Here is a 72089-nt window from a genome sequence, read left to right on the forward strand (position 1 = left end):
TAGGATTTGATCCTCATTGTTTGTTGGTGGTCTTGCATCTTCTTGGCTTGGAGTTCATGGTTTACTTTATGTTATTAACATTTCAGTTGTATGTGTGTAGACCTGGATAATCTTCATTTGGGAGATGGATATCATGATGCTATGGAGAGATTGGTATCACGGTTCAGTGGGAGCTTGTAGCAGTGATGTGTATTCACCATTAGATGGTGGATGATCTTCTTAGTGTGCAGATGTTTGGAGGATGCCTTAGATCTTGTTGTTGCAAAAGGGTCTTTCACATATGGGGGTACACTTGTAGGAGATGGTAATCTTCATGATATGTGAGGATGTTTACATCTTGAGGGCTCAAGGAGTCCTTGGTTGAGGTGTGGTTTATGCTTTCATTTGGCATGTTACTTTGATTGATAGGATGGTTGATATTATGCCATGGTACACTCTTGATGGCTAGCTTAGAGTTTTGGCATGATATAGTTATTGGATATGTTCATGTGGAGCATGTCATCTCTTTGAAGGAGATGGTTAAATCATGTTGTCATGTTATGTTCCCGATTTTGCGGTTGGAGCTTTGACATTGATCTTGACAGTTCTCTTTGTATTGGGTACATGATCATTTGCTTGATTACTTCATGGTGGTGCTATGTTGCATTTGGAGTTTGGCATGGATTTATTGGTTACTGGTACTCATGGATACATGGAGACATAGATGATGTTGGTATTCTCTTGTGATTAGAGACATGTGTTGAGATGGTTGATGGTTTCAGTAGGAAGTCCAAGGAGCATTCACCTAGTATGGACTTGAGAGGAGATTGTTCTTAGACGAGTCATGATGACTTGGATGTCTTGGAGAAGCATTCTCATTCCCCACTCTTGGTCTACTCAACGATTTTATTACTTGAGAGGTATTGCCCATTGTTCCTTTCAGGTGCATTACATTTATGCTTATCTTTCATAGATATGGATCTCAAGCTATGGATAGATGGTTAGTTCTGGAGGATTCAATTTGAGAGATGTATGACATTGTTTATCTCCTTGTGCATTTGAGTTATTATTATGATGGTGGCAATCATTGATATTAGTTTGGGAGATGGTTTATTGGGCTTATTCCCTATGCTTGGGAATGGATATTTAGTTTGATCTTCTTGGTTACAAGAGGCTTACATCCATATTGATTACATGTTATATATGTTTATTTGGTCCAAGAGATTGAACAGTGTTTGGGTTTTGTTATTCTTCTCATGTGGGGTTTAATGGAAGAGATCATACTTGACACTGTTAGCATTCAAAGGTGTGTGTAGAAGGACATACTACATGTTTTGATTTGCAGTGTTTCTGTCTTTGTTTCGGTTATCTTCCTGGATGTTCGTATTCACATTACATTGGCTGGAGGTTGTTTGGAGCTATGTGTTCATTGGTTTTGTGTTCATGTGTTGTCACGTGGGAGATGGCATAGAGGCTCATTTATCTCTTTCTTTTGTTGGTGTGGAGAACATGGGAGAATGTTGGAGACATGGTGTGAGAGTGGTACTTGCAGGTTATCGGTTTACATGATGTTCATATTGATGTGAATGTTCTTGATACTAAATGGTTACACTTCTATGATATGTTGTTAGTGGATTCATTTATGATATTGACATTACCTATGCAGTGGGAGTTCCTTAGTGTACATACATGGTAGGTATTGCACTTGGGGCTTATGGTTGCATGTTACAGGTTGCATATGTTGATGAGATGTTATTCACTTGGTTTGTATGCCTTGGAGGCATGCATAGTTGATGTGTTAGCACTTGTTGTGGGTGTTATTTCAACTATGTAAACAACTACCTTTGGATTAGTGTTTGTGTTCGGATATTAGTTGGTGCATGAATTATCTTTTGTTGCGACATATTGTGTGGCTTTCTCTTTGGATGGCCTTTTCATATCCAGTGGCAATGGCATGATGGAGGGTGGGAGAATTCATGTATGGGATGGTGGTCACTTTGTTTCTTGTTGCAGGTATCTTGATGGAGCACTTGGATTCCATGATGGTATATGTGCATGGAGAGATCAGTCTCTTGTTCGTGTGACATATTACTTCTTGGCCCTTATGCAATGTATATAGCAAAGATAATTTTGGGAAAATGGTGTTGTACACCTTGCATAATAATGTTTAATTATTGTATTATTTTATTATTTTGTGAGGTGGACATGGAATTATATTGTAATATCATATTGTATTGTTGCACCTAGGAACACCTAGATGGACATGCAACATCTAAAGATTCCCTTGGAATATTCTTGTAACCACTTGATGAGTTGTATTGACACATTGGTATTATTATATTGTATTTATTTAATATTGGGGAATGCAATTGTGATGAAGTACCCAATATTAAATGTGGGTCTTGGGGTAGGTAGGAAAAATGTTATATTTTATTGTCACATGGTTTTGGGCACATGGTATTGATATAATACCACTTGGTGGTGTTATGGGAGCTTGTGTTTATAAAAGCAACCACAAGGGTAGTTGTTTGGGATGGTTAGTTAGCTAGGTTAGCATTTGTGAAGTAGGAAGCATGGCATGAGATGCGTGGATTCATGCTTGGTCACATGGAGTACTTGGTTATGGCTGGGTTTTCAAAGGCTTTCTATAGTTGTATTGTAATGGACGCATTACTAATAATACATGGTGGATGATGCTTTTGGAGGCTGGGTTTTTTCCTCATGAGGGTTTTCCCAGCATATATCTTGTGTCACATTTTCATGGGTATGTTGTATATTCTTTGCATGTGGATTCTAGGTGTTGATTTGATTAAAATCTAAATTGGGTTATGTGGAAACTGTCATAAAGATGGCTGCAAGTTTCCTTACAGTTTTCATTACTATTTTTTTCCCACTTCTCCATTATTATTTTATTGGAGGAAGGTATAATTATGCATGACTTTTATTAAATTTAACACTTAATCAATTAAATTTAAAAATTAGTATATTTGGTTTTATTTTTAAAATTAAACATGTGAATTTTTTTCCTTCATTTTTAGATAATTTTTTTCATACAAAAGTGCTCTTTTTAGTAAGATGGTCATTGTTTGATTTTATAAAAGGAAAAAAAGTTAAAATAATTATATCTATTGAAAGTTTGATTTTATATTCAATTATTCATGAAATTTCTTGAGTCTTATTTTTATAATAGTTGTTGAAAAAAAAAGATTATATATTTCTTAATATTATATTTAATAAATAGTTAGTTGAGAGTTAGTTTTTTGAAAAGTTGAACTAATGGAATGTTTTATAATCATTTAAGTACTATTATAAAACATTGTATTGACATATTTTGGTGCTACTTATGATTTAGTTTCTACAATATTTATGCTTTCAATTTTTCAATACGCTATTACAACTTATATTTGCCCTCACTTAAAATTTTAATATAGTTTCTTTCTATTTTTAAAATTTTATTAGAAGTGTGATTTTAATTTCTAAAATTTAGTTTATTTAAGAATTTAACTATATTTACATTCAATTTATAATATTTGTATTTTGGTAATAATAATCTTATCTATAATATATTAATTATATTTTTTAGCTACATATTTTAGTAATATTTCAATTAATTGATAATAAGTTTGCCATTTATCATCATTCTTTATTTTTTTATTCAATTAATTATTAATTTAATAATTTAATTACATATTAATTTTTTAAATTATTATTTTTATAAATATTTAAACTTTGATATATTTTGACTTTACATTTAGGTTTTTCTATATATCACTTCTTATATATTTATCTTTATATCTTTGCATCTCCCTCTCTCATTGTCTATATTTCTATTTCTCCTTTCTCTCTCCCTCCATCTCTCTCTGACCCTTTATCTTCCCAAGTTATATATATATATCCTTTCTATCCTTATTTTCTCTCTTTCCATTTCCATCTCCCCCTTTCTATCACTATCTCCCTATCACTCTCTTTCTATATCTCTCTATTTCTCTATCTCCCTCCCTATCTATTTACATATATCTATCTCCCTCTTTATCTCACTTTTACTTATATACACAATATTTGTTTATCCCTCTCTATCTATGTTTCTCTATCTTTCTCCTATCCATCTCTCTCTCCCTCTTCCCCCCTCTATCCCTTATCTCTTTTCTATTCTCCCCCCTACTCTCTCTCCCCCCCTCTCTCCCTCTCTCTCTCCCTCCCTCCCTATTCCCATATCTCTCTATCTCTACCTCTCTATCTATTTGTCTTCTTCTTCCTCTCTCATGCTATCTTCATGTCTACCTCTATATTTCCCTCTCTTCCCCTCTATATCTAGGCATGCTTCTGTCTCTATTCATCCATCTCTCTTTTCCCCTCTCCATATTCCTATACTTCTATACCTTTATCTCTTTGCATCTCTATCTCTTTGCATCTCTATCTCTATATCTTCATATTCTAACTTACATAGATTTTTGTCTCTATATCCCTTTCTATCTTTCACTATATATCACTTCTTCTAACTTCCTATCTTTCCCTCTCTATATATTTATTTTCCATCCCTATCTATCCTTCTCCCCCCTGTCTCTTTATTCCTCCATCTCCATCTCCATCTCAATTTCAATATCCACCTCTATCTCCTTATGCCTCTCTCTTTCTCTTCCCTCATCCATCTCTCCTTCTTTCTATCTCTATCTCTTTCTCCCCCCCTCTCTCTATTATAAACATAAAATGAACTTATTGTTAATGGAGACTCATTGTTTATTTGATTCAAAGGATCTATTTAATTCATGTTTGGATCCATGCAAATGGATATATAGTTTATTTAAAGCTAGCATTTCTCCATTGAGACATTTGGTGTACAAACATCATTTGCTAAATGAGCTACTAATTGATATCATGTACTACATCAATATATAAAAGATAGACCAATTTTTTTTCTAATTGAACTTCCTTTGGACGTACCCATTGCACACCAAGGTACAATTGCTAGTGATAGTCTATGTAAATAAACAATATAAATATATAATGCTTGGCTAACATAATTATAAATATTTCATATGATTTTTTTTTTAAAATTAAAAAACAAATAAATATGAAAAACAAACTTGTCCCTAAAAAAAGCGGCATAATTTCAATCCCTTTATCTACAGTCTCACCCGTTTAAAAAATTGCAGAATAAGAACGTATACAATAATTGTAGTGTACAGAAACAACAACAATTAAAATCCTATTCTCTGCAGTTGGCCGCCTTACATTTTGACATTTGATCTCTGTTAGGTTGTAAAATCGATTTCCAATGGCTGGAATCTGCTTCTCGACCTCTTTCTCTCATTGCAAGTCCCAAATTTCGCACTTACTTTCAGCTCGATCTCCCATCAGTGGCCAAACTCGGAACTCGTGTTCACAGTATTTCGGAACTCTCAGAAACCCCCAAATCTCCTCTGGATTTAGCAATTCTGAGGATTCATTAAAACTGATAAATGCAAACCCATGTAAAAGACCATGGAGTTTGCATGAGTTTCGATCCGGGAAAGTGACCCAGGTTGACTGCTCAAGGCAGCGGATTGAGGGATTGAATGAGGAGGGATGGAGTGGTAGGATTTTACAGATAGGAGACATTCTTTCGGCTGGATTTCCATTGTGGATTGCACTGGCTTGCTTTGCCGGATTAACTCGCCCCCAAGCTTTTCTCTGGATCAGAGGGAAGTGGCAGATTGCTGGCCTTACCCTAACCATGTTAGGTAAGTTTATATTTTTAACTAATATTTATTGTTAGAATGGAATCTCCGGTCAGATTTAAGTATGTGCATTTAGTTAGTTATAGTTTGTTGAAGAATAATTACTGAACTTTTTTATTGATATGAATTTCAACTTGCATCAGCTGGCTAAGTAGGACATAGCATCATAAATTTGAGACCCATTAGGCAGATCCATTTCTGGCTTCGACTCCGAGGCTATAAAAAAATTCTGTCAAAGCCTCGGGAAGACTAGGTAAACAAGAAATTGTGAATTACAGCATATTTTGTAAACATGAATGTTGAAAGACAAAAATAACGTCAATGACATCTCAAAGGGATGGAACAAACTTTTCTTTTAGAGTGGATCTGGCGCAGTAGCTGGAGTGGGCCAATTTAAAAAACCCAACGAAGTCCGAGTAACGCAGATCAAAGATACCCAACAGAAACCTTTGGAAAAAATAATTTTATGAGAAATGAACACAACGTTTATTAGAACTTCAGATTTCAAATACAAAACCAATGAAATTCAGCCTCAACACAAGGCGCTTTCAATCCTAATACACTCACACAGGCAGTGGCAGACAGTCGTATGAACTTCATATAATGAAACTGCAAAAAGCAGATCCCAGCAACTTGGGTTCACAACAATACTCAAACACTTCTGCTGATCAATTTGCAGCCAATTTTGAATGATCCTTGTTGAAGACACAGGAAGCCAGCCCTTTGATTGTGGACAGAAGAAGCTGTTAAAATGGTGTACCTGGTAATCTTTATTTAGGCTCTGTTTTTACAACTCTCCGCTTCTTGGAAACTTCTTGAACTTAGGTAAGCTAAGATCTGATATACTTCTAGAACTTGTAAGGATAAGATAAGATCAGGCTTTAGCTATGCTTCTAGAAGTGAGGATAAGATAAGATCAGCTATGCTTCTAGAACTTGTGAGGATAAAATAGAACAAATAAGATCAAACAGAAAAAATGACCTTTTTTTTCGGTTTGTGCTCCTGCATCAGGATCCTTGTTGCCATAGCATGGTTGGTATGATGAATTAACTGGAGCACTTTTTTAGGTTTCTTTTCAATGTATTTTGAAATATGTTTAAGATTATTTTTTGATTGGCACATCGTGGATTTTCTTGTCTTTGCAAAATCCATCAAACTAGGGGACTCTGCAAGTTTATGTAAGACTTGGTAAATCAGCTTAATTGAGGTAGAAAACTCAGTCTGATGGAAACTTGAAGAGTCGAGGTAGAGTGTTCCATCCTTGCTAGCTACATAGATAGTGAAGATGAGCTGATTGTTCAGGGGCTTGTGATGCTGTAAACATGGTTACTTTTGAATGTATGCTCTGTGGTACTTGATAGTTATACCCTTGTACTTGCTTTTTTGATTTCTAAAAAATAGATATAACCTTAACAGTGGTTTTATGTAAGGGTATTGCCATTTTTTCTTGGTGGATTCTGCAGCAAGAAGTCACTTTTATTTTGTGTTAGTATTGGTCCCATGCACTTCGTCGATTTTCTCTATATTTTGTGGCTGGGAAATGAAATGCTTTTACAGAGAAGTATGCTGAAAAGAAATTGTAAAAAATACAAATAACCGGACATACGTTAGCATTTGGCCACAAATATCTTAATCAAGCGAAGGAAACTTTCAGTTTTCCATGTTTTGTATCTGCTAAAATTTTGTAGGCGGGGCAAACTAAAGAATTTGAAGTCCAATATTTAATCCAGAATCTAGTGAATACAAATAGATTTAAATCAGTTTAATGAAAATTAAACTAGGTAAGTCTTTAAAATTATATTGCTCACAAAATGCTTTCTTCTTATTCTGATTATTATTTATGACAAAAGGGTGGAAACTGTTACAAATATATAGTCTTATAGTTTCCAAATTCAATGAGGATAAGGATAGAGCAAAAATACAAAAAACAAAGACTTGCTTATCAAATTTTTAAATCTAAATAAATAAGAAAAAAATAGAACCTAAGGAATTGTGCAACTCATTATCCTAACCTATCTCAAACAATAAAAAATAATTATCTGAACAAAATTAAATAGTATATGCATTATTATACTATATCATAAAATAATAATATTACGCTAACAACGTGAATTTCAAAGACAAGAAGGTGGCTCAAATAACTTTTTTGTGGGACAAATGGTTTACATGAACTCTAAGCTTTTAAGAAAACACACCAAGCCCATCGGGGAATGAATCTACAGCTTACATTGTTTGGTTATTTGAGCTCCTTTATTGAATGCCTTTCAGTAAGAGAAAATATGAAAGCTGGTGCTGTGTAAATCAAAACAACCTGGCATTTTCATCGCTGTCCAGCGGCACACACTTAATGTGCATTATGGGAGTTTCTGTTAGCCAGCAGAAGCCTTTGCCACTGTATACACAGACGCCAATAAACACCATCAAACGGGAATGACAGTATATTTGCAGCAAATATCAATGTTTTTTATGGGAAAAATTAAGTGTTTTTACAGCAATTGCCCTAGAGTTATTTTGGAATCACCTTGATGTAGCTGGGATTGCTTGAGTGCGTGCAGACATGATTCCAAACAAATCTGGGTGAAAAAATATTTGCCCTGGCCAAATCCATATGCCAATTGAACCTGTTTTTGATTCCAAAATAAATCATTATCAGAAATGTCTAGGTTTTTGCTGATTTGGTAAATTACGGAAACACTTTAAAGGTAAATGTAACTTTTAGGTTTCAGCCTTTGCAGCATGTTTATTTGATAAGAAATAGTCACATGTTGTATTTCTATTTTTAGAAAGTTACCAATTTTTCCATCTTAAAAATGTTTTTTGTATTATGGTTACAATTATATTCCTTAGCACCTGTCATTTCTTGGCATCAAACCTGCAAGGACACTTTATGCTTTACCTTCACTGAAACACTTGCAACATGTTTGATTCAACTTTTGTATCTATCAAGCTGAGTATCATACAATGTCTTGCAAACCTACATACAACCCTGTTACAACGAGAGGTGTTATGGTGGAATAAAGTGCCTTATGCGTCGAGTGTTTCAATCTATTTTTTTAATATATAGTCAACATTTCATTAAAAAAATTAATACAATTAAAAATATATAATCTTATATATTAAATTTTAAGTGCAATAACTCTTAATTAAACAAAATAACTGAAATCACTCTGTATATATTCCTTTATAAATATAATAACCTCTTAAAAATAATTTCTTTAAGAAAATAATATCTATTTATACATGTTTATATAAATCTTTAAATAATATTTAACTTAATTAATGAGAGTAATATACATTCTTATAATAATTTGATCAAACCAACAAATCTGTCAAAATATCCTGGAGGTTTAGAGAGAATTCCAAGGATTCAAGATTTTTTTATTATTATACTGTGATTTATATTTTCACATGAAGGAGACGGCGAGCAGGGGCACGAGCAGAGGCAGAAGTGGGTGTGGGAGTGGGAGTGCTTGCACAGGCAGTAAAGGAGTTTTTGTGAAGGGTGGGAGTGACAATGGAATGGATGAAGGGGATGGTGAAGGTGAGAAAGGGGAGCTGGTTGACGAATGGTGGAGGTGCAGCTCGTATGTGGATGATGAGGATGATTCCCTTTTGGCGTCATGGTTGGAAGCTCAGAGGAATGTGTCTGGGTTTGATAAGTAACATGTTTCCCTCTTGGATCTGTGGATGGAGGCTAAGAGGAACCGTTTCTCTAGTACCTACTACTACCCTATTTTTTGTTGGCATTGGCAGGGCAGGGTTGGTTCTACTAACCCATCGGTTGTCGATATTTACAAGGAAAGCAGGTCACTCTATGTTCAGCTGGCATCTCCATGTGTTAGTGCAGCTTAATCTTCACGTCCTTGATTCCATTGAGTTCCTGACCATCTTCAAGCTTTGCTTGCCTTGCAACCCGAGGAATTGAGAGATTGCAACTCTATCAGAATCTCACATCATTTCAGTATATTCTTATCCTGCATAGCGTTGAGCTTCTCTCTTATCTCAGTTAACTGGTTAAGACATACAGTATCCTTCTATCCTTGGCAGTGTTGCGTTAACCCATTGTATTATAGTTCTTCCTCCCTGTAGGATATGGAGGATGCAGCCTCTGTTTTGCTAGTCCTTCGGAAGCTTCTTCCCATCAAATTTTAATTCCTCACCTTCATAAGATCATTTAGATCGATCCTGGAATTGGTGTTGTTACCAAAGTTTATCCATTTAAACAACAACATGCAATGGAAAATGTTTCTGCTGTGTGTTGATTTTAGAGATGTAGATGTACTTCACTTTATTTGTATATCATCTTATTACTGCCAAATAGTGTGGAATTTGAATTTCAACTTGTTATTGCTAAGAATTAGATTGTGTTATGTGAGTATATGCTTTCGTAGTAATTTGACAATCAAAGCAATAATATAAAATTCTATGACGAATTTTTCTGAGGTATCGGTTGCACAGTTGTGGATGATCATGGTCTTGTCCATGATTTAGTGGAATCGGTACGCATCTCTGTAAGTTTTGTGCCTGTGAAGTTTGAGTTGCTGTCAATGCAGCAATTGCATTACATTAAACTTTTTTGTTGTATGACATCCATGGATGACCTTATTTATGAATTTATTAAATCATATTGTGTCTTTTCATTGCCATTTCCTAGAATATACATATCGATTATATCTTTCATAGGCTTGGCAACTATTATGGTTTGTCAAAATGACAATAAAAATGTGGCAAGGCTTTTTCTCTGCATGCAGGAATGGGCATGACACTTTCCTTGAAAGATATACAAGGTGCATTGGCGATGCCCAAGGAGTTATTGGCAGGAGTTGTGCTGCAGTATACAGTTGAGTATTTTATCATCAGTGACAATGTCATGATTATAAAATATTCCATAGATTTAATGAAAATCAGATTGCTCTTTGAATCTATCTGTTAAAAAAAATGGGCAACATAATCTGATAGATAGATTTGAACATCAATTTTTTTTTGTTATAATTTAGATGCTTGAATTTAAAGTCTGTTTCACATATATAAGTGGATGCAAATATTAATGTTTGTATATATCCAAATGTAATATATGTATTCAGTACCCAAATATTAATCACATCTATGTGCATGGTGCTTTATCAAGATGGCTAAGTAAGGAGCACGCCTCAAATTAAATGTGGTTTGCAGGTCAGTTAAACAGCTCCAAAACAGTGTCGTTTCTTTTAGTTTTAAAAATTGTGAGTAAATGGAGCTGCTCTCTGGTTTTACATGATGTTTCTGAATTACATGCCATGTGGTATGATATGGAGTATTCTAACAATATTCTGCTAAATGGAGCTATTTTGAGTATTTGCTTTGCAATGCCTGAACTTTTTTAGGATTTTGGCGATCCTTTGTGTATTCCTGAAACTCATTCCCTCGTGCACCTTTCCTTCCACATCTAAAACTTGGAGTGACATTCATGGATGCATGGTGCCTTTCTATATTTCTTGAACTCTGAAAGTTGGCATTTCCAAATATTTGCTGCTGCTGGAAACATTTTTGTGTTTTGGGCAATTTAGGAACTGTGTAAAGTAGTCTATAAGTTAGAAAACTTTGATTGTTGATTCATGAGTGTTTTCTGGCTGTTAAAGTTTCCATCTAATACATTTTGCCATTTGATTTTTCATTTCTTCTCTATGGGAATAACTCTTAAAGAAGAACCATCTTGGCATCATTCTAGGCTAATTCTACCATTTTCCTTAAAACCAAAATTTCTTTCCAGATGCATGTACTCTGACATGAAATTTACTCCCCATTATGGCACACATTGAGATTAGATCATATATAGTTCTCTGTTTAGTGGAATTAACAATTTTCAACCATATTATTGCAAGCATCTACCGGATATCTTAAATATTTGTTGTTTGATTATTGTATAGGTTTTCTGTTGTGTGGGTGTGGCATATCCCTTTTCCACATTATACTTTAGCGATACTGAGGAAAGCCATTGTCCTTGGATGTTAATGGAATAATCACAGATAGTCGGTACAAGTACTAAACAAAGCAGTTTCTTAGCAACTTCTATGGAGCAGTCATTTTTCTCACTGTTATTTTGACAAGTCGTGTTGTAAGAGAGTTGTTACTGTGAACGTATCCTATTGAAGCATCCTATAATAGAATTGTCCTTTACAACATAGGTCCAAGGCTCGCTGCTTGGTGTTACAGCCATTGGGGTGGTCTTTATTGATCTTCTCACTTGTTCTTACCATACCTTAAATAAGATGTAGAATTAGTTTCTTTTATGTTATTATATGGCTATGGAGAGGGTGGGATTTTCTAATATGCATGCTCCTGCTTGTAGGTCATGCCAATTTCAGGAGCTCTTGTAAGCAAATTATTAGGCTTACCTTCCCATTATGCAGCAGGATTAGTATTGGTTGCTTGCTGTCCTGGAGGTAGTTTATTGTTCTGACATTGGGCCTGAAACAAATTGTATTATCAATTCCCGCCGATTATAATTTCCTTTAATTCTATCTAAAATCTCAAGTAATATTGGGTCAAAACTCGTTTCATGTTCTGGTTTGTTTCTATAACATTGACAGCTTAATCTGTGTTAGTAGTCTTCCATGGGAAAAACAAACTGAAGAGTAATTTTTTGCAGGGACTGCAAGTAATGTGGTCACTTATTTAGCACGGTGTGTATTTCTGTTGATTACTTTTCTTATTTCCATTTAATGCATGCCATTGCAGATGCAGACTCTTGCGAGTTAAAATAAGAACATCTAGCATTCAGCTCTTGGACTGCTGTGCAGGGGAAATGTGGCGCTTTCTGTTCTTATGACGGCTGCTAGCACCTTCTTAGCTGTGGTATCCACTTTACATTTTTTGGATCTTTGTAATGCACACTTTTTCTTTTGAATCATATAAAATAGGTTTTGAATTGAATTGGGTTTTGGGTTTTCTATTAAAGGCAATATCTTACTTTTCTGGCTGCAGATAATGACACCCCTGCTAACGGCAAAACTTGCAGGACAGTATGTTGCAGTTGATGCAGGTGGTCTGCTTGCCTCAACGCTGCAGGTGATTTACATATCTGGTGCTTTGTTTTAAACTTTTTTTTTGAATCAGTAGATTATAATGACTAAGCAGTTTTATGTTATTCACCTCTAATTGAATAGGTGGTTCTTCTACCAGTCGTAACTGGAGCCATTATGAATCAATATATTCCAACAATAGTGAGCAAACTTTCTCCATTTACACCTCTTGTAGCAATTGTTGCTGTCTCAGCACTCTGTGCTAGTGCAATAGCACAAAATTCTTCTGCTATTCTGTCTTCTGGTGGACAAGTTGTTGTAGCAGTAGGTGCTCTTCATTTGGCTGGATTCTTCTTTGGTTTTATACTTTCTAAGCTTCTTGGCTTCAATAACTCGACTTCGAGGACCATCTCTATAGAAGTTGGCATGCAGGCATGTTTCTAGCAGGTTTTTTGATACTTAGTCATGTTTTCACGAGTTTTTAAAGTGTCATCTTATAAGTATGTGTTCAATAATATGTTGCTGTCCAATTCATCCATTTTTCAACTTCAATAGTAACATTCCCTATGTTTGATACTACAGAATTCTGTTCTAGGAGTGGTCCTTGCAGGCCAGCATTTTAGCAATCCTTTGACGGCAGTGCCATGTGCTGTCTCCAGTGTCTGCCACTCAATTTTTGGCAGTGCTTTGGCTGGGTATTGGCGCCTGTCCTCTGACAATGGAGTTAAGGTCAAGTACTCATAGCTGTCACACAGATATTTTGATGCCCAATTCTGACATTGTTTAGCAGGTTGCATAAATTTCCAGAGACTCAGAATACAGATAATCTGTTCATGCCATAAAATATGAGATCTTGACGGGAATCTTTACATCAAACTTTTTTTCTGTTCAATCTGCTTGCTCTTCAGTTTTTCTTGTGTGCCTTGCATGAACATCTCTTGAACACCATTAAAATGTGTAATTGACTTCTTGGCTTCAAAGAATACAAAAATAACTGCCCCTTTCCAGGGCTCTTATCTTTATTTCCGTGTTATGTTTCAAAGGTTAGCTAGTAACTAACTTCAAAGGAGATCAGAGCTTTTTCTTAATAACCTCAACCATGTTTTCTCTAAACTGATGGTACATAAATGCTTGTAAGACCTTGATATGAAGTCCGTCAAGCTTCAAGAATATAAATGATTGATTTAATGTATGCTTCCTGTTTTAGAAGGCTGTGGAAGGAGTGATCTAGATCTCCTTTCGTTAATTTGTTCTAAAGCCATGGAATTCGTGCTTCAAGCTTCATATATAAACAAAATTGTTTTTGTATAATCCTGTAAGTTCGCAGTTTAAAAAAATTATTTATACACTAATTTTTCAATGATCACGGAAGAGGAGAACTCTTTAGAAACCCAGAAAGCACAAAGATAAAGAAGCTGAAGCAACACATCAGATTTCACTGGTTCACATTTTCCTAGGAGCTTACAGTTTATGTCATGATTACCATGGGGAGATCTCCCTGATCAATTTTGCCGTCCTGCATTGAAGAAGCATCACAATCAAGAGGAATTGAATTTAATTTGAATGAATGTCTCACACTTAAAAGTCTGCCCAGTTCTATTGGAAAAATAATTTGTAGAACAATTTGCAATCTTGCAAGAGGTGATGAAGACTAAGAGGATTAAAGAAAAGCAACTAACATTTTCGCAGCTTTCAATACAGCTACAATCAAATCATTTCGAGATGTTTTTGCTTTGAATTTTAGCTAATTCTAGTTACCTGGAGCTGAGCAAGAATACCGAACACCATCACTTCTAACATCATAAAACTTTTAAGTTTAACAAGTCAATTATTAGTTTGATCAGTTTAGAAATGGATTCTTTTAGGATGACAGAAAGTGAGTATTGGCTATGCTAGGGCTTTATGTCATAGTTGCTTGCCTTTGCACTTGTCACAGTACAAATTCTCAATCAATGCATGATTGTTTTCATCCCTTGCAATTACTAGAGTTAAGTGTTAAACTGGCCTTTCTGTCCGCCCTTTGGGTGCTACATCATTCCTATTACACAAACATCTAGTGATGTCCTGTTGTGAATGTCAGGAGCTTTTGTCTATGGCCTTAAAAAGGGCACGCAAATTTGCCACCAAGTTCTTTCATGAGGTAATGATCTTCAACTTGAAGAGTCTGTTTTACAATGTATTAAAAATTAATAAACCTGATAATATTTGTTATTGGTTTAAAAATTACACTTCAGTAAGACCCCTCGTCGGTCATGTTTGGCCATGTTAAAAGAGTTGGGCCTAATTAACATATTCATCATCCTAAGGCAACATTGAAGGATAAAAAGTAAATATTAAATTAATTAAAATCTATTTTCTTAGGATGGTGGAAAGTAAATGTTGTCGTTGGTACTTTTCCTCGTATGAGAAATTCTTGTAATTGGTTTGATTGCTACACTTTAATAAAATATTTTGTTGCCCATCTGAAAGAATTGGTCCTGTTGGTGATTTGAGTTGTAAACTTCCAAATCCCTAAGGTTGGATATTTTCCTAATTGTCATAGGTGTCAAGTTTAGGAAGAATATTATAAAACTTAGATTTAGGTTGGGCAATTGAAGACCAATTGTTGAGGTGGGTAAGATCTGATTTACTTTTGTTTCGACGATACCAAGGGGGTTTCCTTAAGGTGTTGAGTTATATAATATTAAAGAGCTGAATGCGGGGGTTTCCTTAAGGTGTTGAGTTATATAATATTAAAGAGCTGAGGTGTTGAGTTATATAATATTAAAGAGCTGAATGCGGGGGTTTCCTTAAGGTGTTGAGTTATATAATAGAAAAGCCTTATCATGTGAAGTGTAAGATGTAGATAAATGACCACTATTGTTATGCGCTCATACATGGAAGCATGTACAAACCAATACAATACAATTGAAAAATGATTATGATTGACTTGTTTTAATGTGTTGAGAGTAATGATTGGGATCTTAGTGTGACACCTTCATTGAAGACTACACCTCATAAGAATATATAAGCAAAATAGGTTCCACATGTCTATTCAAATAAACAAATGAGTAAAATAGGTTCCGCATGTCTATTCAAATAAATAATAGAATTTACATAATATTAAATGAGTCTATTTAGAAATTCACAAATAGATTGTGTACAAGTTTTGTAGGGTTTTTACAATCATTTGATTGGTCAACTTAGAAATTCACAAATAGATTGAGATATTTAATTAAAGATCAATTCCATACTTAAAAAACTGTTCTTTAGAGATAATGAGTTCATTACAAATTTGGGACGAACCTAGATTATCAAAATACAAAAAATGTTTTTCCCTTTTGATTGAGTTGAAACCCTAATTGTCTAGAAGTGTATTCTTCTGTGTTCTTCTCCAAATTGCTTTTTTTCATTTGTAAAATTAAACTAATTACTCATTTGATATAGTTCCAGGCAAAGAAGATATACATATACATGTAGTGCTTGTTCCAGGCAAAGCACATATACATATTAGCTTATATACATTTAATAATATATATAAAATAAGCCAAAAGATATCCATCTATTTTTTAATTAGTTTCAATATAAATAGAAGTCACCTTTTCTATTTTGAAAATAATCACGCAAACAAGGAATGAATAAAATGGACACTTTTAAGGCCATTGTTCGTCTGAATCACCTTCATTCTTCTCATCCAAGCGATTGCCCTATTGTTCTTTAAAGGAAGAAAAAACAATGTTTTAGCCTGCACCAGTGGGTATACTTGCATTAGAAAATGCCAAATGGAAACACTATTTAATAGAGAACAAATTAAGACGAAGGAAAGACTATAACTGCATGATATGCATCAAATGGGTTTTGTTGACAAGGCTTTAGAAACTATTGAGAAAATGGAATTGGTAGATGTAATCACAGACTCCTAATTTTTTATTTTTTTTCATAACGGATACCCACATGTAAAAGTGAAAAACAATGAAAGAAAAATTAAAAGAAAGTCCGTGCTGTAGTGCAACTGCAGGTAGAACAACATCAGGAAGCACCTTGCACTGAGGTGGCTCAACCCTCACAAGCGCCATGGCCAGATTGATCAAAATATATTTAAAAGTTTCTCCATTTTCTTCCATGGCGGATATCAGGAACACATAGATTGAAGAAAGAGAAGCGTCAGAAAAAAAGCATGGACAATACTCTTCTTTGAATTCGCAGCCTCCTAATTACAGAAAGAAATTCTTATATAGTTGAAAGAATCTTAGCATAGAATTTTGATTCTTATATCTTAATACATTACAACCATGAATCAATGGCTACGGTGCCAGTCCGCCAAATGAAAACAATCTATTTAAACAAATTGTGTTACAAATCTTCAAAACACCAGTGACCCTAACTTATCTCCTTTCACACAAATATTCAACTCATTCAAGAAGAAAAAAAACAAATTTGCAGCGCAGGTGGAGAAACAAAACTTATGTAAATATCTCTATCATTGAAGTCACACGATGCATCCATCTCCTACTAATCCTTCCAATTTCCTGCATAAATCTCCTCGCTTTCTTTCCAGACCAGAGCAAAAATTGGAATAGGAAGCAGATGCGATAGAAAGAGGTCCTTCGTCTTCTCAAACCCTAAGATCAACTGATCAAATGATAATAATAACGATTCTCCTCCTTCCCCTTCATCGGGTGAATCCAAGATTTATTATGCCCGTGTCCCAAAAACCTTTACAAGTGCAATGTTAGAACATTCAAACATAAAACCATTACAAGCGTACTAGTAGGCGTGCATGCAAAATGCCATGGTTGCAAAATATGAATAGAATAGATTGTTTCTTGAAAAAATATTTCAAAACACACTATCTTTAATCTAAAGAAATGGAGAGTTTGCTCGTAGAGAATACCAAACTGTCACTACTGGAATTAAAATGCCACGCGCTTGTTATTAGAGACATATAGTGTGATTCTTTCCTTTTAAAGACCTCATGCCGTATTCTCCGTTACATGCCCCACTTTATTTATTGCTGACAGGGTGCCACTCCTCCACTTTATCGCATGATGTTACATTGTAAAGTCTTTAATTTTAATATTAGCAAATGGCATTTAAATTTCAAACAACTACCCTATGATCTAACCGCTTAAACCACACACTTTAAGCTTATATTTCTATGTTTAAAAGTGTTAAACACTCAAAGTTTCCTTATTCTTCGTTACATGTCCAATTTCATTTATTGTTGATAGGGTGCCACTCCTCCACTACATCGCATGAGTTACATTGTAATGTCTTTAATTTTATTATTAGCAAATGCCATTTCAATTTCAAATGTCTTAAACCACACACACTAAGCTTACATTTCTAAGCTTAAAAGTGTTAAATACTCAAAGTTGACTAACATTTTCTAGGCCTAATATGTTGCTTAATGTGTGTAGTCACACTAAGGATACACTTGTAGGCTTAAAAGTGTTAAATACTTAGAGTTGACTAACATTCTCTAGGCTTAATATATTGCTTAATGTGTGTGGTTTAAGGCTGGCCCCTGTGACTATCCTCGCAACTACTTTGCCAACTCAATTGTTGACAAACGTCAAATTTACTCAAAAGTAAAAAAGTTTACCAATACTTTTGTTGCCACTACTGTATTTGGCACCAATTTCCGACGCATGTTTGTTGAAATTTCGACGAACTATTGTTAGATTACCAACGAAATACCCAACAAAATTTCGTCGCTAAAATTTTGTCGCTTGTTCGACATTCCTATTTTCGTCGAACTCTCAATGAAGTGTCGTCGGACGATGTCACGAAAAAATGTGAGCGGTTTTCGTTGGAATATCGACAAAACTGTCATTAGTCTTGCGACGAACAATCAACACAAAACTTTGGTGATTACGACGAAAAAATCGTCGCACATACAACAACTTCATTGGATATTTAAGTGTGGTTAGTTGCAATTGCGACGATGTAGAGCATGCCAGTTCGACAAAAATATTGTCGCACATACAACATCGTCGGATGTCGATTTCACAAGAGTAAAAAAACAAAGGATAGTCTAAATATGAAGGATGTGAAATAATGAACATGTCGCTGTTTCGCATAGCTAAAATAATGATTTGCGAAATGGTGAATACATCTCCATTTCGCGAAAGACAAAAAGTGAGGATTGCAAAATAGCGAACTTGACACTATATCGCGAAGGGCATCAACTACCACTTCGGAATTGGCGAAAAGGTTGCCATTTTGGAAGGAGGAATAAAGTGGGTTTGCGAAATGGCGTCAAAACCTTTAATGGGACAGTGCACACATGTGAATCAACCCGAAAAGAATTAAATGCTGCGAACTGTCTTGAATACATTTGAATGAATTGTCTTGCGTTATTGCCTTGTGGTGATTGAGAATGGCGATAAGAAGAGATATTGCCTTGTCGTACACACTGAATGGCTAATATTTAGATGGCTTTAATGTCGGCTTGTGCAGACGAATTGTGCGGATGAACTAAAACATTCAGAGGAATGATGGCAAAGATTGTGATAAATATCGATGGCGGATGGCTGTCATAATTGAGTGTGAGGTGTTTAGAGCTCGAGTGGACTGGGCAAAGTGTTGTTGGAGTGCCATTTTCTTGGTATCATACTGTATGCATAATTGTCTTGGGTGCCTTACGCAACATGGAAGCCAATTTCTCCTTCCATACTGACAAGAAATTAGTCCCATTTCTTGGACGATTCACGAACATGAGGCTGAAAGGTTTGTTTTTGTTTAAGGATGAGCACCTGCACGAGGTTGTGAAGATGCTGCTGGGAGAGGAAATTGTCCATGTAAGTCATCGCTATAGGATGAACATGGAGGCATATTCGTTGATTGCGGCTTGGGGTTTCCAGTTTGAGGCTGAGGTGGACAAGGTGAAAAATGCCTTGAGAGTTGTAATTGACTCAAGGTATATGTTAAATATGGATAGTGTGTGTGCTCGTGTGGTCCCAATGTTGGGCATTGTTCCTGAGGCAGGGGTGGTTGGTCCGGTGGCGCCGCTACCACTCATTTGATGGGTTGATGATGATTTGAAGGCAAGATGCAAAGCTCTTGCTTTTCACGGGTGGCAGGCATTCAAAACTTTCAAAAGGTTGAAGCAATGTGATGAGGTTTTAGGGGTTCTTCATGAAGTGGCACGAGAAGAGGTGGGTCGAGAGTTGTGGTTGAGACCCCATACTTCCCAAGCAATGAAGCGGCTCTCAAAATTCTATGAGGACCCGGAGTATAGGTCGCTTCTAGGTTAATCCTACCATGGCCGGTGGAGTTTGTGTTGTCTGTTTGTATCTTTTTGTTCTATGTTTGTTTTCTCCCTACTTTTGTATGTACGTGGGGATTTCTACTAGTAGTTTTGGTAGGCCGATTCTGCATGTAGTAGGGTTTGGTTTTTGTTGGGATGGTGGTTTTGAGGGGACAAAACTTTGGTGGTTTTTCAATACCACCTATACTTGCATATTTGCAATATTTTATTTCCAAGCAATAGAATACATAAATTATCGATCAATATTTTTATTCCAAACAATACTATACATAAATTATCGATCAATTATGGATCAATATTTTATTTCCAAGCAATACAATAATGGATGCATTTTAACCAATAAGAAGGGTCTAACAATGCGTATATTCATGTGTATCATATATCCATGTGTATGCTTTGTATTTTCAAGTGCATGCTCTATGTTTGGCTCTATATTTTTAGTTAATCTAGAATATGAGAATAACAAGAGTCAACCAAAGGGGATATGAAGGTCATAGATGTGTCATGCTTCTCACCTTTGAGAAAATTAAAATCAACATTGCTTGAGGACAAGCAAATTTGGGAAGGGCAGACTATAATGTCCCTACTTTGAAATATAATTTAATAATTTAATAATAAATAATAATAACAACATTAAGGATTAGAAACTGCAAACTTATTTCTTGGATTAGAAGAATAAAGGTATTTCCTTTGCATAAATTTACACAATTTGGCATGAGGCTTATTGTACATGTGCTAAACCAATTTTGTACCTAGAGCTAAATTTATCACTGAGATGTTGTGAATACCCAATCCACCTTTAGACTTATCTAAACTCATGTTTGCTAATGAGATTAGACAGATCTTTTTTTTTTTTTTTTTTAATCTAGATTTACTTTCCAAATGAAATTTCTAATAACTCTCTAATTTTGAGGCTACTGATTTAGGAGCTTTCAAAACAACCATGCAATAATTGGGAATGGTGTCAAGAGCTGATTTTATCATTTGTATTCTAGATGCCATTGATAACCATTTGCCTTTCCAATTAGAGATCCTACTTTGTAAGCTTTCAATGACGTTCTAATAGTTTGAAGGTTTATTTTGAACCATGAAGAAAGGAATGCCAAAGTGCTTTCAAGGTAATTCTATCATTGGAAGCGTAGGACCCTAGTAATATTAGCTTTTACAAGACAATTAGAGTTAAGGATGTATACCTTTGATTTGGATGAATTTATCTTTTGACCAAAATCTAATGAGTATCTTGCCAGCAAAGATTTAAGAGTTGAATAGGGAGAATTGCTATAAGGCACCCTACATAAACATATTTTCACCACTATCTCATTGTATGAATCTTTCTTTAATAACTAATTTGACTATACTTGTTTATATGAGCAACCCTTAATATAATAATTATTATCTTCTAACTATGTTTTGCAGTTGCAGATCAATAGAGGTTAAAGGTCTTTGCTTCCAAAATCTGATCAACATCTAAAATCATAACCTTATTTCGTCATTTACCCTAGGGGACATTACAAATTTGTAAAATCATAACCTTATTTAGTCAGAACCTTAAGGCACCCTACAAGATAGCGTTGAATAAGGAGAACTGCTATAAGACACCCTACATAAATATATTTTCAACACTATCTCATTGTATGAATCTTTCTTTAATAACTAATTTGACTATACTTGTTTATGCTCTGTAGTACATCGCTGGGTACTTTCTCTTGTAATAAAATGCTGAAGTTGGAAGGAATGCAAAGCATGGTTGTACAATTTGATGACAAAAATTGACATTAAAAAAAATAAAAAAATGTAAGAACCATAATTGTTTTGGGCAAACTCTATGAAAGAGAGAGTTGTATGCCCAAGCCCATACAAGTTAGGCAATCTCGTGAAGGAGATGTATGCTTGTGGACTCCATGAGAGCTCATACAAATTTTTTGCCCCAAAAAGCCTTACCCACTTAATGTAAAAAAACATAGTACTTCAATATGTGCATAAGTTGGCTCCTTGAGGCATTTATACAATGGTCGTTGAAGTTCTACAGTTGGTTTGACTGCTTATGTATCAAAGGACCCTGAAACTAGTGAAACAATTCTAGAAAGTGGAGCATTGGTATTGAGTGATAGGGGTATTTGTTGCATAGACAAGTTTGACAAGATGTTAGATAATTCTCGTAGCATGTTACACGAGGTTATGGAACAAAAAACAGTGTCAATTGCAAAGGTTGAGATCATAGCATCTCTTAATGCAAGGACATTGGTTTTAGCCTGTGCCAATACTAGCGGTTCACTCTACAACCCTAGACTTTCAATTATTGATAATATCCAACTTCCTCCAACATTGCTTTCTAGGTTTGATCTGATCTACCTAGTGCTTGATAAAGCTAATGAATAAATAGATCGATGCCTTGCAAGTCATCTTGTTGCATTGCATTATGATGAGCTTGGGGACCAAACACTAGATGAATTGGACCTCCCAACCCTCACTTCATATATCACTTATGCAAGACAACATATACATCCTAAAATATTTGATGAGGCTGCAGAGGAATTTTAAAGATGGTACAACACCCATATGATAATTAGTAACGGTGTATTTCATAAGACTGATGTCTTAGTGTTGTGACAAACTATTTTAATATGCTCTGTAGTACATCGTTGGGTACTTTCTCTTGTAACAAAATGCTGAAGTTGGAAGGAATGCAAAGCGTGGTTGTACAATCTAATGACAAAAATTGACATAAAAAATAAAAATGTAAGAACCATAAAATTTTTGGGCAAACTCTGTGAAAGAGAGAGTTGTATGCCCAAGCCCACATAAGTTAGGCAATCTCATGAAGGAGATGTATGCTTGTGGACTCCATGAGAGCTGATACAAATTTTCTGCCCCAAAAAGCCTTACCCACTCAATGTAAAAAAACATAGTACTTCAGTATGTGCTTAATTTGGCTCCTCAAGGCATTTATACAAGTGGTTGTGGAAGTTCTGCAGTTGGTTTGACTACTTATGTATCAAAGGACCCTGAAACTGGTGAAATAATTCTAGAAAGTGGAGCACTGGTATTGAGTGATAGGGGTATTTGTTGCATAGACGAGTTTGACAAGATGCCAGATACTGCTAGTAGCATGTTACACGAGGTTATGGAACAACAAATAGTGTCAATTGCAAAGGCTGGGATCATAGCATCTCTTAATGCAAGGACATCGGTTTTAGCTTGTGCCAATCCTAGCGGTTCACACTACAATCCTAGACTTTCATTTATTGATAATATCCAACTTCCTCCAACATTGTTTTCCAGGTTTGATATGATCTACCTAGTGCTTGATAAAGCTGATGATCAAACAAATCGACGCATTGCATTATGATGAGATTGAGGACCAAACACTGGATGCATTAGACCTCCCAACCCTCACTTCATATATCACTTATGCAAGACAACATATAAATCCTAAAATATTTGATGAGGCTGCCGAGGAATTTTAAGGATGGTACAACACCCATATGATAATTAGTAACGGTGCATTTCATAATACTGATGTCTTAGTGCTGTGACAATCTGTTTTAATATGCTCTGAGCATTATGCTCTGTAGTACATCACTGGGTACTTTCTCTAGTAACAAAATGCTGAAGTTGGAAGGAATGCATTTAGCGTGATTGTACAATCTAATGACAAAATTGACATCAAAAAATAAAAATGTAAGAACCATAAAATTTTTGGGCAAACTCTGTGAAAGAGAGAGTTGTATGCCCGAGCCCATACAACTTAGGCAATCTCGTGGAGGAGATGTATGCCTATGGACTCCATGAGAGCTGATACAATTTTTCTGCCCCAAAAAGCCTTACCCACTCAATGTAAAAAAACCCAATACCATTTCAACCCTGTTTAGTAAATTGGAAGGATTTTATAGTAGATTTGACGATTAATGGGAGTTGACCAAAATACAGAATGCGACACTTACAATGGATTTGCTAGCACTTGCACTTGTTCGTCCTCTCTCTCCCCCATTTTTCAATTTCCGGCTGGTTGGATGCTTTGTGGGCAGCTTGGTATTTCAATCGATCCTTGCAGTCATTATGCCAATGGGGGTTATGCTGGGATTGCCATCTGTATCATAGCCCCAACTCTCCGCTCCTGCACACACGAGATTCAAATAAAAACGAGCCAAATAGACAAAAATATTTTTATACTTTCAAAATAAAATTTTACATTTGAAATTTAAAATACAATTTGGAACCAATTATTTTCCTTCGTTTTAATTATTATGTAAACTTGAAGCACAAAATGTCTACAAAACACTTTATTTGAACACCTCCTAGAAGATATGAAGGCTTAAAAATAATAATCTAATAATAATGCAAGTTTGGGTGCATTTGTTAGGATTCCCATAGATACTGAGAGGGGGGGTGAATCAGTATCTAACCGGTTGTACGATTTTTTAACGTAAAACATGTAGAGCATATAAATATTGTGTACCAGTAAACATAAAGTAATGCAATAAACAGAGACAAAAGCAACCACATGAAAAACACACCATAACACAATATTTTAACGAGGAATCCCGGTGTGGGAAAAACCTCGGTGGGATTTGTGACCCACAATATTCACTTACTGGCCAATAAGAGAATATTACTGCTACAAGAGGGGCCTGCACATGTAGGAAGGCCAAGTGCCTAGAGCTCACTGCTCAATTACAAAATGAGAAGTCTCATAGACTTACAAAGTGGATTATATAAATCTAATGTCTTGTACTGCTTCAAAATAGCATCTACTATGCCAGATCCAGTACCGGTTTCTGCTCTGCTTCTTACATAAACCCTTAACCTATAATTCGCATAATAGGTCTGCCTTATTTCACCTAATTACATTCCACTATATCTTACAAAATGTTCTACAATGATCTCTGTTAAATAAGAGTCATTTTACAACTTGCCAAGTCGGCTTACAATGATTTTACAATAATAAACAAAATATATTAACAACAAAATTCCTGTCGGCTTATGTGCCGGTATGCTTCCTTTCACTGTCGGTGCCGGTGGTCTGTGTGCCGGTGTAGAATCTAACTTTGTTGGTGTCGGTGGGTTGCCTTGCCAGTGTCATAGGATTGTAAGGTTGCCATCAATGACAAAACCTTCAATCACCTACAATGTCTCATTGGAGTGTGCATTTGCCAACAATCTCCCCCTTTGGCATTGATGGCAACACTCATGAGAAAATTCAAAAAGTGTAGTCCAAAAATATGTTACCAAAAATGTGTGAACTCCCCCTGAGTAGATGAGTATTTAGCTGATTATTTTCTCATACCAATACTCCCCCTTTGGCATCAATGACAAAGGTTGTCAAAGTGTCAATAGAGTATGGTTTCCTGTCTTAACCTTGTAACTGGTTGGTTACAATCTAAAAAAGTTCTACCAAAACCAAATTCAAGTTCTCAATGAACTTTTTACTGTCTTTTATTGCTGCCTCTGTTCTTTGAACTGTACCGGTGATATGTTGCATTTGCTCTGCCAGTGTTTTCTGTCCTTGTACCAGTGCATCAGATATTTCTTTCCTTAACGATGCGAGGTAGTCCAGTTGTGGACTTAGTCTTAATTTCAAATCTTTAGCCTTACTTTTTATTCTCTCCTTTTCTCTTTCTAGCTTTAGTAACTCTTCCTCAAATCCCGTTATCTTTTGCTCAAAAATTGATAATGAATCAGATGAATTAATAAAATTGTCAGCTAGCTTATTAATTTCCTCCTGTATCTTGCTCATTTTCTTGTCTATGTCAACTGTCAAAAAGTTTGTCTTACAAGTGTCTCTGTACAAAGTTTTGAACTCCTTAAGTGTGCTGCACAGTTTCGGTAGAAGTGTGTCAAACTGCCTTGTACACTTCTTTATTTGTTCCTCAAAGAATTTTTCTTTTTCTTTTTCTAACCTCTCTTTGAATGCTTCTTCCTTTATTTGCTCAACTGTCACTATATTGTCAGTAATATACTTAGACAAAGTGTCAAGTTGACTCAAAGAATCCTTATTATCTACATTGCATTTTGGAGCTATCATCTTCAAAATTGGAATTGTGTCATCTATAACTTTATATGCCTGTGAACTACAATCTATAATTTTCTTTATAGAATCTAAAAGAACTTCAGTTACATTTGTTCATTTAAATCCTATAGTTGAAGAGTCAACACTCTGAATTCTGCTAGTGGGAGCAATATACTTGCTTGCAGTGACCTCTGGTAGGTCAGTCTGTGTTTCCATTTCTTTAAACAAGGGTTTGTCTTGCTCAGTAGTTGCCAGTGGCACTGATTCTATATTAACCTGTTCCTGTTCTGGAGCCTGTTGCTCTGTTTGATGTTCTGCTTTCCCATCTGCTAGTTTACCTTCAGTGTTATTTGTGTTATCAGTTACCGGTGGCTCACTAGCCTTATCCGTCTTACCGGTTGTGTCCTTATCTACTACAATGTTGACCTTCTAAGTATCAACATCTATTGTATATAGTACCTCAGAATTTGGATTTGTATCCTCCTATGATATATCCATACTCTCATCAGCCGGTTGATCTTCAGTTGTTGTTACCGGTGGAGTATTTAGAGGCGGTGGGGATAAGTTATCTCTTATTTTGATGCTTGGAGGTCCACCAATTTTTCCTTTTCCCTTATCCTTGTTTTTCTAATATACCTTGATTGGTTTAGGGTTTCTATACTCTTCCTGTTTTTCCTTTTCAACAAGGAATATATCCCATGCATTTTCAGTTTCTTCTGCAACCTCATTTACTCTTCCAACCATTAGTGCTACATGTCGGTGTGCAGTTGAGAATACTGTCTGGTTAGCTTCTGAAATCATATCATCTATCTCCTTTGCTGAGTTAACAGGATAAACAACAATTAGTTTTTCAATCTTTATTTTCTTGTCAAGCTCTATAACAGCTTGCCTTCTAGCTTCAAGTCTCTTAAATAGTTCTACCGATACTTCATCTACAGTTTGCATCAAAAATTTCTTGTAGATATCCAAGTGTAGAATTACACTATTTTCAACCTTTTCCTTGTCATCAACTGATAGTGAATCATATAATTTGTTGATGTTTTCCAGCTGTCCTTCCTCTGTTATTTCATCTAGTAGTTTGTCAATTGAAGCAATATTTTGTTGAGTCATTTTCTTTGGTGTTATCTTTTTCTTCTTTGGAGTTATCTTCTTGACCGGGTGCCTTACTGCCTATTGTTTTTGTCTGGTTCTTCTAGGTGAAGGTGTGGATACCGGTGAAGGTTGTCTTTTCCTTACAACTCTTTTGAATTCAACTTGCATGTCACTCTCTGAAGAAGTTGCTACTGATGAAAGGTGAGTTTCAGGTGGTTGTGCTTGTAACTCATCTTTAGTGATACCAGTTTGTTTCCGTACATCTTCTTTGATAGCCTTAGCCTACCTTGAACCTCTCCTTATTGTTGCTTCTACTTTCTTCACTCTCTTCTTGGATTGAATTTGATTTTCAATGGTTTTAGCACTACCAAATACCTCTTCCTTAGGTTCATTGGGTGCTTCCAGAAGGGCTTTTTCATATGTTTCAATGATGTGATCATATGTCTCATAACCCATTTCAGTAACCCAAATTGTTCTTGGGATAACTGCTTCCATCCAGTTCTCATCCTTCTTAATCACAAAGCATATGTCATCTTTATATTTATCTACAATTTTTTGTGATAATCTTATTCTAGTGTTCATTCTGGCCTTTAATGCTTGAAAGCATTCATTAATGTTCTTTTCTCTATTTTCACCCATGTTGTTCAATAAGTCAGATAACTATTTGCCTACCGGTATGTCAAATCCAAGGTTCTTATTACCTATACCGGGCACCTATTTGGTTATATGTAGCATTAAGCATACAAGTAAGTTACCAAATCTGAAAGTCCCTTTCTTATCCTTCTTGATCTTTCCCAGATTGTCTTTAAGTTCATCCTTTAACCATTCACATACATCAATTTTCACATTATCTTTAACCATATCATGAGCACTTTTTATGCATAAGCTGGAAACTGAGTTAAGTCTGTTTGCATGAGTTATTTTGTAACCTAGAATCATGCTAATGAATCTCACATTTATGTCAGTTACATCATTCACCCTTAAGGACCTTTTGTCGGATGTTGCACCTGTTAGGTTCGTTACTAGGTCATTTAAGACCTTCTTTATCTTGTCTGGTCTATTACCGGTGGAAGGTAACCCTGTTACAGCTTTCACAACTTCCTTGGTAATTTTATGAACCGAATCTAGCCAAAAGAATGCACCATGTACCCTGCTCAATACTATCCTAATAACTTCCTTAGGGAAATCTAGAATGCTGAGGATTTTAGTGAATCCTAGGGTTTTAATAATTTTGTGTTCAGGTTTTACATTACCAGAATCATCACATATGACAGTCTTGTACATGTTTTTAATTTCTTCATCTCCTAATTCTTCTATGTGGCAATGAATATACATCCTAGGGTCTTCTGCAAAAATAACTCCTTTGGGAATTTTGGAAAATGCACCAATATTATCATCCTTTTTAGATATCTCGGGAACTAGCTGAAATATGGGCCTAGGGCGTTTGATTACCTCGACTACAGTAGGGTTTGCTATGAATTTAGGTACAGAAGATGATGCCATGATTATAAATACCTTTTTCTGCCTTTGGAAAGATTGATTTCTGAAATGCTTTGCCTCTTTGCTCGAAATGCCTTAGCTCTGGAAATTTCACGCTCTTTGAATGTTTGAATGCTCGGTGAAGTAAAATGGAGCCAAAAACATTAATTTATAATGTCAATTTTTCCAACTGCCACATTTAATGCTTGCCGATTAAGTACTTACTTAACTTTATCTGCCGGTATAGAAGTAATTTCAACTTCTTACCATGAACTGAGGGAATAATAACATATTTTTTATTTGATTGCCAAACCCTCAAAGAAATTTTCTTCAGTTGGATGAAGAGTCTCTTGCCGGTGGAGTGTTACTTCCTTCTGTAGGTAGAGTGTTGCTTGGTTCTACCAGTGGAGGAGTATTTCTATCAACATTCAATTTAGATTTCCTAATCCATTGTTTTGAAAATTCCTTCTTTACTTCTTCAACCTTTTCTTTACCTTTCAAACTAGGACCTTTGTTGTCTACCGGTGAGGACTTGCTTCTACAAAATTTAGCAATATGCCCAATTTTGTTACATGCATAACAAGTCACATTATTTCTCTGAATAGCCTTTCCATAACCTATGTCGGTTTGTGTTCTGCATTGATTAGATAGGTGTCCAAATCTCCCACAAATATAACATCTCACATTCACTCTGCAATTCTCATAATTATGACCAACTTTGTTGCATTTTGAACATTGACCGGTGGGTGCATTGGTATTCTGATTTGCTCTAGATCTACATTGATTTGCTCTATGACCATACTTGTTACAGTTAAAGCATTTGCCATTAAATTTATAAGTAGTAGATTGTCTTACCGGTTTGCTATGATCTTGAGTGTTTGCAGTACCGGAGCTTTCACCAGTTTCAAAGCCAATTCCACAAGTGTCACCTTTAGGTTTTTGATTCTTCAACAAGTCACCAAATTCTTCTGAGCTTTTCTTGAATTTTTCTTTATGGTGATTTGCAGCAGCCAGTTCTCCTTCCAAGATACCTTTTTGTCTCATGAGTTCATTTGAGTCATTTTGTGCATGCATTAGATCTATCTTTAACATATCATTTTCATAACTAAGTCTTGTGTTTTCATTTGCAGCATCATTCAGTCTTCTAGTCAAGTCTTCTTCATTCTTCTTTCTATCTTCAATTTCTTTACAAAATCTCATAGTCATATCTTGCATCTCATTCTTTGTTGTCATGTTTTCTTGTTTCAGCTTATTCATCAGATCACTAAGAGTTTCTTTTTCATCATTCTCATTTTGCATCTTTTCACAAAGTTCTCTTCTCTTGTTTCTTGAAATAGTAAGGTTTTCTTGAAGTGCTTGAATAATATCTCGAGCTTCTTTTAGGTCATCTTCAAGTTTGATATTTTTCAATTTTTCTCCATCATAGTCTGAAAGAGCTGCTTCAAGTTGCTTCATCAAGTTTTCCATCTCTACCGGTGTCAAGATCTTCCTCAAGCTGTTAGGCTTCTAAAAATAGAGGACCAGGCTCTGATACCAATTGTTAGGATTCCCATAGATACTGAGAGGGGGGGTGAATCAGTATCTAACCGGTTGTAAGATTTTCTTAACTTAAAACATGTAGAGCATATTAATACTGTGTACCGGTAAACAAAAAGTAATGCAATAAACAAAGGCAAAAGAAACCACATGAAAAACACACCATAACACAATATTTTAACAAGGAAACCTAGTGTGGGAAAAACCTCGGTGGAATTTGTGACCCACAATATTCACTTACTGGCCAATAAGAGAATATTACTGCTACAAGAGGGGCTTGCACATGCAGGAAGGCCAAGTGCCTAGAGCTCACTGCTCAATTACAAAATGGGAAGTCTCACTGACTTTCAAAGTGGATTATATAAATCCAATGTCTTGTACTACTTCAAAATAGCATCTACTATGCCAGATCCAGTACCGGTTTCTGCTCTGCTTCTTACATAAACCCTTAACCTATAATTCGCATAATAGGTCTGCCTTATTTTGCCTAATTACATTCCACTATATCTTACAAAATGTTTTACAATGATCTCTCTTATATAAGAGTCATTTTACAACTTGCCAAGTCGGCTTACAATGATTTTACAATAATAAACAAAATATATTAACAACAAAATTCCTATCGGCTTCTATGCCGGTATGCTTCCTTTCACTGCTAGTGCCGGTGGTCTGTGTGCTGGTGTAGAATCTAACTTTGCTGGTGCTGGTGGGTTGCCTTGTCGGTGTCATAGGATTGTAAGGTTGCCATCAATGACAAAACCTTCAATCACCTACAATGTCTCATTGGAGTGTGCATTTGCCAACAACATTGTCATTGAAAACTATGGCATGTGGGAATTTAATAAGGTTAGCTTCAACTGATTTTTGAAATACTACTTTGATAAGCTCCCCCAAGGAAGTGTACATATGTTTTGGATGATTTTGGATTATTGAATATCCTTGTGGTATAACAACATGTGTTAGTTGTTGGACATTTTGAAACATTAGGATATTTTTATTTAGGTACATGTTCGAGCTCTAAATGAATTTGGAGTTAGTTACCCCATCATTTGATATTTTGTTTTAGCCCAAGTGTATTTTTTCATTGGTTTAGTTTTGATTAAGTAAAAGCAGGTATTTGAAAGGTACCCGAACATTGTACAAGCCAAGAGAACAGAACTGCAAGATAAAGTGCCTGATCACTTCAAAAAGACAAAATGATCCTACCGAGAGGAATCAGCTAACATAACATAACATAAAAACCCAGAGCAGACAACAAAAGGAAAGCATAGAGATAGCAAAAAGACAGAAACTAGGACACCAACAAAGACCTAAATACTATTCATAATTTCTTCAGCGTGAACAACCATTTGTTTCATGTTGCTTGCTGAAGTCTTCAGTTCCTCCAGCTCACGACCTTTGATGTCGCCCTTGATCTTTGTGTTAGCTCTGGTCCTCCTTTCGTGACCCTTCTTGTCCGGTTTCTTTTTATCACCATCCTTCTTAGCATTATTTTCAAACCTGTTTATGAGGATGTTCATGTTGTCCCCAGACGATTTGAGGATTTGGAAATTTTGGTCTGCGATCTTCTTAACGTTGAGTTCCAACCTGTCAATTCTGCTGCCAAAGTCATTCATTTTATTTTCCATTTCCTTTCTATCTCCCATCTCATTGACCTTTTTTTCCGTTGCTATGATTTTTCCAACCATACATTCAATAGCTTCCGCATTATGTAGAGCGACAACCAATTCTTTAACATGTTCAGCCAGAGGCTTGTCACCAACTGTAACTCTTGCAATAGCCTACATATTAGTTTTCAAACTGTTGATATCCTTCACCATGGTAGCAATGGTCTCACAGAAGGCTTTAACAGTATCATTGTCATCTCTGCCACTTTTATCCCCTTTATCCTCCTTTTGTAGACCTGTGGTATTCACAACCTTGATATTGCCCATCACCGAGTTACCCTCCCCTTCTTTATCTTGACCCTCAACCTTCTTGTTTTCCTCAGCCTCCTCCTCAGAGTCAACCAGAATGTGGTTGATATCTGGGTTGTTACCCTTTTTACTGATCTTCCTCTGAATTTGCTTTCCAGCAGGTTTCCCTTTCTTTTTTTTAACAAATTTTTTCTCAAAAGATTCAGTTTCAGATTCCGACATTTCTGAATCCACAATAATCCTTCTCTTCTTGGCCCTATTCCTCCCTTTTTTGCTAGTATCTTCCAATTCTCCCTCAGTCTCCAATTCGAAGTTAAATCCACTAGCTTCACTCTTCGTTGTCTCATTGGTTTAGTTATTATGTTATCTTTGTCTTTATTATAGTTCTCAACCAAAATGTTGGCAACAAGGGTTTTCTAGATGGTGACCCCCTTATCTATAATATCATCAAAAGTGGGAACACAATGGAATTGTAGATGAAAATCCATTCTAGAATTAATATTTATGGTGAAAATATAGAGAATTTGTTTTTTGGCTAGGCCAATGAAACTACCTAGAAAGGCAACTCCATAATTTAAGGAAGGAAGAAAAAAATCCCCATTTTGTTGTTTTGCATTTGTATGCCCTTCCCATTTGTGGCTTGGAGATGTGTTGATCTCATTAATACATTATTCTAAGGTACTAAATATATCATTGATCTTCTTCTTCATCCAACTCATTGTTGATATCATCCGATCCAGATTCGACATTGTAAGGATTGGTCATATCATCATCATCATCATCATCATTGATATCAGTTGCAATATCGTCGGAATAATGACGATAATTATTGTTCGTCGAAATTTCAATGAACGTCGGGGACCAGTTAAAAAAAAAGAGTGAAAATTTCACATTAAATTGAAGGTGCCCAACGAAACAATAAGTTAATTCACTTTTGTCGGATTTTGACCTCAAATGAGTTAGTGTCCCACTATAGGAAGCCTCTTGGCTTAATAATATAAAAAAATAGATTTGCATGACTACAATGATGGCTTTCATGCCATGATGATATCAATACAACAAGAATTACAATTTACAATAATTACAATGTAAACAATCGTCTGTGCTCGCTACCAACCACAAGGTCATCTGCAAGTCGAGGATGGGAACATAGCTTAGGTGCTTTTTCACCCAACCACGAAGCAATTATGCTTTTACGGATTTCTTCATGACACGAAAAACCACCAACTTTGCATGAAGAGCTTAGCTACCTGAAAATAAAGGAAGGATGGAAACCATGGTGCAACTTTATACATCTACATACACATCTAATATATGTTAATGCATTGTCCTATTATCAGGATATGGCAAAGAAACATATGAAGAAATTTGCTAGGCAATTCATCTATTTCAATGAACAAGGCTTTGGCCAAAACACTTTTAAAACATGTAGTTTCCTGAAAAGAGGAGCATACTTATTTGTTTACCCATATTTGGTACCCCTTTCTGGAAATATAGCTTAACATACACATAATGCAATCATTCATATACATGAACCTATTTAATCCATTCTTTCATCTTGTGAATGCATCTTTCCTAAGATGAGTTTATATCAACACATTCACTATATGATTCTTTTGGTTAAATGCAAAATGATATAATTCTCTCCATGGTTGTTATTATGCCAAATAATGGTATAACTATCTATATGGTTGTTTAAATTCACTTACTCATACATTTATCTATTTGATTGTTTATATAATATTTCTAATACATTTATCTGTATGGTTGTTTATATGCAATTTCTGATACATTTTTTTATGATTGTTCATATGCAATTTCTGATACATTTATCTATATGGTTGTTCATATGTAATTTATGATTCATTTGTATGCATGATAAGACATATTGTGGATATACATATATATGTATGTGTGTGTGCATACTTCCTTAAATAAAACAAGTAATTCAAATAATAATAAAACAGGGCAATCAAATTTAAAATACAGTCAAAATTCATATAATGAAGTTGCCTATTATTGTGTGTGTGTGAAAAGTGGATAAAGTCTGTAAGATATGAGACACGACACTTCAATTAAGTCATTGCATGCATGGTTAGACAACTCTAATCATGAATATAAAAACCATAACAAATCGACCTATTGTCTTCTAAAAGATGCGAGTATAGACTTGCTCTCAGATTTTGTCTAAGCAATACCAGTGACTAGACTACACCAAGACGAAGGATTTAATCTATATGAGCACAAGAATAAGCTAAATGTATGCAAGATTAAGCTAGATATGCAAGATTAAGCTAGATGAATTCAAGCAATCATGATTAAACTAATTATGCAAAAAGCTAAACTAAGATGCGATAATCTCAAAGCACAATATCTTCAACGACTCTAGAGCAAAAACTGTACAATAACAATAAATCTCCAAGGTGTTTTGAATGAGAGATGAAGGTTGAATTTATAGAGACTCAAAAGAGAGACCAATGATCAAGATTGATTAACAATGAGCGGCTGAGATTCCTCAAGAAAAAGCACAATTCAGGATAAATGAAATAATTGAGAGATCAGATTAAGTTAATCTTGAGATAGATTCCAATTATAGCCTGATTGAATGCGTTTATGTTATAAGTTTGAGTTTGTATAGGAGATAAATTTAGTTGATTCCATGCACTTGAGATAAAATTTAGGTGATTCCATGCACTTTTCTTTAATTTGCTCAATATTTTTATTTAGAAAAAGCCCTTTTCAATGCAACTGAACCTATTTCCTTAAGAAAAGCTTTGAGTTTTAATTTTAGAGGAAATGATTAATTCAATTTAATCGCTTTCTGAAATTTAACATGTTATCTCAATTTTAGAAAAAGAAACATCTTAAGTTTGATTTCTTCTCTCAATTTAATTCTTTTCTTTTGTTTTTAATTTAACTCTTTCTTTTACAGATTAATTCCTCTTTTTGCGATTAATCTCTTTTTGTAAATTAATTCCTGTTTTTGTGATTAATCTCTTTTTGTAAATTAATTCCTTTTTTTATGATTAAATGGCAAATTTATTTATTAATTAAATATGCTAGGATATTTAATTAAATAAATAGAATAATTGATCAAAATGATTTACTTGGAATGATTAATTAATTAAATAAATATTTAATTAATATAGAGTGATTTATTTGCCATTTAACATTAATGATTGAAGAATTAATTAATTGGGTGCTCAAGGTTGATTTAATTGCCTTTGGTTAGGACCTCGGTGATGTTGTCGAGATTAGGGGCCTATGGTTTAGGTGACCATTTTTAGGGTATTACAATTATGTTTTGTCTTTCTAGATTTTTGTTTGTGCATAAGTGTATTAACGACTTCCCATCCTTCAAGTTATTGTGAAGCTGACAACATAATTTAGTAGAAAATTAACCAACTAATGTGCATAAATTTCAGTTTTAGAGAAGATAAAGTTGGTTTCTATTTATTTTGATTGTTCTATCTATTTCACTTGTTTATGTTTTCTATAACGAAGAAAGAATTTCATTTCAAATTTATGAATATATTTCTATATAAAAATTATTCCTATAATGGATTTGCAAACATGAGTAACATTCAAATTATAATTTCAAATTTCAATGAAACTTTCATAAGCCTTTTGAATGAATACACAGACAAATAATCAGAGAAAATAAACCGTACTTGGTCAATATAACAACTTGGTGAGATCTTTGTAACATATCGATCCAATATTAATGAAAAACTACAACCTAGCCAACACGTTGGACTAGTTCTTTATTCCTATCACTCATCTTCTTATCTTTGTGTTGCAAAACCCCTCTAGATTCTAGAATTCCCATCAAATTAGTCTCTACAAAAACCAATTTACTATCCTGTCATGGAAAAATTCATGCATCAATAGTAAGTTGTTTTGTGCATCTCAAAAAATCATAACCAGTTTGAATGTGCTTAGCTATGTTGTTGTTATATTGAAAATGAATCTCTATCTTCTATAAGGTATGCTACAGTGACCACATTAAGTTGCCAACAATAATCCCCAGTTGGTCGATGCTCAATATGGTGCGCATATGCAAAGAATAATATGTTTTTGGAGTTATGTTAATAGAGAAAAAAATGTTTGTAACAAGGTGTTACCCTCTAGCCAGTAATATAATGCTTTTCAAAATATCTTGCATTTTATTGATTGAGTTTTTGGTATAAGGTGGCTGCATTATGCTTCAAAATTGGTTATTTTGGGAGTGATAATGGTCAAGATAGCAACAACAAAAATTAGTAATTATATGCCATGGTGGGTTGTTGTATCGCCTACATAATAGTTGCAACTAACATGCCAAGGTCATTGTTGTTAATCTTGGTTTGATAGTGTTAGACACAATGTACCACTGAGAGGGGGGTGAATTAGTGGTTCTCAAACTTTTTCCCTTTAGCTATCCTAGGTGTGTATACCGGTTATGAGATCTAACACAATGCAGACTTACCGGTTAGTGGGGAGACCAACACAAATGCAAACAGACACAAAGGGCATCACATAACACTAGCATGTACGAGGAAAACCCAAGATGGGAAAAACCTTGGTGAGCAATGTTGTTGGAGTCTACTGCTCTAATCCAGCCTCACAATGAAACTCTGTTACAATGTTTAGGGCACCAACCCAAGGAGCACCAACCCTTGATTTAGGGCACCAACCCCTAACTTGTTTATGGGCTACAACCCAAAGAAGCTACAACCCTTCCATCAAGCTACAACTCAGTGATCACTATGAAAACATCAATTGTCAATAAAGTTATGAGATCATTGTTACTAGTCTATGCAATCAGGGTTGCCACTATTCAAGAGTTAAGGTCTATTGACAAGACAAAGGTATCTCTAGACTCTATCATTACAAAATTGACTGCATATGAATTGAATAGCTATGATGGTAGTGTTCAGAAGACAGAGTCAACCTTTAGAGCATCTATTTCCTCCGCACCAACCAGAAAAGGAAAAGAGGTCAGCACTAGTTATGAATTCAAGCCAAGCAAAGATATGGATGATGAGGAGATTCTGATGGAGTTTGAATCTCTTCTTGCCAAGAGACTTCCAAAAGGCACTGGAAAATATAGAGGTGAGCTTCCTCTAAAATATTTTTCCTGTAATAACATAGGACATATAGTTGTTAACTATCCTAACAATGACAATAAGGATAAACAGGAAATGTTTAGAAAGTATAAAGGAGGAGGTAGGAGAAATTGTCTTGTTGCACTGGATGAAGGTGTTACCGATGAAGAATCTAAGGATGAAGAGAAGGAGGACATAGTGTTTGTAGCTGTAAAGGAAGAGGTGTCTGATCAGAAAGCCCTTGTCTCTCGCATTGACAACTCTAATGAGTGGATCTTTGATAGCGGGTGTTCTCACCACATGACCAATGACTGGAGAATTATTCTATCTCTGGAAGAATATGATGGAGGTGTTGTCCAGTTTGGCAACGATGCACCTTGCATGGTGAAAGGAAAAGGATCCATCTCATTGAATGGAAAGAGCAGTGTGGATGATGTCTACTGGGTGGAAGGCCTTAAGCACAACCTTTTGAGTGTTGCTCAGCTGAATGACAAAGGACTCATTCTGGAGTTCAAAGGTGGAGTTTGTAGAATAATTGGAAAGAGTGGTGAACTTATTGCCACCGGTAAGCAGACTAGAGGAAACCTGTTTCAGCTGAATGCCAAGATTAGTCAGTGCCTGATGGTGAAGTTTGATGATAGTTGGATATGGCATTGGAGACTTTGTCATATGAATTTTGATAATATTGTAAAGGCTAGTAAGATCAAGGCAGTAAGAGGATTGCCTTTGCTGAACAAACCGGAGAATGCTTTATGTAGAGAATGTCAACTTGGGAAGATGTCTTCCTCAACATTCAAATGTAAGTCTTTGTCAGTAGAGAACTTACTTGATCTAGTGCACATTCTTGAAAGACAAGTCTGAGGTGTTTGGAAAGTTCAAATCCTTCAGAGAATTGGTGGAGAAGGAGAGTGGCAGAAGAATAAAATGAAAAACCGATCAGGGAGGTGAATTCACTTCTTATGAATTCAACAAATACTGTGAAGAGAATGAAAGACTAAATGAATTCAACCACAAAACCCTAGCCTAACAACAACAAAGATCCACCTCCCTGATCGGTTCTTCATTTTATTCTTCTGCCACTCTCCTTCTCCACCAATTCTCTGAAGGATTTGAACTTTCCAAACACCTCAGACTTGTCTTTCAAGAATGTGCACTAGATCAAGTAAGTTCTCTACTGACAAAGACTTACATTTGAATGTTGAGGAAGAACAGATATTGAAAGACTAAATGAATTCAACCACAAAACCCTAGCCTAACAACAACAAAGATCCACCATAACATATGAAGATTACCTAAGACAATGCAAATCAAATGAAATCACAAAGATTATACCATCACATGTCCAATAGGGTTTGGATCTCCATTCTTCCTATCTCCATTGATCTTGCTTGATATATTTTCTCTCAGATTTTATATGCACAAGAGCTCAACAAAGAACGAAATGTGGTTGCAAGTAGGATTGCATATGTTAAAAGCGTAGTGTAGTTAAGTGCATAAATTGATTAGAATGATTGATTAGGGTTTGATAATGAAGGAGGCATCTCCTTATATAGAAGACACAATATGAAATGGAGGGATAAGATTGAGAGGTGTAAAAGGAGGTCGGCTATGATTAGAGGGTAGGTAAAAGAAATAATAAAATAATGAAAGGGGTAGGTAGTGTATGAATTAAGAGATGAATGACATGTGTCATGGGTAGAAAAGGTTAATGAATTAATTAAATAAATAAAGATTTATTTAATTAATAGAAAGAGAGAGATAATTAAATAAATAAGATATTTATTTAATTTAGGAAAATGATAATTTAAATAAATAAATGTATTTATTTAAATGAGAAATAAGGCTAGAAGAGGATAAATGAATTAATTAAATAAATAAAGATTTATTTAATTAATAGAAGAATTAAGCTTAGATAATTAAATAAATAAAATATTTATTTAATTAGACATGACAATTTTGGGTGTCTACATTTTGCCCCTCTTTGAGACAATGCAGCTTGTCGCGTTGTTTCAAAGAAGATAAGATGAACTGATACAGAGTTGCCCCAAGATGGGAATGATATGCCCCCTCGAGAGATTGGATGAAAATGTCTGGATAGATTGCAGACAATCTCTTGATAAGAAAGACAGGATAGAATGAACTGACCGGATAAAGTGACAGAGTCACGAGATAATGAAGACTGACTCGGGAGACGAGGGCTAGGGCTAGTTTAGTCTATAAGATAGACCACGGGGGAAAAATACATCCTCATTGTCATCTACACATCCACGAGAGTAGAGTGCAGAGCCAAAATAGAGCAGCAGTAGTCAGCAGTGATTGCCTTCATTCACAGATTCGATCGCGTTCATCGATTTCAGAGGCCAGCAGAGGCAGGAGAGCCGGTAAGTACCACCAAACCTCCTCATACTTCGACGCATTTATTATTGTCATTAATGCATGGTAGATAGGGAAATAAATGCGCTTAGAATAGGGTCCAAAAAATGTCCAAAAACGTCCAGGCACGTCTGCGTTGGTGCCAGGCGCGTCTGTGTTTGTGCCAGGTGCGTCTGTGATGGAAACTGCGTCTATGCCAAATGTGGCCGCATTTGTGATGTGTAGGCGCATCTGTGCCAAGAAGGCACGTCTATGTTTTTTAGGCGCGTCTGTGCAGAGCATAGGCACGTCTATGTTTTTCAGGCGCGTCTGCATTTTTCAGGCGCGTCTGTGCAGTTTTTAAGTGCATTTATGTCAGGTAAGCACGTTTGTGTCCAAAAAAAATGTGAATTTGTGTCTTCTAGGTCAAATCGACAGTTTTGTGATGAACATACACTGTCGATTGGATAAGCTGTTGAGAGGATACACTCAAGCAGGTCCTCTAGGGAAGACTAGGATAAATCAAGGCACTTTGTGATGAACAATGAGTACCAAGATAGAGTACTTTGTGATGAACAGGGATTACTAAAATAGAGTAGTACTAAAATATGAGCAGCACTTTGTGATGAATAGGGAGTACAAATGTGAGTAACACTTTGTGACGAATAGGGAGTGCCACATACGTAGTACTTTGTGATGAACAGGGAGTACCACTAGGATAGAAGCAACACTTTGTGATGAACAGTGAGTGTCACTAGAATAGAATGCCATATGCATTTAGATAAAAAGTAGCATTTTGTTATGAACAATGAATGCCATGATGACTGACATGATTGATTTGCTTGACTACAGGAGTATTCGCCTATGTTGGAGTCACGGGAGAGATTCCCATCGACTCAAAGATTGCGACCTGAGCTGACAGCCGAGGAGCGAGCTGCTATCGAGGCTATGGGATTGAGACATGTTCTGTATGTGCTTGAGTTTCAGGCAAACATGGGACTGTTGACTACACTGGCGGAGAGATGGCACTCCGAGACATGTACTTTTCAATTGTCAATGGGGGAGATGGCAGTCACCCTCGAGGATGTATATAGGATCTTGAGGATACCGATCGACAGGGAGCTGATCCTGTACAATCGAGATGGAGACAGGGAGGCCCTGAGACGAGTGTTCCAGGACCTAGGACTGGAGATGAGGGCTGGACATGTGGCGTGGGACACTATGACAGCTACAGGGTTAGCGCTGCCAACAGTTAGAGGAGGAGCGATTAGTGGGTTCCTGTGTCCTAATAGAGCGACACAAGGGTTGGCTGTGGGTTGGGGAGGTGCATTGGAGACACTGGTGACACAACACACCAGATATGCCTAGGGACCGTGTGTGTTGGCACACCTGTACTATGAGCTGCGTCAGTTTGTATACCACGGATTAGTGGGATTGGGCTGCGGGGTGACATTGTTATAGGTGTGGGCTTATGAGCATCTGCCAGTGACGAGGCCAATACACTTCAGGGGCAGAGGTCATGGATGCAGTTTTGTTCACCTATACGACATGATCACATCACAGCCACAGATTGGCAGGTTGGAGCATTGGCGGCAGGTGATAGATGACATCGACATGGTCATATGGAGGCCATACCTGGGGTGCGAGCAGTGGGAGGATGATGCGATTGAGTTTCCCTACACCTTCCAGAGTAGGTACCTGATTGGGCGGATGCCCTATGTGCTGGAGAGGCAGCTAGTGGACAGGGTTGGTAAGCAGTTCGATAGGATTCAGCGAATGCCACGGGGCTCAGACATGTATGCACAGACTATGAGAGATCAGGCGCAGTTTGGGCCCCTGTTATCATATGATTAGGCTGTTACGTAGCTGGTAGAGATGATGCCCCTACCCCGGGACATGTGGCCAGAGATTGAGGATGCCGACATGGATGTCGAGTACACAACATACTGGGCCGAGCATCCATTCCCATGCCTGACGGATCCAGGAGAGCCATTAGATGGAGATGGTGGTGGGGATGATGATGAGGGTAGAGGTGATGGGGGCAGAGGCCGATGGAGGAGGAGGGGAGCAGTTGGGGAGAGGAGGGTCACACCGTGGAGGGAGGGTGGAGAGGAGAGGCAGGCTCAGGTGGTGAGGGGTCATGGTGGATTGCCGCTACAGGTGCCAGCAGCACAGGGTCCCAGACAGGTGCAGGTACATGGACAAGGATAGGGATAGATACAGGGACAGGTACCAGTATAGGTACAAGTATAGGTACAGGCACAGGGGCATGCACCCGTACAGGGGGAGCCATAGGGGGCTGATGCAGAGGAGGATGAGCTGATGGAGCTGAGGGAGATTTGCCAGGGACAGGCAGATGAGATCCAGGAGTTGGAGAGGGAGAGGGATAGGCTTAGGAGGTTTCTCTGAGATACTGAGCGGGAGCGAGACCAGGCCATTCAGTGCTACACAGAGGTTGAGACAGCACTGAGGGCTGGGAGACAGGCAGCAGAGGACACAAGAGCCGGATATGCCTACGTCCTGCGAGCAGGGGAGGAGATTGCCTACTGGCGAGATCTCTATTATGGTGCAGTGCTAGCAGATCAGTGGGCGAGGAGCTTCCATAGACCATCGCAGACAGTGACAGCTACAGGAGGGAGTCGGAGGAGATAGACATCTAGTGGTGGGGTTATGGGTCCTCCACCACCACCAGACAGGAGGGATGATCCTGGGGTGGATCCTTCAGGGGCTCAGATTCCATCGAGGCCAGGCGGCTCCAAGGGAGGGAGTTCATCATAGCCATAGAGGGCTCCCTATGTAGCATTATTGTACCATTTTTGTATGATGATGTAGACACCTGCGGGTGCTTTGTAGCCATATGATTTTTTTGACATCATTGTATTATGACACTTATGATATATATATGAGATTATTCATCTTTGCGGTAGCTATATGCATGTGTACCTATGTGATGAGATGTTTCATGATGTATGTTTCTATGTGATGCAAATATGTATATGATGCAATGCAATATTTTTTTTTTTTGGTTCTTTTATGTTTTACTATGTTATGCCAATGCAAATGTGAATGTATGTAATGCAGATGAATATGATAATGCAAATGTAAATTGTGCTAACGGGTGTTGTGTGCAGGATGTGAGGCAGTTGTGATATCTATATGTATGTATGAAATGCAAATATTTTTTTAGGTGTGTCATTATACTCAGTCATGTGATAGCAGGCTACACAGACTCGAGAAGGACGATGGAAGTCAATCAAGAAAGGGGGATGAAAGAAAAAAGATATGAAAGTGAAAGAGCTTCTTATGCGTTATCATCATTGAGATTTATTATGGCAAGTAGGTTATGACAATCGAGGCATATGTTTGACCCAGAAAGTCATTGTACCTGTTTGCATAGAGATAAGACAGTCACAAACAAGGAATGCCCCAACTCATACTAGACTCACAGTGTCCTCATATCCTTGGACAAGTCATAGCATTACTAAGAGACAATCCACAGACAGCAAATACAAATAGGTGACGATACCCCATCCTCGCCTTTCTAGTCAAAGACATCCTGGAGATAGAATCTCTAGTCAGAGACATCCCGGAAAAGCTAAAAGACATGTCACCAAAAAAAAGATGAAATCAAAAGAAAACCAAGACTTGACACCAACATCCATTGTAGTCCTCAAGTTTAGTGTCTCTTGTCACTTGTATAAGTCTTATTTGATTGTGGTCACAATGTTTACTTTCACAAAATGGATAGATAGCACTGAACCATATGTTGTCTGAGTCTGTTGAAAGATTTGATTTTGTTGAAGCCCATTGTTGCTACTGTCTCGTTTGAAACTGACTGAATCCATGAAACTGATACTTTATTGTGGAGAAGATGAAACTTTATTGCGGATTTGTGATGTAGATGTTGCTTTATTGCGGATTGTGCGCGAATAGACTGAAGGAAGCTGGAAGAAACTGTACTCCTCGAAACATGTGATGTTCTCAGTTCCACACCCATCACTAGATGTAGGATTTGCCTTAGCCATAGATAGGAGCTAATTTATTATGGATGGAAAGGGAAATGAAAAGGGAGGTTTATTATGAATGGCTAACCAATCTTGGGTAGATCAATAACAAGCCATGATGGGAATGGGTAAGTTTATTATGAACGAATAGATTGTGAGTGTGTGCAAAGTGAAAGGATGAAAGTGAATCCTGAAGGAGGGAGGAGCGATGTCTCTACACATGGCGCTGGTGACCCAGTTTTCACCATGGTACTTGCCCAGGGCGCCACCGAAGTGGTTTTCGCCATTGGACGAAATTATTTCTCTTTACTTTTTTTGATTTTTCAATGTTTTTTGTGTCACAAGGCGCTTGTTTGCCAGGTTTTCACCAAGTAACGATTTTTATGTTTTATAATTTTTTTTGTATTTTTGAATTTTTTGATTTTTTTTGTATTTTTGAAATTTTTGATTTTTTTTTGTATTTTTGAATTAGGATATTCCAAAGAGCTATGTGTAGAACCTACGAAGGTGCATGCTATTGATAGCATCCTCCAAAGGTTCACCTTCTGTAGTTGAGAGCTGATATACCCCAGATCCATATGCTACTGTAATGATGTAAGGACCAAGCCAATTTGGTTCGAACTTGCCCTTCTTCTCTCTGTCTTGCTGATTTTTGGGATTTTCTCTGAGAACTAAGTCCCCTACCTCAAATGTGTGAGGCTTGACTTTATGATTGTAACTGTGATGTTCCTTGACTGAATGATGTGTAGCTTGAGTGACTGTCTTCCTTGATGAAGGAACTCAGATAGAATTACTAGTGTGTGGACTACGTTTGCCCATATGCGTGTCACCTGAAGAAGTTTGGGCATCCCTGATAACATAGTCCTTCGAGGAAGCTCCATTAAAGGTCCATGATGTATCGCCAAAAGGGAAAGGATTTGTGGAACAATTAGATGAGTGATGAAGGCTTATGATTGCGAAAAGAAGTGAAAGTAGGATAGCATGGTGGAGACTTAGGATCAACAAGTGTTCTTTTTTACTTGAAATTTTAGAACTTTTGCCCCCAGTTATTTTGATATTAGGGGAGATCAACTCTTGCTCTTTTTGCTTCATAGGATTTTTATCCTTGACTTTGATTTTTGCAGAGTCCAATAGCTTTTGATTTTGATCTGGACTAAAGGACTTTTCTTTATTTTTGACTTTTAGATTTTTCTTTTCAAATCTTGATATATGATCCCCAATTAGTAAGGGCTTTTGTAATTCTTGTTGATCCAAGTCTAGGAGTGGAGTAGAAATGGAATGAGCGGATGAAATGGTAAAGCTATGTGATTTCTCAAGAGGGTTGGCGATATGCTTAATAGATTCTTCGTTGGAACCACTCTTAGGAGTATTGATATCAAAAGTTGCTTGCACCACTAGAGGAGATTTGCATTCAGACCTAGTAGCCACAACACTAGGTGCTTCATACCCAATTCCTTGCAAATTATTTATAGATTGTTCTTGTTGACTGAATACCTTAGGAGATAGTGGTAGTTGATCAACATGAAAAATATACTCACCACATCCCATGTCTTTAAACTTGAACTTTTCTTTGATCTCTGTTTGTTTGGATGTAATAGCTTTTAAGGATTCAGGATCCACATATGCTGATGAAGGAACAGCTTCGCGATTGACTGGGATTGTTATTTCTGATCGAGGTTGCAGATTGTTGCAATATATGAATGGATTTGGATCCGCTTTGATGGTCACTTCAACTCCATTGTGTGGAAACTTGAGACATCGATGATATGTGGATGGGACTGCCCTCATTTCATGAATCCAAGGACGTCCTAGTAATATGTTATAAGTGAGATCTAGATCCAAGACTTGACAAACCACATCCTTTGTAACTGGCCCAACTTTGAGAGGTAAGGTGATTGTGCCCTTGGATGAACATTCTTCATCATCATATGCCTTGATGGTGATTTGATTTGCAGAATTCACAGCTTTATCAGAATATCCCAATTGTTTAATAGTGCTCAATGTACAAATGTTTAGACCTGCTCCTCCATCTATCAAGACTCGTTTTATTCGATGTTTGTGTATGAAGGCTTCAATGTGTAGCGGTGCATTATGTGGCTGACTTACGGAGGTGTCATCAGCTTCTGTGAAAGTAAGGGAATGTGGAATGGAAAGGTATCCCACCATGGCTTGAAACTGGTCCACGTTCAGATCAGTAGGAACGACAGTATCTCTCAAGATTTTGTCAAGAATGGCTTTATGTGCGGGGGATATGCGTAATAGCTCAAGGATGGAGATTAGTGTTGGTGTCTTCCCTAACTGTTCTACAAGGTCATACTCAGGTTTAGTTGATGAGGAAGCGGTGTTCTTGGCTAGAGCACCTTGCAAAGTGATTTTGCCTCGGCGGATTGTGACATTACATTCAGAGGCAGGTTCAGAAGAAGATCCAACACCTTTTAGGACAATCCTGGGTCTCTGGGTAGAACTCTCAGATGTTTTGTCCTTGATGATAATGGTAGAGACATAGTTGTCCATCGAGATGTGATTGATAGTTGAATCATAGTTATAGGTTGCTCTGGTATAGTTGGTTTGGTCATCTGTGGCTTTAGCTTTTCCCTTGTCATGTTTTGGGAATGGTTCCTTAAACATCTCATGTTCTTGATTAGACCAATGTCCCTCAATCTCAATATCACCTCTATCAATGAGATCTTGTATGATGTTCTTCAGTCGATGACAATTTCCTATCTTATGACCTTTGCTCTTATGAAATTCACAATACTTATCATCATTCCACCAATTTGGTTTAACCTTTGGTTCATATGGAGGAAAATCTGGAACTGTGATTACCTTGTTTGCCACTAGCTTTTTGAAAACTGATTCAAGTGGTTCTCCCAATGGGGTGTACTTCCTTCGTGACCTAGAAGTTGTTTGAGTATTCACTTGATTGTTTGTAGAACTTGATCCTGAAAAAATGAATTTGGGTCGCACTGGGTTGGCGTCAACAACACCATCATTGACTGTGTTCTTGTTTTTATTCCAAAATCTTGGCTTGTCTTTTCCTTTAAAGTCCTCTTTGTTTTCCTTGAATATCTTAATGACTCCTTGTTCAATTAGGACCTTTTTTGTCACTAAGCCTTTTTCAATGACATCCTTGAAGGTGGAAAAACAAGCTTTCCTTAGATCATAGCCAATGTCTTTGTTAACATTCTAGGTGAACATTTCTACCATTTGTTTTTGTGGAATTTCACAAGAGCATCTGCTGGCTAGATTCCTCCATCTTTGTAAAAATGATGAAAAAGATTCTCCATCCTTTTGTGTGGTATTGCACAAAGTAGTGACTGATATGTCTATCTCTATGTTGTAGGAGAAATGTTGAATAAATGCCTCTACTAGATCACCCCATGACTTAATACCAGGTGGGAGTTGGGAGAACCATTCCATAGCTTGATCACCTAGGCTTTGTGGGAATAATCTCATCAAATATGTCTCTTCTGCTGCTACCTCAATGCAAGCTGTGAAAAACTATCTTATGTGTGCCTTAGGATCCCCTTTTCCTCTATACTTATCAAATTTAGGTGTCACAAAGTGTGTAGGAAATGGAGGCATTGGAATGCTTTTGTCAAATGGATAAGGACATATGTCTCTCATTGTGTATGTTGGCCTTGGTGTATTTATGTCCTCCATTTTCTTTTGTAAGTCCCTGATTTGTTGCTCCAAATTGCTCTTAGGTGGAGATCAACCTCTTGGGCCATACCCTATGCTTGAGGCGCCAATTGTAGGAGGAGCATGTTGCATATATGGATGATATTGATCATACACATGTTCGTATGGATGAGGTCTATAGTGATGCTGCATATATGGACCACTTGGTATAGATTCATGTTGAGGAACACCATATCTATTTTGTCCATGTATACCATACTCTATAGGCATGTCATGTTCTAATGTGTTGCCCCCAAATTTGACATGGGGTTTCCTTGTGTCCAAATTTTGAGCATGCCTTTGAATATCCAATTGCTTTGGTGGTTGATCCTTAGCATTGGTATGTGATTGAGCATATCTGTCTGCATAAGACTTCCATAATGGTCTACGAAGGTGAGTATCATATGCTTGACCATGTGTGTGTGGGACCTCTGGTTTTTGAAACAAAGATGATGGTGATTTAGGTACCATATGTGGTCCTCTATTGCCTCCATTATTAGGCCTTCTTTGATCCATGTTGGAGTGAGTTTGTTGCAAAGGTCGATTTTCCATTATTTGAGACATGTCAAAATCATGAGGTATTTTGGCTCCACTTTGTGCCATCATTTGTAAGAAGTATTGTCTATCCCTCCTCATTATTTCCTCAACCAATCGATTGAAACGGGGATTCATAATGGATTCTTCCACATCTGTTGAATGTACAGAAATGTTGTCCATATTGTCATTATGTGTATCATTGTTGTTTGTAGTGTCCATGTTCTCAACATTTGAAATGTTTCTATAGGCATCCATGTCAAGTAATGTAGTATGATCAGAATTGAAAAAGATATCATTGTCATACTCATAAGAACTCATGTTTGCGGACTCTTGAGCCTCTTTAGTTTCTCTCCTAGATTTTTGAAGACGGGTTTCAACCATGAACTAGGTATTGACCGAGATGTGTGAGACCAGATGAAAATGGAAAAAGTATGGAAGACCAAGAGTTGGATGAAATGTAAATGAATCTGAGGTGTACTTGCAATGTCCAAAGTGTAAGACCAAGTATGTATGTAGTAGAGTAGGTGTGGCTTCCAAAGAGAGGATAGTTTCTCTTGATGAGGTAAGTTGACCTTGACTCTAAGTAAGACCAAATGAAACCCAAAGGTAAGAAACCTTGATGAGGGACCACTTAGCAAAGTGTTGTTGTATGTAGTGTGTTGACAAAGTATGGTGAGGACAAGCAAGTGACCTTTTGATTCAAGTTTAGACAATTTTGAATGTAAAGTGAGATGTGAAGCAATGATGGACTTTGTGAGACCCAAAGACAGGTTGAATGCTAAATGAAACCTTGGAGAAATGACTTAGGAAGCTCAAGAATTCCGAAACTGACTATGTTTGTTTGCTGGACTGTAAAAGTTTTTTTTTTTTTTTTTCAATTCTGAACACAGACGTGCTTGTATACTTCATAGACGCGGTTTTCTGACACAGACGTGGCTCTGTTCAACATAGACGCGCCTCTGAGATTTTGTGCAAATCACAATGTTGATTTCGGGAACTTAGATGCATTTCTGTCCTTCACAGACGCGGTTATACAACACAGACGCTATTATGTCAGACACAGACGCGTTTCTACAAAATTTGTGCAATTTTTTCCAATTTGTGAAGTCGTTTTGTTGTGACCAAATCTGACTGTTTGACTATTTTTCGTGACAAGAAGACACAGTGTTGATGAAGACCCAATGTTTGCAAGTGTCTATACTCAAAACCGACTGCAATAAAAGTGTGTTGTTTGATGTAAAAATATTTTGCATACACTTGAAGACACAAAAGACACAATGTTTTGTTGTTTGGTCTTGAATGTTTTGAATGTTTAAAATAAGTCAAGCACAATTCTTATGGCTGGCCAAGACAATAGTTGTTGATCCCACATGGGGTTTTACCCCCAAGGCTACGCTATTCAGAGTGGATACTTAGATGCTTGACCTCACTGGCTCCACCCTCGGCACTCACTTCTCAAGTCAGCCAAGTATCAGTCCCCACGAAAACTCCCTGTGGCAAACTTTGTATCTCTACTAAGAACCGTATGTGTGTGGGCCGCTACCAGAGGTCCGACCTCCTGCCCCAACAACTAGAAGGATTTGGGCTTCTAAAACAAAAAGGTGCTAGTAAGGGCATCCGCTCGTGTGGCCATACATGTGACACTTTCAGCTCTATAAATACAGAAGGCTTCCAGCCAGTAGGGGTTACGCCCTACAACTGATCAAATAAATTTGATCAAACGGGTTTATGGGGAGACATAGTGTCGGTATGAACTAATCAGCACACGTTATCCATAGTTTTCACCATGAATACAGTTGTTTATAGTGGTTCGGAAGAGGTGGGTTTTCCTCGCTACCACTTGGGTCGTTCTCTTCTCACTAGTAGTCCTAATGACCACACGGGAAGACAGGCCCTCTAAAGATTAAACAAAAAGAGCCTATTGCTCAAGACACAAAAAACAATGATTCAATTTTAGTGCACTAATTGAAGTGTTTGCTAGTCTATGAAAACAAGGCACACAATAAAAATCCAAAAACCCTTGCCAAGGACCTGCAACAAAGAGTTGTTAGTAGTTTGGATTGTTTCAAATAATCACCCCTTCCTGCAAGCACACAAGTTAGGTAAATTTTAAATCCAAAAGACTGTGAAAATAGGGGCCTTCAACCAAACAATTTTGCTTTCAAGACAAGCTGCACCAATTTCATTAGCTAGATCTGAAAATGTTAGCTCCAAATAAACCAGATCTGAAACCCTAAATGCAAAATCCAAAACTGAATCAATAAACCCAAAATTTGAAATCAGTGAACATAGACGCGGTTACCCTCGACACAGACGCGACTTCATGATGCAGACGCGGTTCTGTGAGACACAGACGCAGTTACAGAATGCAAACGCGGCTAAAAATAAAATATTGCCGATAACACAGAAGCGATTCCAGGTGTCGCAGATGCGCCAGAAAATCAAAAATGCGATCTGAAAGTGCGCAGACGCGAGAATATCAAAATGCTGTCAAAAACGTCAGATCTGCAACTTCAAAACACAAAATCTGCAACAAGGATGTTAAATGCAAAAGGGACAAGAGTCCCACCGGGCGTGCCAAAATTTATATGGTGAAAATGGATAACAATAATAACGATATTGAAAGGCTAAATGAATTCAACCACAAAACCCTAGCCTAACAACAACAAAGATCCACCATAACATATGACGATTACCTAAGACAATGCAAATCAAATGAAATCACAAAGATTATACCATCACATGTCCAATAGGGTTTGGATCTCCATTCTTCCTATCTCCATTGATCTTGCTTGATATATTTGCTCTCAAATTTTATATGCACAAGAGCTCAACAAAGAACGGAATGTGGTTGCAAGTAGGATCGCATATGTTAAAATCATAGTGTAGTCAAGTGCATAAATTGATTAGAATGATTGATTAGGGTTTGATAATGAAGGAGGCATCTCCTTATATAGAAGACACAATATGAAATGGAGGGATAAGATTGAGAGGTGTAAAAGGAGGTCGGCTATGATTAGAGGGTAGGTAAAAGAAATAATAAAATAATGAAAGGAGTAGGTACTGTATGAATTAAGAGATGAATGACATGTGTCATGGGTAGAAAAGGTTAATGAATTAATTAAATAAATAAAGATTTATTTAATTAATAGGAGTGAGATAATTAAATAAATAAGATATTTATTTAATTTAGGAAAATGATAATTTAAATAAATAAATGTATTTATTTAAATGAGAAATAAGGCTAGAAGAGGATAAATGAATTAATTAAATAAATAAAGATTTATTTAATTAATAGAAGAATTAAGCTTAGATAATTAAATAAATAAAATATTTATTTAATTAGACATGACAATTTTGGGTGTCTACACAGAGCAATGGATGTGAAAGATGGAATGGATAAGCTAAAATATATGGAAGTGATAGATGCAATAGGATGAAGTGGATAGGTGCGCAAGGGAATCTCATAGATGGAGGAACCTACTTCTTCGATAACGTCTGCTTACCAGATTTTTGCCACTTGTTTTTATTGCACATTTTGATTTGTTTCTAATTTATTTATTTTTTTGTCTTTCCTGATTCTTGAGAGATTAAACATGTCGTGCCATCAATTGATAAAGTTAAGACTACCCAGAACAAAATCCAACAGTCATACTGATCTATGTCATTATTTTGATTTGTTCGATGATTGATAAGAATGTCTGGTTTCAAAGAGTGAGCACCCCGTATAAGACTGATCTATCTGGTTTCGAGTGTACCTATCCTTGTATAAGACATGTTGATGTTGATAGATGGATTGATTAACAAGACATGTGATCAATTTGATTTGTAGACTTCGAGAGTTTTCCTGTTGTTGATTTGATGGATGGGCCATGTGCTCATGCTTTGATTTCAATTTTGTTCTTTTGATTTTTTTGATTTTTAGTTTTTGAGACATTTTTTTTTATTTTTTGGAGTTTTTTTTGGATTAGACGAAAGATGTATTCGGTTTCCCCAATGTATATAAAGACAAGGAATGGATGAATAGATGAGCTGAAGATGAATGGGTGAAATATGGATGTATCTTATTATGGAACATGAAGAGACATGTCAAGGGCTTCTTAAAATCATATTTTTGTCCTTAGTTTTGATCAAGATTAAGGATGGAAAAGGGGATATGGATAGGAGAAACAAGATCATAGATAGTGATAGATGATGGAAGAAATGAATAGTTAGGATAGATGGTATAGATTAGCATGAAGCAAGATCATAGATGGAAATGGATGAATTTAAATAGGGTAATGGATACTGGAGGAAGGATAATGGGAGATGTGGTATGAAGAATAGAGTGGTTTAAACTTTGACCCCAAGTATAGAAGTCTCCATTTGTAAAGAGGTGATATGTAAGATTTTCACAATATTTAGCACCACCTGAATAAGTGTTCCTGAACTTTTCAAAGATAGAGACCCAACCCACACTTATAACCTCTGATAAATTCAACCAAACATATCTAGAAACTAGGAAGTACACTCAAACGGGAAGAAGAATCCCAAATTGGAACGAGCTACTTAGTCTTTGACTACCCATGTATGTGTAATTGGGTTCATTCTGGCTCATATGATCATTGTAATCTTTAGAATCCAACGTGGCTAGCTACATGAGTTATCCTAACTTCAAAAGCATCATTGATAGAGCCTCGTTGCTAGAAAGAATCCATAGCTCCAATGAGGTTATCATTCTAATATCACAAATATTGCTCCATTGCCAGCCATGCATCCATAGCCCCGATGGAGTTACTCACATCTTCCCATAGCCAAGCTTTTGATATTTGATTTTTTTTCTTTTAGATATTTATTTTCTTGACCATGCTTTAGATCTTTTGATATTGTCTTTTTCTTTTCTCATTTTGATTGCATTGGCTTGTAAGTAATGAAACTTACATGGTTCTGATAATTACAATGGCGCTGAAGCAAGATTTTAGATTTTTCACTAGCCATGTCTTCAACTAAGAGATCACAATGATTTAGAGCAATTGATTAAGTGTATGAGATATAGTAATCAAAAGATGTCGGTACCAAGATACAATAAGTGATTCTTTTCTGGATTGAGTGTGTATCCCAACCAAAAGATATTGTTAAAGAGGAATAACTACAGATTCTGAAGTGTATCATGAATAGATATGTAGGAAAAGGATTGAACATGAGATCAAAGCATGGGCAAGCATGTGACAAAATGACACAAATGTCTATTTGACAGATGATGAATTTATGCAAAGGATTGAATGAAAGGGATGAAAGGATAGAAAAGATGTGTTGGATAATAGATAGAATGTTTGAAGATTTGCGCATGGATAGATGGAAATGTATTCAAGATGAGTGTTGGTACACAACATGAGAAGTGATGAATAGATGGAGTAAAATTAAATTTTGGGACATAAGAACCCAAAATAGATAAAGGAAATGATGGAAGAATAGTTTTGAAAATATATATAGATAGATGTTTGAAACAAGTTCAAAGATGCTTTCCTTTGTTGATCTTTCTTATGGATCAATTGAGGTGATGGAATGGTGGATGGAGGGAAGTAAGGACCCAAGATGGATGGAAGGGATAGAGAGTTTGACTTTGGAATGAAAGGACCTAAAATGGATTTGGAGGATGAAGAGTTTGAATTTTGAACGAAAGGACCTAAAATGGATTTGGAGGATAAAGAGATTGAATTTGGAATGAAAGGACCTAAAACGGATTTGGAGGATGAAGAGTTTGAATTTGGAATGAAAGGACCTAAAATTGATTTGGAGGATGAAGAGTTTGACTTTGTGACTAAAGGACCTAAGATGGATTTGGAGGATAAAGAGATTGACTTTGGAACGAAAGGACCTAAAATGGATTTGGAGGATGAAAGGATTCCTTGATCTTGATCTTGACTTGGAGTAGGGTCATTTGAGTTTGTGTTTTTCTCTTGATTTTGAATTAGATTATTGAAGGAGATGGAAGGGATATCATGCTCTTGCTTAGGAGGTGCATGTTGAATGGGACTCTGCTCTTGAGATAAAAGGGGATCATCGTGGATGGAATACCAAAATTTTAGGGGATCATCAGAAGATTCTTGATAGGTAGGATCTTGATAAAAAAATGGGATTAGATTGGAGAGCCATGATATCTTGATCTTGATTTAGGCTAGGACTCATTTCCTTTGAATAAGATTCTTCTTTTTCAAGCAACAAGGGATGATCACATGAGTGATCACAGTTTCAGTTTAGATAGGTTGATGTTGTTGACTTGATAGATACTTCATTTCAGATACTCAAGATTAATAAGTCGAATAGAGAGTTTGTTCAATAGGCCCCTATGACAAAGCACGTCAAATGTTATCGATAAAGTCTCTTGATATGGAGACTTGATTTGACTAACTTGAATACCTTGCTAGGTATTGTTATCGTTGAGATGGTTGCATGATAAACTCTTGATCACTTGGTTTGATACTCCCCTAATCTTGTTGGATGAAAGTCTTTGTACTACCCTTTTGATCAATTTTTTTCTTCAGCAATTTGTTGGATATTTAATGGCTTAGAGGAGATAATTAAATATTAGATATTTAATTAACTTGGTTAAAAGGAATAATTAAATATTAGATATTTAATTATTTAGAAGAATATGATAAATTAATTAATTAATAAAATATTAATTAATAGAAAGACACGAAAATAAATTAATCTTTTCAAATTAACTATTTAATAGAAGAATAATTATTAAATAAATATAAAATATTTATTTAGCTGCTCATAGCCAATTTTATGTGCATACATTTTTACAGTGGCGCTGAAGCAAGATTTTAGATTTTTCACTAGCCATGTCTTCGACTAAGAGATCACAATGATTTAGAGCAATTGATTAAGTGTATGAGATATAGTAATCAAAAGATGTCGGTACCAAGATACAGCAAGTGGTTCTTTTCTAGATTGAGTGTGTATCCCAACCAAAAGATAATGTTAAAGAGGAATAACTATGGATTCTAAAGTGTATCATGAATAGATATGTAGGAAAAGGATTGAACATGAGACCAAAGCATAGGCAAGAATGTGACAAAATGACACAAACACCTATTTGACAGATGATGAATTTATGCAAAGGATTAAACAAAAGGGATGAAAGGATAGAAAAGATGTGTTGGATAATAGATAGAATGTTTGAAGATTTGCGCTAGGATAGATGGAAATGTGTTCAAGATAAGTGTTGGTACACAACTTGAGAAGTGGTGAATAGATGGAGGAAAATTAAATTTTGGGACATAAGAACCCAAAATAGATAAATGAAATGATGGAAGAATAGTTTTGAAAAGATGTTTAGATAGATGTTTGAAACAAGTTCAAAGATGCTTTCCTTTGTTGATCTTTCTTATGGATCATTTGAGGTGATGGAATGGTGGATGGAGGGAATTAAGGACCCAAGATGGATGGAAGGGATAGAGAGTTTGACTTTGGAATGAAAGGACCTAAAATGGATTTGGAGGATGAAGAGTTTGAATTTTGAACGAAAGGACCTAAAATGGATTTGGAGGATAAAGAGATTGAATTTGGAATGAAAGGACCTAAAATGGATTTGGAGGATGAAGAGTTTGACTTTGGAACTAAAGGACCTAAATGGATTTTGAGGATGAAGAGTTTGACTTTGGAACGAAAGGACCTAAAATGCATTTGGAGGATGAAAGGATTCCTTGATCTTGATCTTGACTTGGAGTAGGATCATTTGAGTTTTTGTTTTTCTCTTGATTTTGAATTAGACTATTGAAGGAGATGGAAGGGATATCATGCTCTTTTTTAGGAGGTGGATGTTGAATGGGACTCTGCTCTTGAGATAAAAGGGGATCATCGTGGATGGAATACCAAAATTTTAGGGGATCATCGTGGATGGAATACCAAAATTTTAGAGGATCATCAGAAGATTCTTGATAGGTAGGATCTTGATAAAAAATGGGATTAGATTGAAGAGCCATGATATCTTGATCTTGATTTAGGCTAGGACTCATTTCCTTTGAATAAGATTCTTCTTTTTCAAGCGACAAGGGATGATCACATGAGTGATCAAAGTTTTAGTTAAGATAGGTTGATGTTGTTGACTTGATAGATACTTCGTTTCGGATACTCAAGATCACTAAGTCGAATAGAGGGTTTGTTCGATAGGCCCGTATGACAAAGCACGTCAAATGTTATGGATAAAGTCTCTTGATATGGAGACTTGATTTGACTATCTTGAATACCTAGCTAGGTATTGTTATCATTGAGATAGTTGTATGATAAACTCTTGATCACTTGGTTTGATACTCCCCTAATCTTGTTGGATGAAAGTCTTTGTACTACCCTTTTGATCAAATTTTTTTTTCCAGCAATTTGCTAGATATTTAATTGTTTGGAGGAGATAATTAAATATTAGATATTTAATTAACTTGGTTAAAAGGAATAATTAAATATTAGATATTTAATTATTTAGAAGAATATGATAAACGAATTAATTAATAAAATATTAATTAATAGAAAGACATGAAAATGAATTAAATAAATTAATCTTTTCAAATTAACTATTTAATAGAAGAATAATTATTAAATAAATATAAAATATTTATTTAATTGCTCATAGCCAATTTTATATGCATACATTTTTATAGTGGCGCTGAAGCAAGATTTTAAATTTTTCACTAGCCATGTCTTTGACTAAGAGATCACAATGATTTAGAGAAATTGATTAAGTGTATGAGATGTAGTAATCAAAACATGCTGGTACCATGATACAACGAGTAGTTCTTTTCTGGATTGAGTGTGTATCCCAACCAAAAGATAATGTTAAAGAGGAATAACTACGGATTCTAAAGTGTATCATGAATAGATATCTAGGAAAAAGATTGACCATGAGATCAATGCATGGGCAAGCATGTGACAAAATGACACAAATGCCTATTTGACAAATGATGAATTTATCCAAAGGATTGAATGAAAGGGATGAAAGGATAGAAAAGAGGTGTTGTATAATAGATAGAATGTTTGAAGATTTGTGCGATGATAGATGGAAATGTATTCAAGATGAGTGTTGGTACACAACTTGAGAAGTGATGAATAGATGGAGGAAAATTAAATTTTGGAACATAAGAACCCAAAATAGATAAAGGAAATGATGGAAGAATAGTTTTGAAAAGATGTTTAGATAGATGTTTGAAACAAGTTCAAAGATGCTTTCCTTTGTTGATCTTTCTTATGGATCATTTGAGGTGATGGAATGGTGGATGGAGGAAAGTAAGGACCCAAGATGGATGGAAGGGATAAAGAGTTTGACTTTGGAATGAAAGTACCTAAAATGGATTTGGAGGATGAAGAGTTTGGATTTTGAACGAAAGGACCTAAAATGGATTTGGAGGATAAAGAGATTGAATTTGGAATGAAAGGACCTAAAATGGATTCGGAGGATAAAGAGATTGACTTTGGAATGAAAGGACCTAAAATGGATTTGGAGGATGAAGAGTTTGACTTTGGAACTAAAGGACCTAAAATGGATTTGGAGGATGAAGAGATTGAATTTGGAACGAAAGGACCTAAAATGGATTTGGAGGATGAAAGGATTCCTTGATCTTGAGCTTGTGTTTTTCTCTTGATTTTGAATTAGATTATTGAAGGAGATGAAAGGGATATCATGCTCTTGCTTAGGAGGTGCATGTTGAATGGGACTCTGCTCTTGAGATAAAAGGGGATCATCGTGGATGGAATACCAAAATTTTAGGGGATCATCAGAAGATTCTTGATAGGTAGGATCTTGATAAAAAAATGGGATTAGATTGGAGAGCCATGATATCTTGATCTTGATTTAGGCTAGGGCTCATTTCCTTTGAATAAGATTCTCCTTTTTCAAGCAACAAGGGATGATCACATGAGTGATCACAGTTTCAGTTTAGATAGGTTGATGTTGTTGACTTGATAGATACTTCATTTTGGATACTCAAGATCACTAAGTCGAATAGAGGGTTTGTTCGATAGGCCCCTATGACAAAGCATGTCAAATGTTATGGATAAAGTCTCTTGATATGGAGACTTGATTTGACTAACTTGAATACCCAGCTAGGTATTGTTATCGTTGAGATAGTTGTATGATAAACTCTTGATCACTTGGTTTGATACTCCCCTAATCTTGTTGGATGAAAGTCTTTGTACTACCCTTTTGATCAAAATTTTTTTTTCAGCAATTTGTTGGATATTTAATTGTTTGGAGGAGATAATTAAATATTAGATATTTAATTAACTTGGTTAAAAGGAATGATTAAATATTAGATATTTAATTATTTAGAAGAATATGATAAATGAATTAATTAATAAAATATTAATTAATAGAAAGACACGAAAATGAATTAAATAAATTAATCTTTTCAAATTAACTATTTAATAGAAGAATAATTATTAAATAAATATACAATATTTACTTAATTGCTCATAGCCAATTTTATGTGCATACATTTTTACAGTGGCGTTGAAGCAAGATTTTAGATTTTTCACTAGCCATGTCTTCGACTAAGAGATAACAATGATTTAGAGCAATTGATTAAGTGTATGAGATGTAGTAATCAAAAGATTTTGGTACCAAGATACAACAAGTGGTTCTTTTCTGGATTGAGTGTGTATCCCAACCAAAAGATAATGCTAAAGAGGAATAACTACAGATTCTGAAGTGTATCATGAACAAATATCTAGGAAAAGGATTGAACATGAGATCAAAGCATGGGCAAGCATGTGACAAAATGACACAAACGCCTATTTGACAGATGATGAATTTATGCAAAGGATTGAACGAAAGGGATGAAAGGATAGAAAAGAGGTGTTGGATAATAGATAGAATGTTTGAAGATTTGCGCGAGGATAGATGGAAATGTATTCAAGATGAGTGTTGGTACACAACTTGAGAAGTGATGAATAGATGGAGGAAAATTAAATTTTGGGACATAAGAACCCAAAATAGATAAAGGAAATGATGGAAGAATAGTTTTGAAAAGATATTTAGATAGTTGTTTGAAACAAGTTCAAAGATGCTTTCATTTGTTGATCTTTCTTATGGATCATTTGAGGTGTTGGAATGGTGGATGGAGGGAAGTAAGGACCCAAGATGGATGGAAGGGATAGAGAGTTTGACTTTGGAATGAAAGGACCTAAAATAGATTTGGAGGATGAAGAGTTTGAATTTTGAACGAAAGGACCTAAAATGGATTTGGAGGATAAAGAGATTGAATTTGGAATGAAAGGACCTAAAATGGATTTGGAAGATAAAGAGATTGACTTTGGAATGAAAGGACCTAAAATGGATTTGGAGGATGAAGAGTTTGACTTTGGAACGAAAGGACCTAAAATGGATTTGGAGGATGAAAGGATTCCTTGATCTTGATCTTGACTTGGAGTAGGATCATTTGAGTTTGTGTTTTTCTCTTGATTTTGAATTAGATTATTGAAGGAGATGGAAGGGATATCATGCCCTTTCTTAGGAGGTGGATGTTGAATGGGACTCTGCTCTTGAGATAAAAGGGGATCATTGTGGATGGAATACCAAAATTTTAGGGGATCATCATAAGTTTCTTGATAGGTAGGTGTTACCTTATCATTCGTCCCTCATAAAAAGGGTGAGTCACCTTGGAAAATTTTTAGTTGAGTCTTTGTCTTGTTAAAAATTCATTGGTTCAATCCCTTATCCGCTTGTAAATCATTTTTTTAGATCCTTAACATTAAGGTTCAATGGTCTGTTGAACCTCTTGAACCCCTTGAACCATCTTGAATAGAGTTCGTAGTGTTCATTTATGTACCGCAGGTTCTAAGTTGTGTCTAAAACATTTTCGGGCTAACATTCACTTAAGTGTTGTGCAAGTGATATGTCATATACTGTTCAAACAGTTCAGGGATGTTCAAACAGTTCATTCATTTCAATTGGGTTCATTCAATTCAATCAGGTTCACTCAGTTCAAGTAGGTTCATTCAATTCAATCAGGTTCAAAAGTTCAGTCGGGTTCAAAATGGTTCAAAGTAGTTTAGTAGGTTCCAAAAGTTCAAGCAGTTCAGGAATGTTCAACATGTTCAATGAAGTTCAAAGGTTCAATGCACAACCAAAATGGAGAGACAAAGCAATCAGTGGACAAATTTGGTCAACCAACAAAAGTTTGGAAGAGGAATTTGATTCACCATTTACTTAGGCAGAAATTGATTATTTTTCCTAGAGGATTGTGAAAGAATTAGCACGAAGAATGTTTATAAATTTCAATGCAGCCTATAAATTCAAATTTTCTGAGATAGAAAAATTAGTCTCTGTGCAGGGGGTATATCTATCACTTCAATCATTGGATCAAGCTAGATTTCAGATATGTTTTTTGAAACCTATTTTTACAAGTTCTCACCAAAGGAATTATGGAAATTCAATCTGGTCTGCAAGATACACTTAACAGAATACAAGTGTAGAACAAAGAACATGTTATGATTTTCGTGATAGAAAAACCGTCATGTTGCAGGGGGAATAACTTTTGATTCCACCGTTGGATTTTTCTCATTTTTTGATATGTTTTGCATAGACAAGTTGTACACATTTTCACTGGAGCGATTAACTTAACTATATCACCTTCAAAAGATATGGTGGATTGAGAGCGGGTTTGTCCAAAGTGACCAACAGCAACCAAGTTTACTGTTTTCAAATATTAACTAAGCACGACTTATATTTGTAATGGTGGAGCCCATAGTTAATTCATAAATATTATGTATTTTGAGTTATAATGTTTTCAAATTAAAATGTTATGATTAAATATTAGATTGAAGCCAAGAAAGTGTGGAAGGAACGAAGACAGTTATTTATATCTAGCTGTCAACATATGATATGCCAAGATTCAGTTTTTGGTAACTGAAAGTGTCTCACCAAGGGGAAAGGAGGGATAGTAGCCAAAGGAAAGAAGGGGAGATTGTCTACAGGATGGAATGGTCTTCGAGCCATTGTTTTGGCATTTGTAAAAAGAAGAGAACTAATGTTAAATCTTTGAGTTTAAGTATGTTTTCTTTGATTGAAGATGATCTTTTAGTTGTCCCAATCATTTCAGATGTTGTCCTGTTCATTTGAAATGCGTATGCGTTTGTTAAAATCTTTGATTTTTAATTACTCATATGTCAGAAATGAAATGTCAATCTTTCTTTTGTTTCCTTGAAGTTGGAAGATTAGACAAATGGCCTTTTTGCCTTTCATTTAGTTTTCTTTAAACTCATTAAATCTGTAATCACATTCATCTCATGTTAATGGATGAATGTTAGTTTACCTTCTTTGTCTTCGGGTTAAAGGCATAGCAAGTTATTTGATTCTTTGCAAATCATTCGAAGGTAGCTGCACCTTGGAAAATAAGTAGAGATCACTTGCATATAATTGTGGCAAGTGACTCAACTGTTGTGTTGCAAGTTTGTCTTTCAGCCTTGGGTGTTTAGGAGTCATTTTGTGCAGGTGTTTTGAGAAGACAAATCTATTCACTAACAGTAGGATCTTGATATAAAAATGGGATTAGATTGGAGAGCCATGATATCTTGATCTTGATCTAGGCTAGGAATCATTTCCTTTGAATAAGATTCTTCTTTTTCAAGTGACACAGGATGATCACATGAGTGATCAAAGTTTCAGTTTAGATAGGTTGATGTTGTTGACTTGATAGATACTTCGTTTCGGATACTCAAGATCACTAAGTTGAATAGAGGGTTTGTTCGATAGGCCCCTATGACAAAGCATGCCAAATGTTATGGATAAAGTCTCTTGATATGGAAACTTGACTTGACTAACTTTAATACCTAGCTAGGTATTGTTATCATTGAGATAGTTGTATGATAAACTCTTGATCACTTGGTTTGATACTCCTCTAATCTTGTTGGATGAAAATCTCTGTACTACCCTTTTGATAAAAAAATAAAATTCAGCAATTTGTTGGATTTTTGCTCACTCGTGGATGATAATTTTCTTTAATTTTTGACCATTTGGAACATGTTACGGACATAGAAGACACAATGTTTAAAAAAACAAAATGCACAAGCAAGTACAAATCTTATGGTAGGCTGAGACAATAATTGTTCAATCTCACGTGGGTTTTCCCCCTAGGCTACGCTATTCAAAGTGGATATTTAGATGATTGACCCCACTGGCTCCACCCTCGGTACTCACTTCTTCGGGGCAGCCAAGCACTAGTTTCCATGAAAACTCCCCATGGCAAACTTTATATCTCTACTAGGAACCGTATGTATGTGAGCCACTTCAGAGGTCCGACCTCCTACACCAACAACTAGAAGGATTTTGGCAACTACTACAAGTGGTTTTTAGTAAAGGCTTCCGGTCATGTGGCCATATATGCGACACTTTTAGCTCTATAAATACAGAAGGTTCCCAGCTATAGAGGTTACGCTCCATAAGGTTTATGGGGAAACATAGTGTCGATATGAACTTATCAGCACGTGTTGTTTGGGACTTTCATCACAAACACGATTTATTTATAGTGGATTGGAAGGACTCGATATTAGCCCATTTCCACTTTAGGTCATTCCCCTCTCACTGGCCCCCTCAAAGCAGCTCGGGAAGGAAGTCCCTCTAAAGGATTTAATTGCTTGAAAGTAAAGAAAGCGTAAAAGAGTGGGTTTGGCTTTTTGGTCACCCAATTAAGGGGAGAGCATATACCTACCACTTTCGAGACACAGAATACAAGCATTCTTTTTAACCTTTTCAAAGCAATTGTTGGCTAAGTCTTATTTGGAGATGTTACTCCAACAAGCATGGTGTTCATTTTAGCCCTTTAAAAAGTCTATGTGCAACTATTTTAGAGAAAATACTAAAAAAAGTTGCATGTTGTCAATTCGTCCTCTTAGTTAAACTAGATGAACAAGATATGATATATTACTTCCCAAATAAAGACTTTTAATTAACTAGATGAGGAAATGCATAAAATTTGCCTTAAACACCATCTTGCACATGCATGTTAGTAGTCTGAAAATTTTGATTTCTTGGGCATTCAGACCTGCAAGAAATTTTTGTCAGTTTGTAAATAGAACTGCTAATTTAACACATGCGTTATCTTTTTGCTCAAAAGCGCTAACCTGTAGGTCAAAAGTGCTAACCTAGGCTTAAAAAGCGTTGCTATGTGGATACAAAAGCGTGATTTCTTTGAAAAATGCGCTAACCTAGGACACAAATGCGCGAACTTGTAATGCATATTCGCAGATTTTAAGACAAAAGCGCTAACCTAAAATGCTCATGCACTAACCTATAGTGAAAATACGCCAACCTAGAAGGCAAATGCGCTAACCTAAGGAACAAAAGCATTGTCAGAATTCACACATGCATGAATCTACATTACAAATGTGTTAATTTAACTTTTTGGGAGATTTTTAAAGGTATATGTGAGGTCCAGCCCCACAGTGGGCGCCAAAATGTGTCGACTTGAATTTCATCCTCTGAATGTTACCTGTAATAAGTTAGTTTCACAAAATACAAATGGAAATGCATACAGGAGATCCAAACTCAACCAATGAAACTGCATGAAATACATATGAAATAAAATATTAATATTACCTTCATGACTTATGCCTCATTGTGTCCTAACTCCACTGTTCTTGGTTGCAGATGGTGTGCTCTCAGACAATGCACTAATGGCTTCCAAGATGGTATATGAAGAATGGACTGATAACTTGTAGTTAACTAATACTATGATATGCAATACTACATGATTATGCTAAAATGATTATGCTATATGATAATTGCTATTTGTTATTTGCTTCAAAATGAAAACTCACGGATGCATATGATTAGCTTGCAAAATGTACTTGAAGTCTCTTGAAGTCTAACTCTCTCTCAACTAAAGCTCTTGATTTTACAGACTTTGAGAGGATGAGATGATGTGGCTTAGATCAACGGTCCTGATCAGATCTACAAATTTGGATGGTTGTGAGCAAAGGTGAAGGTTTAGAGAAAGGGGGAAGGAGAAGATAAGTGTCACTCATCTCACCTTGACTGGGTTGCTGACTGAGGGAATCTAGGGATGGTTAGAGAAGATTTAGGCATGAGAGGACAAATGGACTCAAGTCCTTCCTAAGATGTAGAGGGTGTTGGAGAGAATATAGGAAATGGTTATGAAATATGTGTACATACACAATATTCAATAAATTTGGTGGTTGAAGATAAATGATGAATTAATATTTAAGAAATATTAATTTCCTTAGCCACATGATGGATGAGTTGGCAAAGGGGAGATGAAGTGGAGATGGAGGGTGAGTGGGAAAAGGGATTAAATAATTTAAGAAATCATTTAATATTTGAGACTATAGGATAGGAGAATAACTATTAAATATTAGATATTTAATTGTTTGGAGGAGATAATTAAATATTAGATATTTAATTAACTTGGTTAAAAGGAATAATTAAATATTAGATATTTAATTATTTAGAAAAATATGATAAATGAATTAATTAATAAAATATTAATTAATAGAAAGACACGAAAATGAATTAAATAAATTAATCTTTTCAAATTAACTATTTCATAGAAGAATAATTATTAAATAAATATAAAATATTTATTTAATTGCTCATAGCCAATTTTATGTGCATACATTTTTACAGTTGCGTTGAAGCAAGATTTTAGATTTTTCATTAGCCATGTCTTCGACTAAGAGATCACAATGATTTAGAGCAATTGATTAAGTGTATGAGATGTAGTAATCAAAAGATGTCGGTACTAAGATACAACAAGTGGTTCTTTTCTGGATTGAGTGTTTATCCCAACCAAAAGATAATGTTAAAGAGGAATAACTTCGGATTTTGAAGTGTATCATGATTAGATATCTAGGAAAAGGATTGAACATGAGATTAAAGCATGGGCAAGCATGTGACAAAATGACACAAATGGCTATTTGTCAGATGATGAATTTATGCAAAGGATTGAACGAAAGGGATGAAAGGATAGAAAAGAGGTGTTGGATAATAGATAGAATGTTTGAAAATTTGAGCGAGGATAGATGGAAATGTATATAAGATGAGTGTTGGTACACAACTTGAGAAGTGATGAATAGATGGAGGAAAATTAAATTTTGGGACATAAGAACCCAAAATAGATAAAGGAAATGATGGAAGAATAGTTTTGAAAAGATATTTAGATAGATGTTTGAAACAAGTTCAAAGATGCTTTACTTTGTTGATCTTTCTTATGGATCATTTTAGGTGATGGAATGGTGGATGGAGGGAAGTAAGGACCCAAGATGGATTGAAGGGATAGAGAGTTTGACTTTGGAATGAAAGAACCTAAAATGGATTTGGAGGATGAAGAGTTTGAATTTTGAACGAAAGGACCTAAAATGGAATTGGAGGATGAAGAGATTGACTTTGGAATGAAAGGACGTAAAATGGATTTGGAGGATAAAGAGATTGACTTTGGATTGAAAGGACCTAAAATGGATTTGGAGGATGAAGAGTTTGACTTTGGAACAAAAGGACCTAAAATGGATTTGGAGGATGAAAGGATTCCTTGATCTTGATCTTGACTTGGAGTAGGATCATTTGAGTTTGTGTTTTTCTCTTGATTTTGAATTAGATTATTGAAGGAGATGGAAGGGATATCATGCTCTTTCTTAGGAGGTGGATGTTGAATGGGACTCTGCTCTTGAGATAAAAGGGGATCATCGTGGATGGAATACCAAAATTTTAGGGGATCGTCATAAGATTCTTGATAGGTAGGATCTTGATAAAAAATGGGATTAGATTGGAGAGCCATGATATCTTGATCTTGATTTAGGCTAGGACTCATTTCCTTTGAATAAGATTCTTCTTTTTCGAGCGATAAGGGATGATCACATGAGTGATCAAAGTTTTAGTTTAGATAGGTTGATGTTGTTGACTTGATAGATACTTTGTTTCGGATACTCAAGATCACTAAGTCGAATAGAGGGTTTGTTCGATAGTCCCCTATGACAAAGCACGTCAAATGTTATGGATAAAGTCTCTTCATATGGAAACTTGATTTGACTAACTTGAATACCTAGCTAGGTATTGTTATCATTGAGATAGTTGTATGATAAACTCTTGATCACTTGGTTGATACTCCCCTAATCTTGTTGGATGAAAGTCTTTGTACTACCCTTTTGATCAAAAAAATAAAATTCAGCAATTTGTTGGATTTTCGCTCACTCGTAGATGATAATTTTCTTTAATTTTTGACCATTTGGAACATGTTACGGACATAGAAGACACAATGTTTAAAAAACAAAATGTACAAGCAAGTACAAATCTTATGGTAGGCTGAGACAATAATTGTTGAATCTCACGTGGGGTTTCCCCCGAGGCTACGCTATTCAAAGTGGATATTTAGATGCTTGATCCCACTGGATCCACCCTCGATACTCACTTCTTCAAGGTAGCCAAGCACCAGTTTCCATGAAAACTCCCCATGGCAAACTTTATATCTCTTCTAAAATCATATGTATGTGAGCCGCTTCAGAGGTCCGACCTCCTACACCAACAACTAGAAGGATTTTGGCAACTAGTACAAGTGGTTTTTAGTAAAGGCTTCCGATTATGTGGCCATACATGCGGCACTTTCAGCTCTGTAAATACAAAAGGTTCCCAGCCTATAGAAACTACGCTCCATAGGGTTTATGGGGAAACATAGTGTCGGTAATAACTTATCAGCACATGTTGTTTGGGACTTTTGTCACAAACACGATTTATTTATAGTGGATTGAAAGGACTTGGTATTAGCCCGTTTCCACTTTAGGTTGTTCTCCTCTCACTGGCCCCCTCAATGCAGCTTGGGAAGGTGGGCCCTCTAAAGGATTTAATTGCTTGAAAGTAAAGAAAGCGTAAAAGAGTGGGTTTGGCTTTTTGGTCACACAATTAAGGGGAGAGCATATACCTACCACTTTCGAGACATGAAATACAAGCATTCTTTTTAACCTTTTCAAAGCAATTGTTGGCTAAGTCCTATTTGGAGATGTTGCTCCAACAAGCATGGTGTTCATTTTGGCCCTTTAAAAAGTCTATGTGCAACTATTTTAGAGAAAATACTAAACATGCAAGTTGCATGTTGTCAATTCATCCTCTTAGTTAAACTAGATGAACAAGATATGATATATTACTTTCCAAATAAAGACTTTTAATTAACTAGATGAGGAAATGCATAAAATTTGCCTTAAACACCATCCTGCACATGCATGTTAGTAGTCTAAAAATTTTGATTTCTTGGCATTCGGACCTGCAAGAAATTTTTGTTAGTTTGTAAACAGAACTGCTAATTTAACACATGCGCTATCTTTTTGCTCAAAAGCGCTAACCTGGGCTACAAAAGCGCTACTCTGTGGATAAAAAAGTGTGAATTCTTTGAAAAATGCGCTAACCTAAGACACAAATGCACGGACCTGTAATGCATATGCACAGATTTTAAGACAAAAACGCTAACCTAAAATGCTCATGCGCTAACCTATAGTGCAAATGCTCTAACCTAGAAGGCAAATATGCTAACCTGAGGAACAAAAGCATTGTCAGAATTCACACATGCGTGAATCTGCATTACAAATGTGTTAGTTTAACTTTTTGCAAGATTTTTAAAGGTATATGTGAGGTCCAGCCCCACGGTGGGCGCCAAAATGTGTCGATTTGAATTTCATCCTCAGAATGTTACCTGTAATAAGTTAGTTTCACAAAATACAAATGGAAATGCATACAGGAAATCCAAACTCAACCAATGTAATTGCATGAAATACACATGAAATAAAATATTAATATTACCTTCATGACTTATGTTTCATTGTGTCATAACTCCACTATTCTTGGTTGCAGACGGTGTGCTCTCAGACAATGCACTAATGGCTTCCAAGATGGCATATGAAGAATGGACTGATAACTTGTAGTTAACTGATACTATGATATGAAATACTACATGATTATGCTATATGATAATTGCTATTTGCTATTTGCTTCAAAACTAAAACTCACGAATGCATATGATTAGATTGCAAAATGCACTTGAAGTCTTTTGAAGTCTAACTCTCTCTCAACTGAAGCTCTTGATTTTATAGACTTTGAGAGGATGAGATGATGTGGCTTAGATCAACGGTCGTGATCAGATCTACAGATTTAGATGGTTGTGAGCAAAGCTGAAGGTTTAGAGAAAGGGGGAAGGAGAAGACAAGTGCCACTCATCTCACCCTGATTGGGTTGCTGACTAAGGGAATCTAGGGATGGTTAGAGAAGATTTAGGCATGAGAGGACAAGTGGACTCAAGTCCTTCCTAAGATGTAGAGGGTGTTGGAGAGAATATAGGAAATGGTTATGAAATATGTGTACGTACACAATATTCATTAAATTTGGTGGTTGAAGATAAATGATGAATTAATATTTAAGAAATATTAATTTCCTTAGCCACATATTTGATGAGTTGGCAAAGGGAAGATGAAGTGGAGATGGAAGGTGAGTTGGATAAGAGGGATTAAATAATTTAGAAATTATTTAATATTTGAGACTATAGGATAGGAGAATAACTATTAAATATTGGATATTTAACTGATTGGAGGAGATAATTAAATATTAGATATTTAATTAGCTTTGTTAAAAGGAATGATTAAATATTAGATATTTAATTAATTAGAAGAATAGGATAGATGAATTAATTAATAAAATATTAATTAATAGAAAGACACGAAAAATGAATTAAATAAATTAATCTTTTCAAATTAATTATTTAATAGAAGAATAATTATCAAATAAATATAAAATATTTATTTAATTGCTCATAGCCAATTTTTATGTGCATACACTACTATTTCTGATGATGGATATGAATATGTTGATATTGACAATGATTTATCTAAACAATTTTCAAAAGGATTAATCCTAGCTCCTAGTAACAGACAAAGTGACTCATCATTAGAGCACGGTCCTTGTTTAGAACTTGTGATAGCTCCATCTATTGTGCTTGATGTGGCTCCTCTTTCATATTTCCTGCCTTCCTAAAATAATGATGAGCAAGATCGAGAGGTGGATAAGGTGTTTGATTAGCTTCATTAGCACTGTAGATTCTCTCTCTCTCTCTGCTCTTGCTTGTTTGTGACCTTGTATTTCTCTCTCCATTCTTCTATTTGTTGTCCTTGGTGTTGTCTACTTGAGGATGATGCAAAGCATTGAGATCTCTTTTGGTCTCTTCCATGTTGACTCAAAAGGCCCATGTGTCCCTTCTTCCATGGCGGTTTCCTTTCTTTGAGGGATGAGGATAATTCTATGCATATATATATACACATGATATACATGAGTTATCATAAAGAACATATTGATTCCAAAGTTAAGTAAAACCACCCCGTTCTTTGTGTTTTGTGTTCATTATCCTTTGATTTATCCTCTCTTGGGGGCTAAATTATTGTGATAAGGTGCTTATATTTTTGGGTGTATCCTACCTTAAAGAAATTGCTCCCAACAAGGCATACACAATCTCTTTAACGTGGGGGCATACATTCCACTCAATTATTCTCTCTCTTGCATATATTGATACTCAAAAATACTTAGTTTTTTCTTTGTAATTTTTGGTATCTTTCTTTTCATGATTCATAGTGAGAGAACCTTACTAGTTGTAAGTCACGGTTCTCTCTTTCTCTCTCTCATGATCTTCCCTTTTACCTTGTCATTGAAGTTGTGAGATCCTAAAGTCCACTGGGGGCTTGGTGTATCTTGCCTCCTTGACAACTTGGTGAAAGTCTTTTGATGTGAACCCTTTGTACTTTATCGAGAATATATTTGACTTCATACTCCCGTTAAAGTGGGAGCTAAATTTAGCATCCTAAAATTGCACCCCTTTCAATTTCGAGTACATTTGGGACTTCACCTTAGTGTTTGCACCCCTTCACCTGATTGAAGACCTGATTATACTCATACACATAACAAATGCCAAAAACAATTTTTTTTTGTTGTCATACACCTTGATCCTGTCCTGAAATAGGGTAGGACAAAGGCGTGTCCTGGTCCTCACTAGGACTAGGGTGTGGCACCATCATCCTCCCTAAAATGTGGCCCCTCAAAACCCTTTTTCCCATTTCAAATTTGAGTGGGATTTCCCTCTTTGCATCAACTCATGTCGTAAAATTAGTCAATTAACCTGACATGCAAATATATAAAGAGGATTTCCTCTCTCATTCAAATATCTGTCACATCCATCCACAAAAATTGAGAAGTCTTCAAGAGAAATGGAGCATTTCCAGTCTTCCTTCAAGCCTTGGAGTAGCACTAAAGTCAAGATTCAAGCATTGAAGTGGAGATCTATATCCTATTTCATGAAACCCTAATTCCATGTGGAGGCAAGCAAAACTTTCACAAGGAGGTATAATCATTTCATTTTCAATCATAATTCAACATCTCCCTCAAAAGGAGAACATTTCCTTTCAGTCATTTCAATTACATTTATCTCAATTTCATGGTTAATTCCAAAACCAAGGTTTGACCAAAGGCAAGCTCTTATTCTCAACCTATTTTCCTTTCTTTTTGTGTGTAGGAAACAAGTGTGCAACTATACTTCTAGAAATAAGCTTCAAACATAGAGATGGAGAAACCCTTTTTGGTGTGCGGAAAATTCGGAGGACCGTGTTGCCGCACCACGGTCCCTACTTTTTCAAGGCATCTTCATAGAGTAGATTCAAATCAGCTTGTACTTCTCAAATCCAAGTGCATGACAAAATCCCAAACCTGTAACTCATTATTTTCTCAATTTTGTCTTCAATTTCAGCATATTAGCCTAAATCAGCATTTTGACTTACAAAAGAGGGAAAAACACATCATAATTAATCAATCCACTTAGTATTTAGTCCTTATCTGATTTGTGATTGGATCTAGTGATTTCCTCTCATCTTTTGAATGTAAATGAATTCCTCCCCCAAAGAGAAAATTGATTTGGTGATTTCTCCTTCTATGTTGCAAATTACCAAATCAAATTTTCCCCTTTACAAATGGAAAAAGTGATACCTTGACTCATGTGAAAACATTTCAAACTTTGTGTAGTGACTTTTCTCATGACCAAACTCATGACCAAAGACTTATGACTAAATTTTTTACTTGAACCTTTAGGGATAAAGCTTTGCAATGGTATTATTTTTTGCCTATTTATTCTATTACATCATTTCAACAATTAGCTAATGCTTTCATTCAATAATTTCACAATAATATTGGTCCTAAGATTACTTTGACTGATTTCATTCATTGTAAACAAGGAGTTAAAGAAAAAGTGACTGATTTTATTGGTAGATATAAATATTTGTATCCTCAAATTGCTTATCCTATGCTTGATCATGATGCTCAAAGATTTCTTTTTACTAATTTGCAAAAAGACATTAGGGATAAGCTTCTCTTTTTTTATCTTACTTCCTTTACACAGTTGTGTGCAATGCTTCATAATTATCAGCTTCAAGTGAGTCAATTTGAATCATCTCCTTTAATGGCTTCAGTTGATAAGAATGAGAGTGTTCAACAATATTTTGCAAAGTTTAAACTTAACAAAGGATACATCAAGATAAATTACAACATCAATACTCAAGTGGTAGCCACGACATTAAGTGTGGCCCCTTTATCCAAATACTTTAGAAAAGAATTTACACCTCTTTCTGAGTCTTTTCATGGTATAATGTCAAGATTGATAAATAATGATGTGTTGAAACTTCCTCCCATCAAGCCAATTGATACCTCCAAACCTTGAGGAGTATGATTCAAGACTTCATTGATAACAATATCATATCTGTAGCTGATGTGAATGACAAAGGAAACACATCTGTAGCTCCTCCTAATAAAAAACTCCAAATATTTATTAATCCTTTGCCTTCCCATTCTACTAATGTGGTTGAGTTTGAGCCTCTTACATATTCTCCTGATGACCTTGGCGTTGAGTCTAACATTATTGTGAATCTTGTTGACAAACCTGCACCTCTTAAGGACCTATGCATTACCTTTGATCCTAGTCAGACTATTGCTTCACCTTATAGTCCACTATATATCACTATGAAGATCAAAGACAAAGTCTCACAAGGGGTGCTCATTGATCCAATATATGGTGAATGTGATCATTGAATAATATCTTTATACTTTACAATTACATCAAGTAACATGTGATAAATCTGATTTAATGGTCAAGGTGTATGATGGTTTATGTTCCCCTACTATTGGTTCTATTACTCTTCTTGTTGAGGTTGGTACTAAGTGTTTAGATGTGACTTTTGCTATCATTGCTACATCCGATCAATTTCATGTGAAGTTGGGACATCATTGGCTCTCTTCCATGAAAGCGATCCCTTCTACTATTCATAAAGGTCTAAAATTGCCTCATAATGGCAATATCATAACAATTAATCATAACATGCACCAACCCGCGATGAGGTGTGGAGATGTCACCCTTGATTACTTTTGGCCTAAATAATTTGAGCCTCTTAAA

At 36.0% G+C, this 72089-nt stretch overlaps 2 protein-coding genes across 4 annotated transcripts; both read left to right on the plus strand.

Annotated features, from left to right (window-relative positions):
• The first annotated feature begins 5100 nt into the window (after positions 1–5100).
• On the plus strand, positions 5101–13719 carry LOC131049949 (probable sodium/metabolite cotransporter BASS1, chloroplastic). 3 transcript variants are annotated; one of them, XM_057984059.2, is made up of 8 exons: positions 5101–5699; positions 10448–10536; positions 12025–12118; positions 12325–12358; positions 12476–12530; positions 12660–12743; positions 12842–13144; positions 13280–13411. In XM_057984059.2, the coding sequence occupies exons 1-7, from the start codon at positions 5255–5257 to the stop codon at positions 13139–13141; spliced, it is 1101 nt and encodes a 366-aa protein (XP_057840042.2). In that variant the 5' UTR covers positions 5101–5254; the 3' UTR covers positions 13142–13144; positions 13280–13411. The 3 variants fall into 3 exon arrangements, with proteins under 3 accessions (XP_057840042.2, XP_057840041.2, XP_057840044.1); XM_057984058.2 differs by having other exon boundaries at positions 5104–5699; positions 12842–13129; positions 13280–13719; XM_057984061.2 differs by lacking the exon at positions 5101–5699 and adding an exon at positions 8975–10207 and having other exon boundaries at positions 12842–13129; positions 13280–13719.
• Positions 13720–19395: 5676 nt separating this feature from the next.
• Positions 19396–23298, plus strand: LOC131049945 (DNA replication licensing factor MCM4-like). The gene is made up of 2 exons (XM_057984050.2): positions 19396–19671; positions 22867–23298. Exons 1-2 carry the CDS (start codon positions 19396–19398, stop codon positions 23296–23298), a joined length of 708 nt encoding a protein of 235 aa, XP_057840033.2.
• Positions 23299–72089: the final 48791 nt, after the last annotated feature.

Source organism: Cryptomeria japonica, chromosome 8, assembly GCF_030272615.1.
Source record: "Cryptomeria japonica chromosome 8, Sugi_1.0, whole genome shotgun sequence".
Lineage (NCBI taxonomy): Eukaryota > Viridiplantae > Streptophyta > Pinopsida > Cupressales > Cupressaceae > Cryptomeria > Cryptomeria japonica.

Coding starts and splice junctions, on each gene's coding strand:
- LOC131049949 (XM_057984058.2), top strand. CDS start 5,255: ATGGCTGGAATCTGCTTCTCGACCTCTTTCTCTCATTGCAAGTCCCAA. Junction 10,537..12,024: donor GAGTTGTGCTGCAGTATACA/GTTGAGTATTTT, acceptor TCCTGCTTGTAG/GTCATGCCAATTTCAGGAGC. Junction 13,130..13,279: donor CTATAGAAGTTGGCATGCAG/GCATGTTTCTAG, acceptor TTGATACTACAG/AATTCTGTTCTAGGAGTGGT.
- LOC131049945 (XM_057984050.2), top strand. CDS start 19,396: ATGAGGCTGAAAGGTTTGTTTTTGTTTAAGGATGAGCACCTGCACGAG. Junction 19,672..22,866: donor TTGTTCCTGAGGCAGGGGTG/GTTGGTCCGGTG, acceptor ATAGTACTTCAG/TATGTGCTTAATTTGGCTCC.